This window comes from Aethalodelphis obliquidens, unplaced genomic scaffold (assembly GCF_003676395.1).
Source record: "Aethalodelphis obliquidens isolate GAN/ISIS:26980383/991018 unplaced genomic scaffold, ASM367639v1 scaffold7, whole genome shotgun sequence".
Lineage (NCBI taxonomy): Eukaryota > Metazoa > Chordata > Mammalia > Artiodactyla > Delphinidae > Aethalodelphis > Aethalodelphis obliquidens.
This window is the reverse complement of record NW_020837951.1, coordinates 47,725,843-47,797,931: the sequence shown is the minus strand read 5'-3', so window position 1 is coordinate 47,797,931 and position 72,089 is coordinate 47,725,843.

Here is a 72,089-nt window from a genome sequence, read left to right as displayed (position 1 = left end):
TGCTGTGACCTCTCCCATTGTGGAGCACAGGCTCCGAATGCGCAGGCTCAGTGGCCATGGCTCACGGGCCCAGCCACTCTGCGGCATGTGGGATCTTCCCGGACCGGGGCATGAACCCGTGTACCCTGCTTCGGCAGGCGGACTCTCAACCACTGCGCCACCAGGGAAGCCCAGAACACACCTTTTATAATCTTCCCATTATATGACTCATACCAACACTTTATAACTTGATGAAGCTGCATATGAAAGTATCTCCTCACCATTGACATGAAACAATTCTGAAGACAATTGCCAAAATTAAATTCACCACTTTTCCATTTGAAATAATGAGAAATAAATCATATGTTAGTCTGTATTATGCTCTAGGACCAATAAACTGGGTTACTTGAAAGGACAAGCAAATAACCATTTTTTAAATGAGTTTCTCTCTTACAGACATACCATATACTTTCCAAGTCTTCACATTAAATTTATAAACATGAGGAACATCTTGGAAAGGTCTATTATCAAGTAAAAGCTAACAAATACAACATTCGTAAACTAGTTTGGGGTTGCAGTACAAAATATCTATAACCCTTTTAGAAGTGGCAAGATATAGTACTCTTTGACTTCAGATTCTGCATATAAACAACATAAAATCAAGAGAGGGGTTTACCAAAGTCAGGCAAATTACCATGGGTTCAGTGAGACTGATCAGTACAGGAGGAAAACAATCAAGGTAGTTACTCCTCAAAACCACCAATCAGGGCTTCCCTGGTGGCACAGTGGTTGAGAGTTCGTCTGCCAATGCAGGGGACACGGGTTCGTGCCCCGGGCTGGGAAGATCCCACATGCCGCTGAGCGGCTAGGCCCGTGAGCCATGGCCGCTGAGCCTGTGCCTCCGGAACCTGTGCTCTACAACGGGAGAGGCCACAACAGTGAGAGGCCCGCGTACTGCAAAAAAAAAAAAAAAACAACTACCAATCAATTCATTAAAAACAGCCAAACTTAGTTGCAGCATGTGGGCTTCTTAGCTGCAGCATGCAAACTCTTAGTTGTGGCATGCATGCGGGATCTAGTTCCCCGACCAGGGACCACAGGCCTCAACTAAGACCCGGCACAGCCAAAACGTAGATAAGTAAATAATTTAAAAAAAAAAAACAAAAAAACAGCCAAACTGTTGGCTTATTACCACACTCCAAGAAGACTACTTCTGGCAATGTAGCTTTGAAAAATGACCAGAAAATAATAAAAGTCATTTCTCACACCTAGGAAGTACCAATAAAATAGGTAGTGAAGTGTGGTAAAATGGAACAAGCACACACTGTGGAGTTAATTCCACTGGGATTAATCTTGGTTCTGTACTTCTGGATTCAAGTAATGGCAGAGTCATTGTATCAGACGATATTGTATCCTGCCGACAACGATAAAAAAACTAAGTAAAATATTTTTAACGTGTTTGGAGGTACTGGAAAGTGGCTGAAAAATAGATAGGAACTGGACAGAATCCATCCCTTGAAAAAAGAAATGACACTGAATGAGATCCACATGAATACAGCTTTTCCTCTGCAAGCACAGTCCATTCTTTCCAGAACAAGGGCTAGAACTCAAGCAGAAAACGGTAATCTTAATGAAGTGAAGAGTCCAATGTCAGAGTTTGGGGTTGCCAGAAAAACTATAAATCAAGGAGGAAACTCCCTGAGAGGAGGGAGCTAAAATGTAGAGAGTCCCAAAATCTGCACAAAATTTTCTCAAAAAAAAAAAGAAATTTTCTCTCAAGATGTTTGGGTGACTTCTAACTGCACTGTACATGATTAAAGGCAAGACCCCAAACAGCCCAAGGAAAAAAAAAAAACACAGAATACTGAATACTGAAAGAACTACTATACTAAGTCAGAGGGGCTTAGTAAACACCTCAGCCATTCCACTGAAGGTCTCAGTTTACCTGAGGAGTATAAATCATATTCCATGACTAAGACGTTCCTTAGATTAAGGGAAAAACTGATATAGGGCCACTCCAACAAAACCTAAAACCAAGCCTCCAGAAAATAAAGGTGATCTGCCAGTAATGTAAGGGCTTGCGAGAACAACCCTCAACACTCTTCAGAGGGATATGACAGAACCCAAATCTCTTCAGTGTGTGATATGTAATGCCCTGTATATTATCAGAGAAAAAAATATGACTCCTGGTCAAGAGAAAAAAGGTCAATATAAACAGATCCACTGACAAGGCAGACTTTGGAATTAACATACAATAATTAGAAAACAAAAAAGAACATTTGATCAATGTTAAACTCCAAGAAAAGATGAATTTATGAGTAAAGAGATGGGGATTTCAGGAGAGAGATGAAAACTATAAAAGAAACCAATGGAAAACCTAGAACTGAAAAATAAGCACTGTCTGAAATAAAATATTTAATTGGTAGCCAAAAACCCTTTGAAAATATTCAACAGTTATTTCTAATAAAACCCTTGATGAAGAATGGATGGATACTTTCTTACACACACACACACACACACACACACACACACACACACACATCCCTACCTCAGTCTTGGAGTCAGCATTTTACTTGATGAGGAAACAGCATAAACATTCCCATTAAGATCAATAACAGAGCAAGGATTCTAATACCCACTATCTCCAAAACTATTTAACATTGTACTGGATGTATTAACTAATGCAATTAGACAAGAGAAAAGAAGAGATAAAACTATCTTTATTTGTAAGTAACATACCACTACACCAAGAAACACCTAGAGAATCAATGTTAAGACTAGCTCAAATTATAAAAGAATTAGACAAGGTAGTAGATACAAAATTAGCAAGCAAAAATCAATATCCTTTATACAACAAATAATAACTAAGAAGATAAAATGGAAGAGAAAACAATTCACAGTAGCAACAATAAAGATAAATACTCGGAAATGAACTTAGCCAGTTAACTTCAAAACCTTTATGAAGTAAATTATAAAAACACCCAAAAAACATATAAACAGAGACTTGTGTAAATGGAAAACATCCCTTTTATTGGTTTTGAAGTCTTAATAGCATCAGGATGTAAGTTTTCTCAAAGTTAACTCATAAACTTAATTTGATCACAATAAAAATCTTTTTTTCCTGGAGCTAGACAAGTTGACACTACAGTTTAAGTGGAAAAAATAGATATGCAATAAAAACTGGGAAAACAGTGAAAAAAAAGAGCTCTGAGGAAAATCTAGCTCTACCTGATATTTAGGCATACTACAAAGCCTCCAAAATTGAAGCAGTGTGTGTACTGGTGCATGAACAGACAAACCAATAAAACAGAACAGAAAGTCTTGAAATAGACCTAACAACTTATGGAAATTTAGCATATTATAAAGGTTGCATCTCAAACCACTGGGGCAAAACATACTCAAGTAAATAGTATTGGGATTATTGTATAGCCATGTAGAAAAAGGTAACATTGGGTCTACCGAATCAATTCCTCATACCACATACTAGAATAAACTCCAAACATAAGTGATCTAAACTTTAAAAATAAAACTGCCAATATTAGAAGGGGAAAAATGAGTGAATTCTTCTGTAACCTAAGTGTAAGAAAAGTTCTCAAACTATAACTCAAAAATCTATATTCAATAAAATTATAGATTGATAACCTTGACTACTATATACAAATAAAATGATTTACATGGCAAAAAATACCATATTAAGAGAATGAAAAAGGCTGCCGACAGACTGGGAGAAAAAGAAACAAGGCAATTTTTAAAATGGGATTTTATTTTGTTGACTTGGGTTTCTCCTTCAAGTGCATGAAGTTACCACCTCTGTCATCTAACCTACAAATCATTTGCCAAAATTTATGTCACCCAAATTTAACAAACATTTATATCACTCAAATTTAACACGTGCTATCTTTAGTCATACAGCAGAAAGGATGTGTCTTCTGGTGAGACCATTTGAAACATCAATGATAACTGATATTGAAGATATTTTGGGGAGAGGATGATAGATATCAATATGGCCTAACCACCATATGGAGCTATCTCCATGCTCATGAAACAAATATTTCTAAAATTTTCTGAATTAGGAATGGCTAAAAACAGGCTTTTTAAAATTTAGAATTCAAGACTGAAAAGACCCAGAGTGTGACAGGATCTGATTGGGTGACCATTTCTTACAATAAATAATTCTTTGAAGGTGAATCTGCTGGGCAATCCTGAAGAAGCTGATATGAAAATATTTTCCTGTAGATACCTACCAATTTACTGGCCTCTAACAAATTCACTGGACCTAGAAAATATTAAGTTAGGGAGTATGACCAGAGCTTCAGCTTTATTATGGCTCACTGGCTCCTCTCCATTTAGAAAGTCATCATTAGTTCCAATTGTAAGCTTAGGCACACAATGTTCAAGTTGTAATTAGATTCACACAAATTTAGTTATTGCAATGTTGTCTGTTTTTCTTTAATCTTCCTGAAAAATGGCTGCATACCTTAGATGATCATTGAAAACATGGAGGAAGGAGGCAGCTATAAATGGCAAAGATTGAATAATTTAAGTTATAGGTATAATTAGTCATGAACTTGATAGGTTTTTTCTAATTTAAATGCCTATCAATAGGAGAATAAATAAATCATGGTCTTTTTAGATTGTGAAATACTATAAAGCAATGAAAATGAATGAAGTAGTGATACACACCAATAGTGATAGATCTTCAAAGTGTAATGTTGGGCTAAAAGAAAAAGTTGTGGAAAGATATGTACAGGAAGCTATGATTTTAAAAATGTTTTAAAATGTCCAAATTACTATATATTTTTAGGGTCATACACTTACATAGAAAAATATTTTTAAATGCCCTAGATGTTATCATTTACTATGTAAGGGTATAACTATAAAATATGTAGTAATTTGGACATTTTAAAACGTTATTTAAATTGAACACCAACTGAAACTGAACACCAAGTTCAATAAGAAGTGTTATGGGAGGGGTTGGGTGATAAAAAGAAGGGAGAAGGAAGTGAAATCAGGAAGATTTTTAAAGTGAATAGGCTACATATAGGTGTTCATTATATTATTTTTACCCTTTTATATATTAGAAAAGTTCCATAATATGAAAGAAAAACATCAGTAAGTTTTTTAAAGAAAAGTGACTTAAGAACTTCTCCCGTGAATACTTTGAAAGTGACTCAAATACAGTATAACTTCAGAGATTTTTTTCACTAGATTACATAATGAACCTTTTTCCTAGAAAGAATAGCATAAAGATGTCACTGAGACAACCAAAACTGATGGTCCCATTTATATTCCTTTACGGTTTTTTGTTGATAAGAATGGGATAAGCTATCACAGCATTTGGCCTATGACATTAAAGCAAAATATCTACAAATGTTGTAACAAAACTAACAGACACTTGCCACATGGTTCGCATGTGAGAGAGGGCACCTAAATGAACACCACTCATCATGTGACTTAACTCTGCCACAAGTCTTTGAGAATGAAATACTTCCCCAAATACAGTTTTTCAAACAAGAAGAAAAAAGGTCCTCTCATGTTGCTTCAGCAACTCCTTGAACTTATGCCCTCTGGCTGGTCCAAGCCACTCCCAGAATGCCCTCAGAAGGTCCAGCCTTTGTCTGTCTCAAACACGACCCAAATCCACCCAGAGCAGGAAGCTACCTTGGAGGTTGTAATCTCTGGCATCCAACCAGGTTCTTTACCTGCGCTTTTCCAAAATGATTCAGAACCTCCAGAAAGGACCTTAGAATATGTGGGGTTCCTGAAGCCAAAAACCTAAAAGGGTTCACAAACCAGCCTGACATTCAAACCACTCTGTTCACACTATAAATGCCCAGGCCCACACCTGCCAAATCAGAATCTCAAGTGAAACTTAAGCTGCTACGTCAGCACCTGTCCAAAGTTTAAGGGCTAGCTCTAGATTCTTCTCACTTGTTCTCTCTGCTACGAACACTTTTCTCTCTTTACCTTCTTTCTTCTCCCTTCACTGGTGTGCATCCTTCAATGTACAACTTGAATGTTACTTCCGGGATGATCTCCCTACACACACACACACACACACACACACACACACACACACACACACGTTCTTAACTGTACCTGGTCCCATATCAGCACTTCTTGCACTGTATTCTAAGTGCTGTCTAACTCTGTGTGTTCCTCTACTACACTGAAAATACTGTGACGGCAGGAACTGGGCTCCTCTTGGTCACAATTATATCTTTAGTGTCTAGAACAGTGACTGGCACTCAGCAAGTGCACAGTAGATGAATGTTTAGTAAATAAGCGAATGCATATATTTAAGTGAAGTCCAAGGGCATTATGAAACCCTGGCTTTTTCCCCTGACCTAATGTCTATGTATTTATCCATGGCAGGAATTATGATAAAGGAGCAAGGTACAAAGCCTCAACAGTCAGGCCACCTTATCACTAGCTGTGTCATTTCGGGCAACTTCTGTAGTTCCATCTCCTTTTCTAGGACTGTATGCAGATTAATTGCAGAGAAAACAGAACAGTGTTTGTTAATAAGTATTTATTTTTACACTCAGTAAATATATTATTTTTTCCTATGTTTGCTGTATGGCAGTTCTGATACCAAACCTGAAATACCGCTCCTTTACAAACATTTGGCAGTTTTAGGAAAGAAAGCTTTCCCCCAATGTTGAGGACTGCCTCTTTGCCGTGAATCACTGACCACGTATATTGATGAACAGAAAGATGAAAATGCCCTTAATCATAGTATTTCACAGCTAGAAAGGAATTTAGGAAATACCTGTTTCAATTTTAAAGAAAATGAGTGATTTGCCTAAGCCATAAATGATTGGTGACAAAGCTTGGCCTAGAACCCAGCTCTTCTCTCTCCTAGTCTTTCCACTCCATCTCCTGGCCTCTCATTTTGATTAACTGCTGACTTCCTTAAGATCTAGGCCACTCACCATAGGCCATAGCTATAGCCCTTCTGTTATTTCCACATGCTTCACCCTCTCTATTTCTGAAATACTGTGTCATTTTTTGCTGACATTTGAGATTTTCATGCATGAAAGTTCTCATCGCCACCAATTCCCAGCCCCCAAAACTGGGAGATTGGCAATCGGGAAATACACAGTCAAGCTGTAGAAGGCCATAGAGGAGGGTTCAGGAAGATTCATCCTATAATAAGAGATGGCCCCAGATAAAGGTTGTTTTCAGATGCCCCCATCTCAATGACTGTATCATGCCACTTGGCAGATCCTAAGCATACTCCCTGCATCCCAACCACCCACATACTGGTTAGGTACGCCGTATTCTTGTGATGTTGCCACCACTTTGATTTATGGATTCAGTGTCATCCTTTACACTAAACTCATGACCCAAACCCCATGGAACTGACTCACGGATACTTTAAACAAGCTTCTGATGGGGCGTCCTTCTTAACCCCAAAGGCATTTATTTCTATGCATTTCCCACAGCTTATTTATCCAAATATAATTCATTTTTAAACTGCAGAATTTAATCACAAAGCAATTTTATTTTAAAAGATACCTGAGTATTAATTAACCAAAAGATACAGCTTGTCAACTTTTCAATTAATCCTGAATTTTTTTTATCATTAGTTTATACAGTCATTGTTTGTAATTAAACTGTGTTCTTTGTAGTAAATCCTCAATCTTGAGACATCCCTGGCACCAAAATGTCTTATCTTACTTATTTCTAATTTATCTTCTGTTATAATCACCACCAAGAGAACACACATATCCTACACAAAACGCTCCAGTTAGGTAAAAGACGTCGTTTTTATTTCTGCCCCTATGCTCACAAAAGCCCTGATTCACTTCCTTCCATGAGGTGGCAGACATAGGTAGAAATGCAGAGGCATCAAACTACTGAGACTATAAATAATATCTTTGTGTTCTTTTCCCAAATAGTATCCCTCTGCTATTCATACATTCTTAGCAGGTCAGTATGGTTAACATCCATAGTCAAGTCTTAGTTCTTTGAGCTACTAACCTTTCTTAAACTCCTAGCTATTTCTGAAAAGAAGTGTCTCCTCTTCAAATTTCAAAGAGCAGTGCAGCCATCACTAGTGCCCTTTGCCATATATTTCCATGTCTCTTCCTTTCTAACCTCATGGTCTAATTGTACTTCATGGCCCTTGTTGAGGGTTGAATTTATCCTCCCAAAAGATATGTCCAAATCCAATCCCTAGTACCTGTGAATGTGACTATTTGGAAAAAGCATCTTTGCAGAAGTAATACTGGATTAAGGTGGGCACTAATCCACTGACTACTGTTCTTATAAGAAAAGGGAAATTTAGACACAGATTCTGGACCCACACAGGGAAGAATCCCATGTGAAGACAGAGGCAGAGATTAGAGTGATGTTTCTACAAGCAAAGAAGATTGTTGGTGACCACCAAAAGCTAGGAGAGAGGCATGGAGCAGATTCTTACTCAGACCTTCAGAAGAAACCAATCCTACCAACACCTGGATTTCAGACTTCTAGCCGAAATCTGTGAGAGTAAACTGCTCTTTCTTTAAACCACCTAGTTTGTAGTAATTGTTATGGCAGCTGTAGGAAACTAATATGGCCCTTTTATGGCTATTTGGGGCTATGTGACTATTTTTCTTCAATAAGCTGTAAGGAGAAGTGCATGTATTACTTACAGGAAAAGCAATTTACTGCTGATGTGAGACGCTCCAGAATCTCTCATTCCCTCATACAATGGGTCCCTAAAATCCTACAATGGACATGGACACACAGCATGAGCTGAACAAAACCTTTGTCTCTGCAAACCACTTATAGTTAGGATATTTTTATCACAGCATAATGCAGGCTATCCTGGTTTTCCTAGGGGCTACACTTACTATAAGCCTTTGAAAGGAGAGAATACACTGAAAAAAAATTAAGATTTTTAATGGAGAGCTAACACATTAAAGTCCAAATGATCTAAACTACTGCACTTAGAAAAAGCACACTTTAGGAAAAACAAAATCTGCCAGTTAGTAGCTCATTAGGCATCAATGTGTTCTCACTCCTGGAGAAAACCCCTAATTGTGAAATTTCAGGCAATAACCAGCAAGTGGGTCTCTCTGCCACACATGAAATCATGCCAAGTAAGTGACTACCCATTCAGCCAATGAAAACAGCTACACTGGCCCAGAAGATCATGTACTTTTAACTGAACTCTTTTCATGGGAGGTCTGTGACCCAGGAAATTCAGAGGTTAATGTGTCTATACTATAGGATAGTAGCATAGAGAAGTGATTAGGAAGATGTACTTGAATTCAAATCTCAGGTTCTTTCCACCTTTATGGGCATGTTACTTCACTTGGCTAGACCTCAGTTTTCACAGCTATAGAATGGGGATAACAATTTCATTAGGTTGCTATGGGAATTAAATGAGATAATCCATGGGAACTGCTTGAGTCAGCGTCCAGCACATAGTAGATTCTCAGTCGATGCTTGAGATGCTCAATTGTTACTTATGAACAATGTAACTTTTTGACATAGCACAAAACCCAGAGACTTTCTACCACTTTGTTTATCATGCATATTTATTTCTTAATCTTTCTTACTCCTTCTGTATCCCAACCCTGAGCCCCAAGGAGAGAGGCTAGTGGAAGGGCAGGAACCACATGATTGGACCAAATGGAGACAAGAAAATTCTTCCAGAGCAGCTGGCAAACCATGTTGTTGATGGCACCCGTGAAAAACAAAATAGTGAACAGGGACGACAGGATGTATATGAACAGAGAGCCCACCCTCCAGCATACCACTGCATTTAGGATTACCACAATGCTAGGTTTGCTATGGAAGGAAATTGTTTGTTTTTTTGCGGTACGCAGGCCTCTCACTGCTGTGGCCTCTCCCGCCGCGGAGCACAGGCTCCGGACGTGCAGGCCCAGTGGCCAGGGCCCACGGGCCCAGCCGCTCCGCGGCACGTGGGATCCCCCCGGACCGGGGCACGAACCCGTGTCCCCTGCATCGGCAGGCGGACTCTCAACCACCGTGCCACCAGGGAAGCCCAGGAGCCTGTGCTCCGCGGCGGGAGAGGCCACAGCAGCAAGAGGCCCACGTACCGCAAAAAAAAAAAAAAAGAACACACTACTCAGTTAAAATTGATTTCTTTGACTCATTTTCAAACATCACAAGCTTTACTTCTTGCTGCATTACCAATATTTTCTGTGTAGTCTGTTATTTCTAAAGAAGCAAATGGTACATGTAAAGATACAATTTCATGTCATTTATCTTCAAACCAAAATGTAGTATTTCCTAAAAAGCATGTTCACGTTCTTCAAGTGCCACTTGCTCAAACAGTGAGAGATGTGTAACATGACAATGAACCAAGCTCAGGAGTTCCAAATGCAAAGCTAAGCAGACACGTTTTATTGTGCTGACATTCATAACAACTCTGTCACTCACAAAGACAGCACTACTGTGCGCTCACTTTGGCTTGAATTTGCATCCATCAACATTTTCTGGCCTAGTCTCTAACAACAGCATGCACTTGCCAGCTGTTTTGTTGGAACTGGGAACACTGTCTGTATTGTGATGTCACACACCAAAACTGACTGACCTTCTCTGAAATACAAATCATGCCCTCAGTTCACTGGAACTAGGCTCAAAGCAGGCTTAACTGCTTCATACTCAAGTGATATGCTATCTTTGAAAGAAAAAAAATTTTTTTAATCATTATAAAGAGATCCAGAGTCAAATAACTATTCAGTTCTAAAGCTTTTCCCATGAACCTGTGATGAAGGAAAGTGATTCCAAAAGCATTTGGAAAGCAATTTGAAAGATAATACTCTGTTGCAAACAAATTTCAGTTTATCAGAATGGGCTAGATTACTCACTCCACATTTCTGTCCCATATCCTAATGCATCAAGGGCCTTGGGGAGTAGGAAAAAGTGTCGAAACAAATGAATACAGTGGAGGTAAAATATTTGTTGTATTTTAAGAGAATACAATACTTCCTCAACAGAACCTAATTACTGACAAGAAGGTAGCAGGCATTTTATCTTCAATAAACTAGATAAATTTGGGCTCAAATCTCACTTTTGGCAAAAGTCTGAAAGTTCAGTAATTACCAGAACATCCATTTAATTTGTTATTAAACATTATAATTCCCAACAGTGTTTGTTGTTATTGTTGTTTTCTCTTTTTCTTCTTTTCTTTATCTAAACAATTCACTCATTGGTAGGGATTAATGAGGCCAAGGTTATAGGCTCAATCCCCACATGGTTCTGTTAACTCTACATCACTTTCAAGAGCACAGACACTTAAGCCTAAAACGATCTTTTAGAAAATGTGCATTATCTGTCCCGCAGGGCCAAGTGAGATGCACAGGTAGATGAACACAACCCACCACCAGTAAGGCAAAACAACTAAAGGAGACATATACACTATTGATACTAGGTATAAAATAGGTAACTAATGAGAACCTACTGTATAGCACAGGGAACTCTGCTCAATGCTCTGTGGTGACCTAAATGGGAAGGAAATCCAAAAAAGAAGGGATATATGTATACATATAGCTGATTCATTTTGCTGTACAGTAGAAACTAACATAACATTGTAAGTCAACTATATTCCAATAAAAATTGATTAAAATAAACTAAAGGAGTCTACCCTAGAGATTGTGGGTTAGAATATACTCCAAAATGAAGGGCTCCAAGCATCCCTATTTGCTCAAGCTTTCTGTTCTCTTCAGATTAAATGGACCATAAACAGAAATGTTTTACAATCTACTGACAATCCCTCTAATTACAAGATATTTCAAATTTCAGATCCTAAATGTAAAGGTACTGAAAATAGAAAATAGGGTGTGGTCAGAAGACCAGAAAGAAGAGATAACAAAGCAAGGTGAATGGGGAAGTCAGCAGAAGTTTTAAAACTGGGATGTGACATCTCTCTTTTACCAAGTATCTGATCATAGGGGAAGGAAATAAAACTGACAGATCTAGAACTTTTTTTTATGGAAGAACAAAGTTTTTAATATAGAGGTAAAACAATTTTTCAAAGAGGAGTAAATGCAGAAGACTTTCCCTATCATATGTGAAGTCATATAACAAATACACAGAATTTACAAGAGCACAGTTCTGGAACAATAACAGATAAATAGAACAAGGAAATATAGTATAGAATACAGAAACAGAAGCATTTACACGGGAACTTAGAATGTGTCAATCTGGAAAGAATGAACTATTTAGTAAATAGTGTTGGGAAAATTAGTTCTATATATAGAAGAACATAAAATTAGATTAATACTACATATTAAATTCAAAAGTTAAATCCAAATAGACCAAAGATATAAATGTGGAAGGGGGAAAAAATCATAAAAACTACTAGAAGAAAATGTAGGAGAATATATTTGTGACTTTGGTGTCACAAAGACTTCTTCAAGCAGACCTGTAATGCACAAGTCATTAAGAAGAACATTTATAGGCTATGTTTTATGGAAATTGCATACCTTTGGGAATTATCATGGCTTGTAACACACAGATGCTACTGCTAAAGGAATGTACAGATATAGCCTGTAATTCCCAAACTTTCTGCCAGCAGCAGTTATACCTCAGGCCTTTTAAATTTTTCTAAAAATAATTTATGACTTTTATACATCAAAATAAATTTAAATCACTCTATTGACCATTTGTTTAAGAATACAGTCATATTTCTTTTGATGATATGGTGCCTCATTGAGCCTTGAAACGAAGGCTAGGTGTCATTTACCTAAATGTTAAGAACTGGGGTTAGGGGAGGAGTAATTATATCAATTATCCTATTCTACCCAAAGAAAGAGAATTAGGGGATAACAATCAATATGCAGAAGAAAGAGGAGGCTTAGTGCTTGAATGTGAAGCAATAAATCTGTTAGAATTTAAACAATCCATTTGGTGAAGAGTCAAGAAATGGTTAGTAAGGAAAAAGGGAAACATGCCTGTTTTGTGAGCTATATCTGTGATCAAGTATAGCTGCACCCATGAAGAAAGGAAATCTTGAACAGAAGTCACTGAAACCTTGACAGAAAATTCTGAAATGCACCTAAGTAAATGCTTTTATTCTAAGATATAAATAATTTTAAACCCACTGCATTAACTTGTCAATTTAATTGCTGGAGACAAATTTTATGGTTAACCTCCCATAGTTCTTATTATGCCAATATTTAAAATTTTAACTTGTATATTCTTAATAATTTTCTCTTTCGGTGCATATTTCCATCCTAGAGTTTCACATTAAGAAGAAAATTTCATTATTTTCAGGACTCAGGCTAATAGAAGGGGCACACAGGGAGTATTTCTTGGTTCCTAAGCAAGAGTGTCAAGATGGCTTATGAGGGGATTCCCTGGTGGCGCAGTGGTTGAGAGTCCACCTGCCGATGCAGGGCACACGGGTTCGTGCCCTGGTCCGGGAGAATCCCACATGCTTCGGAGCGGCAGGGCCTGTGAGTCATGGCAGCTGGGCCTGCGCGTCCGGAGCCTGTACTCCACGGCGGGAGAGGCCACAACAGTGAGAGGCCCGCGTACCGCAAAAAAAAAAAAAGATGGCTCATGAAAGATGTTAAAATTTTAAATTAGGCACCACCCTCGATTTTGGTCACAACACAAATGCCTTCGATGTCTTAATAGTTTTAATCCACTTCAGAACTCTTCATGGCTATTTCTACCCATGGATTCTTCCATAGAAGCCTTTGCAATTTAGGGCCTTGGAGACCCAACTTAATGTCCTTAACACTTATATTTAATAGCTCACACTAAGGAGGGAAACTACCCTTACTCTGTATGAAGCCTTTAATAGGGAAACAAACCTAACTTTCGATTCTGAAGGCCTTTGTTTTACTTTTTAAGTTCAAACATCTCATCAGTTGGCATATTTTCTAGGCACACTATAAGAAAATGCTTTTGTTGTTAAAAGCAAATTCTTAATTTCCATGTTGTCAATATCTGGCTGCTTTAATTCATTTCTTTGGCTGGTTACTAAGTCTCTCGCGTTCTGATATATTCTTTATGAGTGAGTACTAGAAATATGCTAAATTTCTTCTTATTTCCTACTTTCTTCTCCCATAGGAGAGCTATCTTTTAGAAATTAAAAAAAAGTACTTAAAATGTGGTAATGATATTTTAAGAAGTCCATTTTCCTTCCCTCTAAATCCAATTTTATATTGACTGACTTAGGGCATCTCAGCTGGGCAGCTCAAAGACTGATCCCAAGGAATAAAGCTGCTCAGATTTTGAAAGAAGCCAGCACTCTGTGTTACCATCAGAAAAATCATAATTAAGGATCTTACATAACATACCAATGACTGAACAAGTACGGAGATACAACTGTCCCCTTGGCTCCAAAAGAAGTTCCCTGGAAACAGGTTGAATCACAGGGACATAAAATCTGTTTGCCATCCATGTTTCACTTTTTAGAAAAAGTTAAGAACTTCAGTAAGAAATGCAGAACTAGAGGTGCGGCATAGCAGAGGGATCACAAATAAAGGCTTTGGAGCTCAATATGGAGACGATAGAGCATGATGCTTTATAATAATGGTTTCTGAAACCAAACCATCTGTATTCAGATTCTGCGTGTTACATCCTACCTGTGTGACCTGGAGTTTAAGATACTTCAACTCTCTGTGACTCAATTTCCCCAACAATAAAATGGGAAAAATAAAGAGTAGCTATCTGTAAAGTTGCTGTATAAATTCAAATAGAATGATCTATATAGAATACTACTACAAGATAAGATGCATGAGAGCAGGGATTTGGGGCTTTACTTATTGCTACATTCCAGGAGCTAGAACAGTACCTGGCACTTAGTAGGAATTCAATACACATTTATTAAATAAAGGAGAAAGAATGAACAATGTTGGTGGAAAAGTAGCTGACACATAGCTAGAATAATTGTTGGTTGTTATTTTCATCAGTATTGTTCTTATCGTCATATTTGTCCTAATCTTAACTTTCTAGCTGTGTAACCATAAGGTAGTTATTTAACCTCTAATTTCCCGCTGGATTTTAGAAAGCACTATGAGATAGTGGTAAATGTCCTGGCCTAAGAGTCAGGGATCAGGAGTCCAGTTCTAACTCAACCACACACAATTATTTAACCTTGGACAAGTCTCTACCATTTTGGTAATCAATGAACTGATAGAATGGTATGATAAATATCACAGTTTTGCTATTAACATTTCTGGGTACAAAGATCACAAGAGCTAAAACAATGAATAAAAATGTTATGAATTTCAAAATGGTATCTTAATTTCACTGAAATCAGCTTTAAAATAAATTAGAATTTCCCCATAAATTGTTGGATTAGGTATTATAGTTGGATGTAAAAGGGTAACAAAAGCTCATTCAATTTCTAAATTTAATCTAAATTGAAAACCACAATCGCAATACTGTGAACTCACTTTAAAAAAAAAAAAGAAAGCTGCTCTCACAAACTTGCATTCTAGTAGATGATTCACTAATAGGATAGTTTCATATACCAACTCTGAGAGACTGTATGATTGCATAGCGTCATCATAACATCATCTCTTTGGAATCAGACAACACAGCCTAGTTGTAGTTTTCTGTACATTCAGAGTTTTTCTAATTTAGAAGAATTTCTAATTTAGGAGATTCAATAGCCAGAGCCCAGCACAACATCATTTTATATCACAACACTTTTAACTGTAGCAGTGGAGTTTGTAGAAAAATGCTCCAGAAAAATAGTCAGGAAGAAAGCAAATTGCCAACATGTTTAAAATTGTGGAAGCTAGAGGATAGATATGTGAGGAGTAATTATACTATCTTCTTTGGGGTATATTAGAAATTTTTCATAATAATTTTTTTAAAATTAGACATTGACAAATCTTAACTCTAATGTAACTTTGAAATGAGCCTTGCATTTCCAAAAACTGATAAATATATGAAAATGTCCCTATGATGTTTTGAAAGATCACAGAATAATAAATTTAACTCTCAATCAAAGATCTTCAGCAAAATGAAAGGGACAAGTTAGAGACAGAGGAAACAAAAGGGACGGGAAAAATTTATCCAAAAACACTACCTCCCTGAGGTGGAAATACTTATGGCAGGAACTGGTTCATGTGCAGTCCTTGTGGTTGACCATACCAAAATTGTTGATTAGACAGTGGTAGCTATAGAAGTTTTACGTACAAGGGGCTCAGGTATAGCAAGCTAGCTGGAAAAGAGAGCAAGTTTTTCTCTTACATATGTGTTGCACCCAAGCTCACTCTTTTGACCAGATTGCTTACTTATTGGTGGTTATTCCTATGGCACTGCCACAGCAATGGAGAAATTCTGGTATGTAAAAATGGCTTTCTTTGTTTCTAGTGACTATGAATTACTCTTTATGAAATTCTTCCAATTTTTTTCAAAGTCTACACTACTCTACAACTTCTACCCAAAAGGTGACACTAATTAAACTGGATTTATTGTTGAGTTGAAAGACTAGTCATTTCTCCCTAATCAGTTTCAAATATATTTGAAAAATAAAACATTTTCATTGTTTTTTTTTCCTGCAGTCCAATGGAAGCAAGTGTGCAAAAAGACATGAAAGAGATTACAGAATCACAGGATGTTCAAGTTGAAGCTTTTTCATTTTGCCGGCAAAAGATCCAAGGTTCAGCTAGGAGGCAATTTGCTTCAAGATCATCACACCTTACTTAAAGCCACATTGGGATGGGGCCTTGGACAAACTCCCCTAGTGCTCTTCACCGCATGAATGATGCCCATGGATAAGGCCACACACGTATATATGGATGGCTGGAGAAACTTCAGGCAAGGTTCCTCCATCCCCCGTCTAGGCCTGTTCACAGCCTGAACATCTTTCATTTCAGAGAAGGCTTCTTAAAGGTTGCCTTGTTCAGGAATAAAGAATTACAAACCCAGTTCCCCTGGGAGGAGGTGTGCCCGTAGCCATTAAGCCAGCCCAGAACAAAGGATACTGACCTTGGGAAGGGCAGGGTCCAGTGAATAGGAAGTCAAAAGTGCTCACTTCAGGGCTTTCTTCAGAACAGCAAGAAGAGTTGTAGAACAGGAAGCTGTGACTGGATCCAAGAAAAACTGTCAACTTGACTATTTCCCCTGCGGCTGGCCCTGAAGGACTTTACTCTTATCTATTTAAAGCAAATTTCAGCAAGGGTAGCCCTTGTACTCACACATTCTAAAAATACGAGTTGAAATTAAAGTTTCAAACTACCAACATCCAGAATGATCCTCTCTCTTTAATATTACTGCCTGTCTCTATGACTACAGATAAACCTCCTGAACATAATGGATAACAATTCTTGAAACTTAATTAAACACATTTTCTTTAACATAATAAATTAGATCTAAAGTTTCAAATTAAACAGTACCTGTATCTACTAAAGCTGAGTGACTTGGGAACACAGATTATGGCTCTAGTTAACAACTGCATAAAATTTAGGCCAGAATTTATAAAGATAATAATAATAACCATCTTAGGAATTAAGCTTAGTAAGCATGGGTTTGGGAAAACACACTGGCATTTCATTGGAATTGCTTAAGATCATAAAGAGCAATTCTTTCATTTAAAACAAGCAAGCTAAAAAAGCAAAATCTTCTTTAGAACAATACTTTGAAAACAAGAAGCCTTGCCAGTACTATGATTAAGAAACCAGAAATGTTGATTTTATTCATTTTACTACCTGTACTACTTACTCCTGAGGGATCATTCTGATAAAATTTTCATATGCCAAAATTTCTGCATGTGGGTTCTGCTAGAACTTAAATAACTACTGGAAAGTTATATCAAGGGAAACACTCAGCTAAATAAGAGGATACCTGCCATCACTTCCAGGTTAATAACACCATTCTACCATCCTTTACTGGTATGATCATGGAATAACTAATTTTGTCTTAAGTCCTGTCTATACTAGATATATAAGCAGTCCACCAGCCAATAGACCTGGGGTTGTGCTTTTTATTTTTATGTTACAAACCAAATTGAGAGATTATAGTTACCATTAATTGAGCCCTTGCTCTATGCTAAGCATGTAGTATATGCTTACATTATCTTAACTGACCCAGAAATTACTATCAGATGGCTATTATTATTATTATAATTATTACTGTAGAGATGGGGAAAGAGAGGGTTGGTGATATTTACTTGTACAAGTAAATATGTAGCAGGGCCAGAACTAGAACAGTCAGGGTAACTCTGAAATCTTGGTCCCCAGCACTATAGTGACTGCTTCTCATGCAGATGCCCATACATATTGCTTAAATGTAATGTGCCATGAAAATGCTCTCCACAGAATTTAGATTAAGAGCTTGTTAAATAAATACTCTTGATTCCATCAAGTTCATCTATTTTTAAATTAAAGGAATAAAACACAGAACTCCAAAGCTGTGCTCCAGAAAACCACATAGCAATGACAACTCCAAAATGTTGGCATAGGTTCTTAAGTCCAATAAGAACATATAAAATTCACTGTGTTTGTAAAGCTAACTTCATTTGTATTCACTACTAACTGAAGAAAATTTCAATGATCATCACCATCTTTCCTGGCTTGGGTAATTTTATCCTTAAAAAAAGGTGCCCATGCCATGTCATGAATAAGAGAGCAAAAATGGTCACTCAAATCAAATGCCTTTCAGTTGACTAGTTTGCTCACCCTATTTGCAAATGTTTAATGTGATAGATTGCTTTGAGTCCTGAATCAGTAACAAAAATGATACCATGTAGACAAGAGCTACTGTATGCTGATACTTTATACCTCATTATTATATCCAAACAAACCCTAGGTAGAGAAGAGAAAACTGAGGGTTGCCATAGTTAACTAATGTGTCCAGGGACACACAATTAATAAACAGCAGAGGTGCGATTTGAACCCAAGCCCCCATCATTTTAATGTCATTCCATTTTCATGTCACCACACTGCCCCATGTGGTTTCATTATGTTTTATTTTTTCAACTCGAGTTGCTTTTCGTTTGAATCAACTCTTCTGTCCCTAGCCATCTTCATAAAATATACTTGTCGGAACTAGAAGCTCATAAGCATAAAAAGTAAAAATGTATTTTTGTAACAATCTCTTTTTCTAAGCTAACTTATTCTCACCCATCACTTCTCAGCCTACAACATACCTCCTCTGGGAATTCTTTCCTGATCCCTGAACAGGACCCCGACACATGTTCCCATAGCTCCCATGCACTACCAGAATACATCACACCAGAATTAACTGCTACTCTCTGTGAGAGTAGACCCTGAACACGGCTTAGACCCCACTGTGTGCCCAGGCCTAGCACGTACAATAATGTACAAAAATATTTATGAAATAAATGGATGAAATAATATGCTAACCTTGTGGTACTGAAGTTCATTTGAATCCTGAAAGCTGTTTATTTGTTAATGCCAACCAGGAAAAATAATAGGACTGGAAAAAAGATTTAGTGCTATCTCGTAGTAGGATAGTAAGACATCTTTATGCAAAAAATAAATAAATAAGAAGCAGAGCACATGGAATATGACCAAGAAAAAATAAAGTATTGGGCTCCCATATACAAAGAGAACATCGTCCATTCCTGGGGCAGCCTTAATATTTCTGTTCACTACTATTAGAATACATCAATTCCAAAAACAATATTGAAAACTAATTCCTTAATCACTTAAGGAAACCTGAGCACTCAAAGATATGAGACACATGCAGTCATCATTTATCTTTGCCTAATTAAATGGGATATTTTTCTGAACATTTTCAGCCACTAATTGGTCAGGGTAAAACGTGTGTGGTGGGCAGATTACCTTAACACATCTGCCTTTGGCAGTGTCCGTGCAAAAGGGAGAGAGTCATTAGAAGAAGCTTGGCTAATTTGTTTGCTTATCGCAGAACCGACTGCTTATTCCTAAGGACTATAACAATTATAAATCCTATTAGAACTTAACGTGAGGTTCAGAGCTAAACTGGGACAAAGAAGTGATTTTAAAATCTTCACAAATCCTAGGAGAGGGAAGGTGGTAAGGATCCTATGGATGAGACAATAAAAGAATATTTATACCTACAGCTTGAGAGTAGTGTGTGGGTCTCATTAAATAAAATGTCTTTTACCATCCTGGGTGACTGAAGTTACTGACCCAGGGTACTAAAAGTGACGACAGAGAAGGCTACAATTAAGAAAACCATGAACTGTGAATCACTAAAGATCTACTCAGACACAGGAATACATCCCTCTTCTTTTTAACTGAATAATCACATGAATGTTCATAGACATTTGCCTGGGGGAAAAGAATCTATTTTTCAGAAAAGAAATAGAATAATAAGATACAATCTTATTTCTCATTAGAATCTGCTCATTTTAACAATGTAGACCTACTGACAAAAAAAGAAAGACCTAGTATTAGTGACACCATGTCAGAAAGGAAAAGGAAAAGAAAAAGAAAAGGTACAGAAGGAAATAAGCTAACTGATAGGGGGTATAAGAGAAGAAGAGCTGATTACTCCTTGAGGTCACTGCAGACAACAGGCAAAGACCCCTCTTCCCACTCCATTCCATGACCCTGGGTCCCTGGAATAAATGAGCAAATGGAGTCTACCAAAAACGTCCCACCACTGGTTCCTAATGAATTGCTTTTTTACATTAAATCACATAATAGCATGGTTTGTTTTTTTTAACATTTTTATTGGAGTATGATTGCTTTACAATGGTGTGTTAGTTTCTGCTTTGTAACAAAGTGAATCAGTTATACATACACATATATCCCCCTATCTCTTCCTTCTTGCATCTCCTCCCTCCCACGCTCCCTATTCCACCCTTCTAGCTGGTCACAAAGGACCGAGCTGATCTCCCTGTGCTATGCGACTGCGTCCCACTAGCTATCTGTTTTACGTTTGGTAGTGTTTATATGTCCATATATACACTACCACTCTCTCACTTTGTCCCAGCTTACCCTTCCCCCTCCCCGTGTCCTCAAGTCCAGTCTCTAGTAGGTCTGTGTCTTTATTCCCATCTTGCCCCTAGGTTCTTCATGACTTTTTTTTTTAGATTCCATATATATATATGTGTTAGCACACGGTATTTGTTTTTCTCTTTCTGATCTACTTCACTCTGTATAACAGACTCTGGGTCCATCCACCTCACTACAAATAACTCAATTTCGTTTCTTTTTATGGCTGAGTAATATTCCATTGTATATATGTGCCACATCTTCTTTATCCATTCATCTGTCGATGGACAACTAGGTTGCTTCCATGTCCTGGCTATTGTAAATAGAGCTGCAATGAACATTGTGGTACATGACTCTTTTTGAATTATGATTTTCTCAGGGTATATATGACCAGTACTGGGATTGCTGGGTCATATGGTAGTTCTATTTTTAGTTTTTTAAGGAATCTCCATACTGTTCTCCATAGTGGCTGTCAATTTACATTCCCACCAACAGTGCAAGAGGGTTCCCTTTTCTCCACACCCTCTCCAGCATTTACTGTTTGTAGATTTTTTGATGATGGCCATTTTGACTGGTGTGAAATGATATCTCATTGTAGTTTTGATTTGCATTTCTCTAATGATTAGTGATGTTGAGCATTCTTTCATGTGCTTGTTGGCAATCTGTATATCTTCTTTGGAGAAATGTCTATTATGTCTTCTGCCCATTTTTGAATTGGGTTGTTTGTTTTTTTGATATTGAGCTGCATGAGCTGCTTGTAAATTTTCGAGATTAATCCTTTGGTAGTTGTTTCATTTGCAAATATTTTCTCCCATTCTGAGGGGTGTCTTTTCATCTTGTTTATGGTTTCCTTTGCTGTGCAAAAGCTTTTAAGTTTCATTAGGTCCCATTTGTTTATTTTTGTTTTTATTTCCATTACTCTAAGAGGTGGGTCAAAAAGGATCTTGCTGTGATTTATGTCATAGAATGTTCTGCCTATGTTTTCCTCTAAGAGTTTGATAGTGTCTAGCCTTACATTTAGGTCTTTAATCCATTTTGAGTTTATTTTTGTGTATGGTGTTAGGGAGTGTTCTAATTTCATTCTTTTACATGTAGCTGTCCAGTTTTCCCAGCACCACTTATTGAAGAGGCTGTCTTTTCTCCATTGTATATTCTTGCCTCCTTTATCAAAGATAAGGTGACCATATGTGCGTGGATTTCTCTGGGCGTTCTATCCTGTTCCATTGGTCTATATTTCTGGTTTTGTGCCAGTACCATACTGTCTTGATTACTGTAGCTTTGTAGTATAGTCTGAAGTCCGGGAGCCTGATTCCTCCAGCTCCGTTTTTCTTTCTTGAGAAATAGCATGGTTTTGAGTTTTGTTTTCCTACTAAGGAAACCCCAGACCCCATGTAGAGGCCATAGGGATATTTTTTCTATTTTCAATGTCCAGGTGACATATTGATCTTCATATTATTTCTCTCATCCTGTAATGTTACTTTTCACTTCATTTCACTCAAGACATCACTTTAGAGTCTAAAATTCCCCCAATAGAAACATGAACTGGGCTAGCTATACGAGTAGAATTGATAACAACCTAAGCATTATGATTTTAGGGATTCTGAACGGTGTGACTTAACAAAGAACTGTCTCTTGAAGAGCTAGTGGCATCTGCCATTTATTTAGTTAGGATCCCTCCTCGGTATGTGGGGGTGGGAAAAGTTGCACCGTGATGTAAATAAGACATGAAGGATTTGGGCCCAAACAAGCCTAGATTCCCACCCATTTCCATGCACTTTCTAAGTGTGTGACTTTGAGCTCATTTTTCAAAGCCCAGTTTTTTTCAACTGTGGAAACAGGGATAATGTCCAACTTCATTCAACAAATATGCATGTAATACCTATTGTTATAAATACAGGGAAATGGTAGCAAACAAAACAAAGGTCATACCCTCATCGGACTACCATTTTAGTTGATGTGACAGAATATTAACAAACATATGATCAATATTGGATATAACACCAATGTGATAAATGATATAAAACATAATGAAATAGAAAAGGGGGATAAAGGGTGCCATGCTATCTAAAATCTTTTGGAAGGTCTTTTGGAGGTTACACTGGAACTATAATGTGACTAAAGTGAGGTGAAAGCTGTTAAAAGAGCTTTCCAAAGATTAACCGTTATACAATTTTTTACAAATAAAGGAACTAGTATGTCAACGCTTAGCACCTAGTAAGCACTCAAACACAGGAGGTGTCAGAACAAAACTATAAGTTTATTTCTTTTCTATTAAGGCCCATGTTATTAAAATACTCAAGTGTTATTACTTGTACAAAAGCACGCACAAGCACCTTACCATGGACAGCTTTATCCTCTTACTGTTTCCTTGCAAAACAGGAGAAATGGAGTTAGAGAACCTAAAGGAATGACACTTTGTGATGGTACCAGGGAAAAGAGCAGGGAGGTGGATGGGGCTTGAGACACACACTGGCCGAGGAAGGAAAGGACCATGTTAGGCTCAGCAGCTCAGCAGACAGCCTGGAGTCTTGTGGAACAAGCATGAAGAGAGGCTGAGGTGGTGTGGGGAGGACAGAAGGAAATATGGGGTCCACACCTGAGCCCACCTATGTGACCAACTTGCTTAGGACTTGACCTTATAGAGTCACTGTAATTCTCTTTGTATTTTAAGGGCACAGGGCCAGGTGCTGTCTTAAAGTATTATCTCCAAGAGAGCATTCTCCTACGAATAATTTATTCCATAGGGCAGTGGGTCATGAGAAGAAGTTTCTTTCTAATGCAGATTAGATTACTCTCTAGTAGAAATAATTTGGCAGTGGTGAATCTGCACATTCTGAAATTTAAAAGATCATTACAAATTCAAATAGACTTCTTATAGATGAGATTCCACCAACTGAAAGAAGTGGAAGATTTTTACAAGGCGAATGAACCTATTTAATTGACTGTTTCAAAGTGCCAGGCAGACAGAGGGCATTAGCTTGTATATGATGAATAGAATTCATAAGGGATTTCCTGCAGATTTTTTTTAGAACTGTCTTGTTCTAACAAGATGGATAAACAAAATAAAGTGATCATAAGAAAAACATTCAGTGCAATCTCAGAATCAAATTTTCTTCCTTAAAACAACAGTTTGAAAAATCTGGGGATATTAGCAATGCTTTACCCCAGGCTAAGAGCACAACTCGAAAAGGATGTATATAAACAATGAAAAGAGACTACACACAGTAAAGCATTTTGGAACATGTTGCATAATAACAGCTGACCCCTCTGGAGTGTTTGCCTCTGTTCGAGGTGCTGGGGATAAGGCCATTAATCCTCAGGAGAACTCAATGATGAAGATTTTATTTTCATCTCCATTTGGAAGATAGGGAAATGGAAATTTTCTGAAGTTCAATAAGCTGTCTATAGTTTACACAATAAAAGTTTATAACATTTTGTGACGTTTTGATCAGAGACAGTCACGTAGCAGAAAAACAGTAATAGGAGGAGAAAGAAGACCTGAGCTCTAGTTACAGTTTCACTACTCTCCCCCAGCCTGTTTTCTCATCCAAAAAGATCTAGTGCAGGTACAAACTCACCAAAACCATTAAATAAAAGGATAAAGGCAAAAGTGCTCTGTAGGGCTTCCCTGGTGGCACAGTGGTTGAGAGTCTGCCTGCCGATTCAGGGAACACGGGTTCGTGCCCCGGTCCGGGAAGATCCCACATGCCGCGGAGCGGCTAGGCCCGTGAGCCATGGCCACTGAGCCTGCGTGTCCGGAGTCTGTGCTCCGCAACGGGAGATGCCACAACAGTGAGAGGCCCGCATACGGCAAAAAAAAAAAAAAAAGTGCTCTGTAAACAGATGAGAACAGACATGAGGAATTAGCAATTTCTCCATGTTGCTAAGTTACTGGCAGAATACCCATGGGGAATTTGTCACATCTCCTGGGGAATATGTGCTATTAGTGTCTGCCCAGGTCCTGGGCAAATGTTCAGTTACTCTTAGGATGGTCTGAGGTTGCTTTTTTAACATCCTCCTAATAGATATGTTTCTCCTACTTTGAATGTCTTAAATACCTGGTCTTTCTACTTGCTGTCATAGTATCTTCCTCTGAGTGTGTGTGTGGGGGTGTCTGTGTGTGTGTTAGGTTAACTGACTAAAGAACTATCCGTAACCAGGGATGGATCTGCACCCATTAAAGAGAGAACCAAGATTTTAGATGTGCCACTCTGACCTTAAAATAATTTTCTTTGGTAAAATGTGATGAAGACTCCCAACAGCGCTATTCCCTCTGATTGTGAGTACAACTGTAGAAGCTGATTTAGACCTTCTGATTACTTGTTTGACAGCTACAGAGTTTATCCATTAGCTCAGGGGAGCTACTGCTACCTTGAAACTTTTACTGACAAACTGAGGATTAGAATAATCCTCAGTCACCTGGCCAAACTCCAGGCCTGAACTCCCATGTGAACCCTAGTGACAACAAGGAAATTTTTATCCCAAAGCCTATAGGAAAAAAGTTCCATGATTGGATTTTTTTTTTTGATACCTAAGGAGTAAAGCAGTGCCCCCAACCAGTAGATGGAAAGCCCTGACAACAAGGACCCCGTCTATCTTGTTTAATTGTGTTTGCCCAGTGTGGAGCAGAAGGCCTACATTTAGTGATGTGGTCTGGAAAATGTTTATTAAATTAATAAATGAATAGACCTGCAATAAAATGTGTATGTATATCTAGGGGAAGGGTCCTTTGCATCTATACTATACAGAGCTCCTGAAAGTACATAAGTTGAGTCTAAAAAGAAAAAAAGGAAAAAAGAGGAAAGAAGGCAAAGAAATATTATAGCTAGCTAGAGTCCCATATGTACTCTAGGGTAATTCATAAATAATACATGAATATTTTTATTATCTATGCCATGACTTTTTCCAATAAAGTTTAGAGACACAAATCATAGGAATTCCTACAACTCTCAATTGTCCTAAGTTCTGTGTGTCCTGGAGTTTCCTGCTTAATAGCATTAATCAAATCACATAATGTTGTAACCTACTACAATGGGAAGCATGAGTATTTACACTGCATATCGCAGACATGACATGCATCTTTAGCAAGAGGTGCCACAAAATATACACATATGTGGCCCTGTGTACTTTAAACCACACTGTTGGTTTAACTGACTCACTTATTTTTTCTTCTTCTTTTCACTTTCACTTTCATTTTCTCTTTGAAAAGAATTTCAGTAGCTAAATTTGCTGGTTGGTTACCTTGCTAGTTCATTGGCTATCTAGATAATGCCTGCTTGCAGTAGTCACAGGAATACAATCTAATGGCAGCCAGAGAATAAAAACCTATATAACCATATTTATAACCATATTCTCATGTAAATAAAGGCTTTAAAATTTCATATTTGTAGACTTCAGGTAGTATTTACTAATCCACTGTCCTTTAAAAAAGGGAAATAAGGTCAGACAAAAATTTTTTTTACCCATTAATTACTAGGATCTTAAAGCTAGAAGAAAATTTAAAGTTAAAAGAGGTTTAAGAATCACAAGTTCAACTAACCGAAGCCATTTCATCATGAAGAAACCAACTCACTACAACACAACAAAGTAAAATCATAGTTGGTCACCCCAAGAAGTGCTTTGGAAAAAGTAACACAGTATGAGGATTATAAGGTCCCACCTCCCACTTTCATACATGCTAAATACAAGCTAAAGTGTTTTATTTCATGGAAGCCTTCTCTTATTTTAATGGAATCTCTAATTTTAAGAAATTTCCTCCTCCCCCGCAAAAAAAAACACCCACTGAGCCTACAGTACAACCTGCATAGACATATCAGTAAGTCCCTTTAACAACGTATAACAAAAAGTTCCAATAATTTCAAGCTAAGAGAAAAGAAGGCATAATTATCAAATTCTAAAGACGTTCGGTTTGGTAATACAGTACAAATAAACATCACATTTTTTAAAATCAAAAGGATTTTCATTTACTCAAATAGCAACTTTTAAAATTCCCGTATACTTTATTATCTCATATACCTAGAGTATTGCTTTGGGAACATTCACAAATTCCTCACCAGGAACTGGAAAATGCACTACATGCAGCTGTTATAGGAATATCCATATACCTGTTTTTAGAGTCTTATCACTTTCCCTGTTGTAGGGATCCTCTGATTTTTCTTCCTAACAATGATGTTATTCTTCATTGTAGGCATTGTATACTTTAGGTCAAAATATATAATATGATACTAGATTTTGAGTCAAGATTTTAGGTTACCTTTAAGATTTTTCTTACTATTGAAATGCTACTGCCTCATAAAAATTGTTAAACTATCCTTTGATATGTAGAAATATAAGATCATGACTCACCAATTACTGTTATTATTGCTCCTCTAAAGCATTTAATATAACTTTCAACACTCTGTCTTTTGGGGCCAAAAGTTTCACTTAATTAGTAAAATTTAAATAGCACTTTAAAGATGACATATTAATTTTAATCTATGTTTTTCTAGATGTCATAGCATTGAAATAAAGTTTCTTTCTGGTCCCTTATAAATTAAATTTCATTAGTACCCTAAGCAGAGCTCCAAATACCCACCAATTTCAATATCAGGCTAAAATGAGCTTAATCTTCCATTATTCCATATTAGTATTAAGGTTCTAAAACAACAAATCAAAATAGGTAATGCTTAATATGTGGTATTATTTATAATACCTTTGTTGTATAATTGTCTCTAGCTTTAATGTAATTGCTTCGAATAATTTTAGTGATTTACTGTTCTGAAATGTTCTTTCACACCTAAGTTTAGGCAATAAACAAAATGCTTTGGCTCTGGTTCATGAAAAGAATCAAATATTTCCTATATGATCCATAACAAAACAACCAGATAAATACTAAAACAAGCAAGCTAGACAATTAGTAATAATGGACTTCTGTTGAATCCACTCAATTTTTCAGAATAAAATATTAAGTGAAAATAAAATGTATGACAAGCAGAAATTCCCACCCAAAAAAACAGGTCAATAAAGAAATCACAACAGAATTTTAAAAAGTGGTAAACTGAATAATAAAAATAGGACATACCAAAACATGTAGGATATAGAAAAAACCATGCTTACTGGGGATATAGTCTTAAAAATATGTATATTACCAAAATAGCTAAAAATCAATAAACTATCCATCTTAACTTAGAAAAAGAAATACAAATTAAATCCTTTAAAAAGGTAAAAGGAAAAAAATAATGAAAATGAAAGCAGAGAACACAGATGAATGAAATGAGGATAAACATAAAAAGAGAAATTAACTTTGTTTTTCTGAAAGATCTAATAAAATTTCTAGTAATGCTAATCAAAAGACAAAGAGGGAAAATACTAAGTCTAATACCAGGAATTTAAAAAGGGATAATACTCTATATATTTAAAAAATAAGAGGCTATTATGATCTTTATGCCAATATGTTTGAAAATATAAATAAAAGGACACATTTGTTTAAAAAAATCAAAACTTAGAGAAACTAAATGAAGACAGACAATATACTAGTGCTACATCTAGGGGGATATACTAGTGCTACATCTAGAGTAGGCTAGTGGGGGATTTCTGACTTGCTGATAATGGTCTTGATTGGGGTTATGGTTACACAAATGTGTTCTTTGTGAATATTCAATCAGTCTCTACACCTATAATTTGTTGTTTGTTCACATATATTACACTGCAATAAAACATTTCTTTAAAAAATTATATAACTAGATACTTCCTGACAAGAGTGCAATCTCTTTCCCCAAACTCACAGATAGTAATTTCTAACACTGAGTGGTGAGTGGGTGGGAGTTATAGTAAAAAATCTGAATTAAACTAAATGAAATCTGGAAAAAATAAACTTTTATATTTCATTTTCATTTAGGATTATGGGAGATCAGACAAAATATAACAGAATTCTAAGGCCAACTCTTGCAACTTCGAGAAAACAACTTTCCCCTCCAAGTGATTTACATGAAACTCCTTAATAGAGTAAGATTTAAAATCTACAACACTGTTTCATAATTATCAGTAAATGGCTACATAAGCAATTTTCCAAGAGTTCTATATTTATAGCATGTTTTAAATGATGTCTTAACTTTACTCATTTCTTGTCAGTACAGTAGGAATATAAATGTTCTATTTTACCCAAGTTGTTAGGATTAAATAGGAAAATGCATATAGAATTAATAAAACAGTGCCTGCCACATAGTAAGGGCTCAATAATTGCTTGCTATTTTATCATCATCATTATCACCTTTATCATTAGAATCATAACTCCTTTTTTCCATATTTAAATGCATACATCCAGGTTCTAGTCATCAAAAATAGGTAATATGATTTACATTCAGTGCTATTTGAATTTAATGACATGCTAAGAAAACCGAAAATTTTGAAATTCTGTGTTTCTATTCACAAAGGCACAGTGAATCATGGATTGAAAATTTATATATCTTTAATATTTAAGTTAAATTTGAAAGTGTTTTCTATTTTCAATGCTATTTATGAAATGTACTCTTCATCTATATCACTGCAATTAAGATTCTCTCAAAGAATGGAATTTAAAATTCAAAAGTCTATAAAAATTGCATAATAGCTACCAATTATCATGTATCTACTATTTGCTATGAAGGTGTTTCTCTGAGTACCACACAACTGAAAAATGGCTCAAATAATTAAGGAAATTACACAAATGTGAACAACTGATACATGACAGAAATAAGTTTCAAACCACTTTTTGGAGATGCCAAGTCATTTTTTTATTTCCACCCTGCTATACTGCCTCGTACTGATAAAATATTTAAATATAATAGCCATTTATTAGAAATTCCTATTAACCAAAGATATTTTGGTAACAGATTATTATAATAAACCTGAGATATATGGGCATTAAAATATTCTAATTATTCTTTAACCTGAGAGATGGAGTATTAACCACTATCCAAAGATAATCATTTGAGTCATTTGACAAGAAGGAAATAATCATATGGAGGTTCTCATCTAAGTTTCTTTAGACCAAATCTCAAGTTTAAGCTTAATATGAAATATTGGTTCCATTGAATTGCTTGTATTCAGTAGCCAAAATTTTGATGTGACCCTGACCAGAACCAGCTCATCACAAGGTAGATCTATAATAAATCACCACGCCCATTACTCTTCATCTGTTAAAGAGTTTCTATTTTTGATATATTATCCTTCTATAAGTGGGGTTAGTGTGTACCTCTTTTATGTAAAGTTTTTATTGAACTATAACATACATATAGAAAAGCATACATATATACAGAAAAGTATACAAATCATTAGAGTATAAGGTTTATTTTTAACTAAGTAAACACACCAATATGACCAATATTTATGTGAACAACACCTAGATATAAAAACAGAACATTACTAGTCTCCCATTGATTACTTTTGCCTGTTTGCATTGTATCAGACCATTTATATAACATTCACATACTATTTTGTATCTGGCTTCCTTCACTCAACATTTTGTTTGTGAGACACAGCTACTGGGTTGGCCAAAAAGTGCCTTCAGTTTTTAAGTAAAAATAAAAGACACATTTTTCAATTTCACCAAGAACTTTATCGAACAACGTATTCACCCTTTTGCTCCACTACCTTCTGCCATTTTTCAGGCAACTGCATAACTCCATCTTCCCAAAACTTTTTACCTTGTTGAGCAAAGAACTGTTCCAGGTGCCTTTTACAGTCTTCCAGGGAATTGAAATTTTTTCCATTAAGAAAATTTTGTAAAGACCGAAATAAATGGAAATCCAAAGGTGCAATGTCTGGTGAGTATGGCGGATGAATCAGAACTTCCCATCCAAGCTGTAACAGTTTTTGCCTGGTCGTCAAAGAAACATGCGGTCTTGCGTTATCCTGATGGAAGATTATGCATTTTCTGTTGACTAATTCTGGACATTTTTTGTCGAGTGCTGCTTTTAGTTGGTCTAATTGGGAGCAGTACTTGTTGAAATTAATCATTTGGTTTTCTGGAAAGACCTCATAATACAGGACTCCCTTCCAATCCCACCACATACACAATATCACCTTCTTTGGATGAAGACCGGCCTTGGTGGTGGTGCTTCATTTTGCTTGCCCCACGATCTCTTCCATTCCACATTACTGTACAGTATTCACTTTTCAACGCCCGTCACAATTTTAAAAACGGAACGTTTTCATTACATTTTAGTAGAGAACTGCATGCAAAAATACGGTCAAGAAGGTTTTTTCGCTGAACTTACATGGAACCCAAACATCAAAGCAATTAACATAACCAAGCTGGTGCAAATGATTTTCAACACTTGATTTGGATATTTTGAGTATGTCAGCTATCTCCCAGGGTATAATGTTGATTGTTCTCAATTTGATGGCTATCAACTTCAAATGGTCTATCCGACCGTGGAACATTGTCCAGTGAGAAATCTCCAGTACGAAACTTCACAAACCACTTTTGACTTGTTCGATCAGTCACAGCACCTTCTTCATACACTGCATGAATCTTTTCTTGTGTTTCAGTTGCATTTTTACCTTTCTTGAAATAATAAAGCATAATATGCTGAAAATGTTGCTTTTCTTCTTCCATCTTCAATATTAAAATGGCTACACAAAAATTCACCAATTTCAATGTCTTTTTTTAAATGCACGCTGATATGACAGCTGTCGCATACAATCTAACAAAATTATTTCGAATGAAATTAAAGACAAGTAAGTGCTACTAGAGCCATCTTATGGAAAAAAACCGAATGAACCTTTTGGCCAACCCAATATGTTGTCCATGTAGCTGCAGCCCTTTTTTTTCATTGCTATATAATATTCAACTGTATGAAATTACCACAATATATTTATCCATTCTATTATTAATGGATATTTGGATTGTCAAGTGCATTATTCAAAAAATAAAAAGCAAGCTTCACAGTGGGCGAACATATTTGCCATACACAGGTCTAAATGACTCATATCCAGAATATATGAATAACTCAAATCAAAAATAAAAAGATAGGGCTTCCCTGGTGGCACAGTGGTTGAGAGTCTGCCTGGCGATGCAGGGGACACGGGTTCATGCCCCAGTCCGGGAAGATCCCACATGCCGCAGAGCGGCTGGGCCCGTGAGCCATGGCCGCTGAGCCTGCGCGTCCAGAGCCTGTGCTCCGCCTCGGGAGAGGCCACAACAGTGAGAGGCCCGCGTACCGCAAAAAAAAAAAAAAAAAAAAAAAAAGATAACCTTATAGAAATAGGAACAAAAGATTTAAAACAGGTACTTCAAAAAATATGCAAATAGTCAATAAACATGTCAAAAGGACTTACAGTTTCACTAAGCATCAGGGTGATACAAATTAAAACATAATAAGATATTACTATACACAGACTGAAATGGCTAAAGTGGAAAAAAACTGAAAATACCAAGTACTGGCAAGAAAATGGAACAATTAGAATTTAGGCACACTGCTGATACAACCACTTTGTAAATTGGTGTAACTACTTTAAAAAACTATTTAGCAAAAGTGTTCATAGTTGCACCATCTGTAATATTCCTTATTTAATAATGCTATAGTTAGAGCCATCCAAGGCACTGAAAACCTTTGCCATAATTTTCTTGATTTGGGCAAAATGGAAATGCTATTCAGTCAAACACTGAATACCTAATAAGTCGTAGACATTGTACCAGGTTCTGAGGATATAAGACTCCAACTTAGTTCTTCCCTCATATTTTCATGCTGAGATGCTTCCTCTTGCTGCCCTTTGGAAACTTTGGGCAATGTTTCTACGTTGTCACTATTCAAATTATCAAAACATTAGACTATAACTTTAACGATGCCCTTTTGAGTGAATATCTTCAAATACCATCTATGTAAAATTTTAACAAGTTGTTTGTTAAAAAATTCCCTTTGCTAGAACCTACGCATGTCCATCTTTGCTTTAGATACTATTACAGCATTAGATATTACTGAATAATAATATACAGTGTGTACAACTATCGCTGAAACAGTCAATGGTGTAATTTAGATATATCTTTGTTCTTAAAAGTCTAATGATAGTAAAATTAGAACTGCTATGTGATATGAATGTGAAGATATTAATATTAAAGGAGCATAAATTTTAAGTAGCAAAAATAATTGTCTTATTTTTTAAATTCCATTTTAGGTACAGTATTGCATCACAGAAATTTACAACTACTTGGGGTGACTTAAAGGACATGGAAATAAGACCATGTTTCTCTTTCTTTATCATATAATACTTAAATAATATTTTGACTTTTTAATTTTTTTCAAAATATTGGAGTTTTGTTTTGTTTTTTAATCACTAAGCACATTGTTTATTTTTTCTTTTTTTTTTATTGGAGTAAAATTGCTTTACAATATTATGTTTCTGCTGTACAATGAAGTGAATCAGCTATATGTATACCTATATCCCCTCCCTCTTGGACCTCCCTCCCTCCCACCCCACACATCTAGGTCATCAGAGCACCAAGCTGAGCTCCCTGTGCTATACTGCAGGTTCCCACTAGTTATTTTACACATGGTAGTGTTTATGTCAAACCTAATCTCCTGATTCATCCCACCCTCCACATCCCCACCTTGTCCACATGCCCATTCTCTATGTCTACATCCCTATTCCTGCCCGGCAAATAGGTTCATCTGTACCATTTTTCTAGATTCCATATATATGTGTTAATATATGATATTCGGTTTTCTCTTTCTGGCTTACTTCACTCTGTATGACAGACTCTAGGTCCATCCACATCTTTACAAATGACACAATTTTGTTCCTTATTATGGCTGAATAATATTACATTGTATATATGCACCACATCTTCTTGATCCATTCATCTATCATTGGACATTTAGGTTGTTTCCATGTCCTGGCTATTGTAAATAGTGCTGCAATGAACGTTGGGGTACATGTCTTTTTGAATTATGGTTTTGCCATATGCATATGCATATGCCCAGCAGTGGGACTGCTGGGTCATATGGTAGTTCTATTTTTAGTTTAAGGAATCTCCATACTGTTCTCCATAGTGGCTGTATCAATTTAGATAAATGTAAAATATCAAGTGGCATATTTATGAGAATATAAATGATATAAATGCTTAATCATATCTTTATGACATGACAGAACAGATCTTCATTATTCAAGCAGGTCTTATGCCAATATAAAGAGCATTATTTGGAATAATATTTTAAATATTATCAATTTTTCTAAGACAAGATAATGATTGCCCAGGTTTGTAAAAGCAATGCATTAATTTTCACTGCTTTCACAATCCTTCAACATAGTCAATTTATTAATATGTGTAGATTCAAGAAGTACAAATCTTTTTTTTTTTTTTTTTTTGCGGTACGCGGGCCTCTCACTCTTGTGGCCTCTCCCGTTGCGGAGCACAGACTCCGGACGCGCAGGCTCAGCGGCCATGGCTCATGGGCCCAGCCGCTCCGCGGCATGTGGGATCTTCCCGGACTGGGGCACGAACCCCTGTCCCCTGCATCAGCAGGCAGACTCTCAACCACTGCGCCACCAGGGAAGCCCAAGAAGTACAAATCTTGATTTAAAAGGTTAGTGTCCAACACTCCCAAAATTAGAAGGGACTGTCATTTTTCCTAAATGTGCAGTGGTCTTCTTGGTTATTTGCCTAGGGAAATTCTTCTTTCCAGGAAAAGACAGGGTTATAAAATGTCATTGATGTTCTTTGTGCTTCACACAGTAAGTCCTTGGCCATTCCAATCCCAAAGGATAATACATACAAGGCAGAAGAAGAATATATGAAATAGCACGTAAACACTTTAAATCTTGTCCTATGTTATGAGAAATTATGCATGCTTGTGATTTTGTAATATTATCAACTAGAAGACAAAGAATCCCAACTCTCAGCACCACAATTAAGAATGGAAAAGTTCAAACTTTATTTCATCTTTGTCAATCATTTCATTGCCTAAGGAGGGAGGCAGGTCATTTTGACCCTGGAGAAGCAGTAACCAACTTCAGTTCACAGGGCTGAACCATGGATCAACCTCCCTAAAGCACCCCCTTCTAAGAAAGACAATTCTTCCCAGGGAAAGAACCTTCATCAGCAAAGAGCTGAGAAACCAGTACTGTATGGCCAATATCTGGTTATTATTATTGAACATTCTATTACATAAAAAATAAGTGACTTTACTAAAAAAAAAAAAAATCCATTTTTCCTGAGTTTTGTCTCTTGGATTTCTAAATCTTTCACTCACTACATCATAAATAAAACCTACTTAGTAACTTAGGGCCTGACAGGGAGAATGCACTCCCCTGATCTTTGGCCAAGACGACTCTGAAGCACTCAACATCTCAACTCAGAACTGCTTAAAACTTACAAGGGAAGAAGTTATTATGCATCTTGCCCCTAGGTACGAGGGAATAGAAGATTGAAGAATGAAAAGCTGGAACTATCTTGTAACCCACTGGAAAGATGTTACACACACAGGTTTAGATAAGTAAAGTCAGGTCAGTCCCCAGGTTGAAATAAGGACCAACCATGACTAAAGAAATGTAAGACATAATCACTGCCCTTAAGCCTCATGCATATGGAATGATACCAGATGACCTCAGACAGCATAAAATAGTGTTGCATTATGTGGTAGAGACTAGAACACTCAGCCATCAATAAACACTAGAGCATAGAAAAAAATTCTTAGAAGAATGAAAGTTGGAATTAAATCTTAAAGAGCTAGTAACAGTCAGATGGGGGAACAGAGAAGATGATCATCCCAGACATAAGGATGAATATTATCAAAACCACAGAGGTAGAAGAGAGCAGGTGAGTACATCCCCGAAGAAAACAGAGTAGGAAGAAATAGGAGTCCGGAGTCCTGTAAGTATGGTCAAGTCAGAACGTGGCCATTTCATGGGGCCGGGTAAGGCCCCATGTGTCATTTAGTACTCTCAGTGATTAAGTGGGACTCTAGGCAACTACCAAGTTCAAAGTTGAAAAAATATTTGTGGCTGAATTGAAAAATATATGGCACTGAAGTATTATTATTATTGAATGCTTCATATTTGTCAGCATACAAGTGCTCAGGACAACATAATGATGTAGCCGCTATTAACCACAACTTACAGGTAAGGAAACTGAGGCTCACAGAAACAAGCAAATTCACTCTAACAAGCAAATTAAAATGTGAAAGTAGGTATGTCTATTTCAGAGCCCACGCAATTCATTATGTTAACACGGTTTTCTCTAATATTGGGATGGCTTTAGTTCTTGGACAGAGGGATTATTAAATATTCTAAGTTCCTCATCCTTCCTGTTTGTCCTCAACAACTAGAGAAGAGGCTGGGTTCAGTAAATGCTGAGTGATTCTACAGTTTCTGAGCACCTCCTCTCTACTTAGACCTGACCTCACAGTGCTGACAGATCCCACAGGAGAGAGGAGAAAATAAACAATCACAGTATTCTGTGACGCATGCCACGGTTGATTGAATAAATGAATAGATGGATAAATAAATGTGTGCCCTTTAACACAATTAAGTATTTGAAACTGGTTTTGGTTAAGAACATTGCTTTAGTGTCTGACTTTATTTTGAATCCCACTTCTGTCATTTATTACCTACGCAGCCTTGTGTAAGTAATTTCTCAAAACTCCAGTTTATTCATCCATAAAATGAGGATCAAAAAGCCTAGGAGTTACAGGGTCCCTATTCAGGTTAAGTGAAGTCATGTATGTAAAGCACTCAGTGCTGTATCTGACATTGAGTAAGCACTCAATAAATTGCTGTCATTCTGGTGTTAGAAGTGGTGGTGTCCTGTGGTCTAAAGTCTAGACAGACCTGCGTTTCCGTGCCACTAGGCACAAGCACTAACAAGTTTGAACATGAACAAATGTCTACCTTTCTCACTGTTCATGAATGTACACAATTACCACACTGGTCAGTGAATTCAAGAAAACCAATTCATAGTTTCTATAGACTTGGAACTCGAAATACTTGTGTAAGTTTACAAGAAGCTAAGTATGTATAACTCATGGAGCCAATCTAAAGATTCAGTTATTAAACTGAGTCCTTGAAAGGAACTACTTGCTTCACACCTAGGGGGAAATGAGTCATGGACTAGAAAAGTCAATGAGAATTTTAGTTAATTAAACTTTTGAAATGGTTGCTTCTCTAACCCTCCATAAAAACCTGACTGAGTGCTTAACCGATAAATAAAAGGACAGGCTCCACTTCATTTATAGGGTTTACTGTGCAACAGCTGCATGTGAAAAACCTTTCCATTTATTATTTTCTTCTAAGTTCACATTTTACAGGTAAGGAAACTGAGGCGCTAATGTTAAAAATCCAAACCACTCTACAAGAAAATGGTAAAACCAAGATGTGAATTTGTGTTTTTGTTCTTTTTACTCTAAGTACCGTGGTATTTAGAATTGAATTTAAACAGTAAGAGAGGGGGGAAAAAAATCCACAGATAAGACTATATAAGGGAGAACTAACAGAAAATGCTTGCCTTGCGTAGACCCAGCAAAAGCACCAGATGAACCCTGAAATGAGTGATATCCTGATTTTTCTTGTTTGAAAATCTTAAAAAAAAAACCACCTCAAAACAGTTATGGAACTTTTATGTCTGTAAGCCATAGTTTTTGCAGTTTATCCCATATTGCTTTTAATGTCCTTTAGTCTCTCGAATACACATTTTTCTTTCTCAATTAAATCTTTAGCTCTTTAAAGGACAAAGCAATGTTTCATACTTCCTTTTTCACCTTTACTCAGAAATGACCATATGCATTTTATTTATCAATTCACTGAGAGTTGATATTACATATTGTCTCAAAGTAGAGAACAAACATGAAAATAGTGTCTGATAATCCTTTTCAGTTCTACAGTACTGATCTTTAAAAAAGGGGACTTTTTTAGCTTACTTTGTATAAACCCCAAATAATATTGTATATTATATATGGATACTAGATAAATGACTATCAACAATGATGAAATAGAACTCATTTTAAAAAGACATTCATCAATATTCTGTATTACTATTCAGTTTTGCTTTTTTAAAAAAACAGAGCATAAAAAGGTTTCTCTAACATTTTACATCAATATTTACAACACTATTAACCCAAACTACTATACATACATGTATGTTGTGATATTTTTAAATCAAGCTAATTTTTATTCTTGACACTTTTAAATGTCTCACTTCTGGTAGTGCTGGATATCTTGTATTTGCCCCTCCAGATTCATTTTCCACCCTTCTTTTCCCTGTTCTGTGCCGTTGGCAATTGACCTTCAGAGACTATTTGCTACTTTTGCCTTCTGACCTCTGTTGGGATCAGCCGATGGGAAACACGAATGAGAGATTGAGAAGGGTGGAAAATGCGTTCGGGGTGTTTACTCTCAGCTCCTGCTCTGTTAGGCTGCTCCAAGTTAGTTATCTGTGTCCCTCTACAAAAGTGCAGCAGCTCCTCTCTCCAAGTTCTGGGATTGCCTTCTTGTCCTGGTTAGCCTAAATGCTTCCAGCTAGTACCAGCCCAGAGAATACTATCCCTTTTTCCTCAACCCTGTTTACAGTTTCATAAATTTTACATTTCCTCACTAATACAAACAAATCAATCTTACCAAGCAGGTCTCAAAAAATGGTTACATAAGCATCTGCCCATGAAATGAAAACAAAATGTGTTCACCAAGTGTTTTAAACCTTAGGCAGAAAGCCAGTGTTTTTTTCTATGGTTGAATCGATCCTTAACTAACACTATGTATATGAGTCCTTAATTATGCACACAACACACTAACCGCATGGTCTGTTTCCCTAGTGCTTACATTAGAGATTACAAAATGCAGCAACAAGGAAAATTCGCCAAGAGCTCTTAGAAATCGAAGCATAAGAACTTGAGTAGTAATTAGTCTTGAGCATTCTTTTATTCTATGACTGCTGTAATAAATCCTGTCTCTCTGATACAACAGGAGGAAAGCTTTAATACATCATGCATTCTGGCTGTTGATTTATGTTCAGAAACAAGTTAAATAACTGTAGTTATTTTCACATTTGGAGGCACTGCTCTCTGAAATAAATGTTGAAATTTAAAAGTAAATACATTCGAAAAATCTGTACTCTTCGGGTTCTTTACCTCAGACATGCTGCCAAAGGAGTTATTTGTACGTCAGTAACCCCTTTTGTAATACCAATATTCAAGAATGTTACTTTCTCAAATATTGGAACAAATGGAATTCCTTATTTTGACTATGTATTTTTTAGGGAAATAATAATAGAAAAATATATTGATTTGGCAAGGATTTTCTTCTAAAATAACCCAACAGGCTTTTAAAACAAAATCTCATGAGCGTACATTTCCCCATTCACAGTGCTGTCGTCATGGAGACCAATCTCTGGCACATTTGATGGTGTAGCGTACACATCTTTTTAGCCCGAAAATTCCGTTGTTGCCATGGAAACTGCCAGTCACTAGCCTTTCTATTCCTTGACTCTCCCATAGATACCACTGAATTTTCCGCTCTGATTTTCTTAGGCTTTAGCAGTCTTAGGGCTTTCTGGCAATGCCAGAAAGAAAAAATAAATAAAAAGAAAACAAAGAAAAAACACTGTTGGTATCTTGTACCTAAATGTAACAATTTTAGTCATTGAATGCTGTGCAATGAACACAGTATGAGCAAGAATTCATTTTAATACAATCCCAGGTGAGCCTTAAAACTGCTCAGGAGCTCTCAATATTGTTAAATAGAAGATTTATAATGTCATTTAAGAAGAATCAACAGTTATAAAAGGTATTAATTCTTCAGTTAATAAAAATCTCTTGAATAATGGAGAAGAAAAGTTGATATAATAGAATTTGAAGTCTAACCCCTTTGGCAAAATGTAACCAAGGAATTATAAAATTTTGAATCTCTTGAGATAATGGGGACACAGTTATCGCCCATTCCATTTTGAGAGTGAAACTAAACTCTTCCTTTGATAAAAGGAAAGACAAAGAAAATATCTAAAAACTTTGAGCAGCACACGGAGAGCCCTAAATTTGGATTATGGAAGTTTGTCCTTGAAGTCCCAGAGAATGGTTCCAGAATATAAGGAGGTAGAATATTATCTCCACATTTGTCTCTGCAGTATTCTCAAAATATCAATCTAGAAAAATCAATTTTTCTGAAAAAGAAGTTATTTCTTTAATAACTATTTAGGAAAAAACCCAATTTGAATGTATATGAAACATAGTACCCAACATGATCTATATGCATAGATCTAAAGGTGGCAACCCAGAGGATAAACTGGATTTACAGAGTTTATTAACTAGCCTGGCATATTCTTTATTTAAACTAGAAGCTTACATTTAAAAATCAGGAGTTGACACAAAGATTCAGATTTCCAGCTTCTCTTAAAATACTGGAATATCTGAAAACTCGGAGTCTGCACTTCTGCATGGCTACTATTCAGTTTGCCACAATCCCTGCCATTCCCAATCACTTTACAACCAAACTGTGATGCTCAAGTTAAATGACTAGCCCTATCTACAATAAAAACATACTCGTCACTACACTGACATTCACAGATTATCTGTTATTTTTAAGTAATTCTTAGAATATATAGGCATATAAATCAGTAAGAAATGGTGGCTGATTGGACTACCACCACTTGGAACTTACAAGGGAAAGAGGGGAACTAAGAATGACTGAGATTTCTGGGTTGGTGGGGATAAAGGGGAAGAGTGGTACACTACTACCTAAAATAGAGAATACAGGAAGAGGATACATTCAGAGGGGCAGAGGTAACAGAATTAATGAGCATAAATCTAGAATCATTGGCTTTATAGTACCTGTGCAATATTGAGGTTCAGATACATCAGGTAGCCAATTGGATATTGGGAGTGTGTGTATATATATAGCTAACCTTTATTAATTTTCATGCTGCTAGTAATGGTAATCCCTAGAAAATTATACTACATAATATTGTTCATCGTGATACTATCACTCAATATATACTTGGCCTGTAGCTTAAGCCATGGATAAGGACTCAGTTTATAGGAATAACTTAAATATTTTAAAACCTGGGAACTTACAGAATTTCTGAAGAAAATGACAATAGAAAATTTATAGAAAATATTCTATAAATTCAATTTGATTCTTAGTTGACCATGTGGCTTGACTGACAGACATATACACAAAGTAAAAACGTTTACTTTTCTAGTGAGAGCACCATTTCTCCAGTGGCACTGAGAGCACACAGCTGAATAACAATCAGAATACTGGAAAATGTACTTGTAGGCTGCTTTTCCCAGAGACAGCATTTACTCAACTGATGGTTCCTACACTCATTAAGGTTACCTTACACGTCAGAATGACTAGTGTTGGAGGAGGTCATCAAGAGGACGTGACTACTGGTTGACCCACGAGCTGGACTCTGGCAATCAAGGCTCCTCACCCCATCACTTGTCCTTGGGATATATATTCCTACTGTTCCCATGCTAGCAGCCATTTCAAGGACATAGCCTTGAAAGAATAAGGTGTTGCTGAGACCATCTGGGTTGAATATATGACTAAACTCAGTTCAGAAGCTTCCTAAACAGCTTCAGCAACCACTGAATTGTAGACCACCAGACACCAAAGAGCTGACAGTTGCCAAACATCATGCTAAACATGATTCTGAATTCTAAGTCTTCATGGTCACATGAAATCAGATATTAGAACCTAATCTTTGATTGATAACAAATAATCTGTGGGGGATATCTATCAGGGAAGGACCCAGTGTGGGCAGATCCAAAGATAAGTAGAAGTGACAGGGTTCTAAATACCATCTTTATTTTTACCAATAACCATGGTATTTTACATCCATAAATTGAGTCTATGAAGAGGGTTCTTAAACTACAAGGAAATAGGATAGACTTTGAATCCTTATGAAAAGTAATGTTAGTGCCACAGCTTTCCAAGTTAAATATTTGATAACTATATACATCACTTTTAGTATAGTTGGAAAAATAGGGAAAAGAAAAAGGTAGCATTCTTTAGAAACATTAATTTTTATTGTTTTCATTAAATATTACTTGTGTCTTATTAAAATATGTATAATATTACAAAATATGAGAAGTGAAATAATTTAGATAAGGCATAACAATGCCTGACACATAGTAGTCAAGACTACCTACCAGCAGCTACTTCTACTATAAAAGTTTTCTAAAAACCAAAGCACCGTCTCCAGAGATAACCGCTACTAGCACTGAAATGCACATGCAGGCACACACAGATACAAACACATATAACTCTTCTCTCATTGGATAAAAATAAGATCATACTTTAGATACTATGTTGTAAAATGTTTTTCCACTCAATCCTACATTGTAAACATATTTTCCATATATATAACATACACATATATATTCACCTATATTCTCCAAAAACTTTTCCATTGCCAAATAATATTTTTTGGACAGCTCCAGTTCTAAGAAGTTGAAGGATTCTTTTCCTTTCTTCAAAGAAGCCACAGAAATCAAGGGCTCGTTAGTCAGCGATTGCTGTGCCACTGTCTGGAAGATTTTGGCAGCACCCATCTTACATGGCTAGAAGAGAACACGACGACCCACCTTCTACATGAAGAACCAGGAGGGGAAAACCTTGCCTTTGGGCTTTTTTTGTCATACTTTTAATTTTTACAAGCTTACACAGAAACACACATAGGTATACAAAATTTAGAGGAATGAAAAAAGTCAAAGTGCATCATCTTTTTTCAAGAAAAGTATAAAGTCTGGCTATTTAATTATGTCTGTCTGAGAGAATCAAATTAAGTCTGGGCTATGAGAAAGACTTAAAATAAAAATTGAACAAATGAGAAGGAAAGCTTGCCACAAATCCCTCCCCACAAAATTTCTGAGATAAAACCTTAGAGTACATACATGGCACTTGGTATATTATCTTGGCCTCATAATATGGAATATGTGTAGGAAAGCCAATGGCAGTATGAAAAATCCCTTAAGGAACATGTAAGTCATTTGCCGCTGAAGCAGAAATTAATCCATGCTCCTGCCCCATCCACCTATTTCAGCCTAGAGAATAGCTGACACAGTATATTAGGGTCTACAGGCACATTTTACTAGCCTCTAAATTCTCCACATATACCAGTCAAGGGAGACTTTATCTTCAGAGCAAAGTCATTTAAAACTCAAGAACAAAAAAAGAATTTGTGTCTTTAATTTCCCTAATGTGGCTTCAGCTCCCCAGGAGAGATTACTCTTAACAGTTTGAGGAAATGCACATTTGCAGTCCAGAGCCCAGGGATCAACAGTCTACTGTTTTTCAGAGAAATCAAAATGAGAATTCTGGGGACTTGAACTGCTGTGAATAGATTTGGCCACTTGAAAAGTCTTATCGTGCTGTAAGAACTATAGCAAAGCAACAGCTTCTTAGAGCAAAAAAGGAGAACAAAATGTTATGTGATAAAAATAAGAGATAATCTCAACCCTATATAAAATTCAAACAACCCATCTAGAAGACTTAATATTTTAGACAAGACAGCATTGACTATATATACACACACACAGATAGACATGTATACACACACAGATAGACATGTATACACACATACATACATTCATCTACATTCTCCATATGAGATGGATAAATAGATCTCACTGGCACACAGAAGAGAACAAGAGGTAAAACTATTAGGAGCCCATTTATTTAAAGGAAGAAAGGAAATGAGAGGGAGAAAGGAATGAGTGTCCTGGAGAAAGGAATGAGTGTACTATGTCGAGAGTATTAAGTTTCCCTTGTTTATGTGCATAACAAACAACTAAATAACTTTCTTCATCTCAATCAACAATTGAACTTGGCTGTTGTCATCTGAGCAGCAGTTATATTTCTAGGAGTTGTCTAAATTTCAGCTTCAGTCACTTGCATATCTTTAAATTCTGACCATTTGAAATGCAGAACACAATCATTGGTTTGGCTAAAGACAGGACTCTCCTTTCTACCAGCTCCATAAATAAGAATCAGTAGTCCTCTTTTACACACAGTTTAAGCTGGCAAATTACCTTGAGGTGACCACCTAACAGACTCTTCCTCCATCCTGATTGTACATGCACCACTTTAGATCTAGACATTCACTAATTAGATGTCAGTCAGTCATAGATTCTGCAAACATACACTGAACCCTACCCTACTATGGACCAGGTACCATGCTTGGCCCTGTAGTGATGGTGGTAAATTAAACTGACATGGTCACGGTACTGGAGATTTAAATCTAGTGAAGGAGGAGATAATAAACACTGAAGTACATGGTTGCTTTTCACTGCAGTTGTGGTTACATGCTACGAGGGAGAAAGCAGAGTCCTGGGAGAACCGTCCTCATTGAGTATGGGGAAGACTATAGTTCGAGCAAAGATTAAAAGATAACCTCGAGTTGGCTAGAACAGAGGGAACAGCAGTATAATGAAGAGGTAAAAGGTGTTGAACACAAGGCCAGAGAGATTCGGCAGATCCAAATGAATAACATATGAATAAATAAAAAAGCAAACATTCCCCATAGCCTTGATGACTACAAATTACCCTCATTTATCATCAACATACTCCCTAAGACCATCCCTGCCTGAAGATCAAAAGGAAGGAAACCAACATGAGCATCTATTACACGCTAGGCACCATCCTTGGCCTCTTGATGTATATTCTCTTATTTGATCCTCCCAACAAACCTGTGAGGGGTATTATTACCATTATTTCTATTTCATACAGTAGAAAACTGAGGTTAAAAAGATGAAGTGACTTGTTCAGAACCCAAAATCAAGTTCAGATAACTGATTCTACAATAATACAAAAGCAACTACATCTATCTACCTCTTTATTTCTTGAAGAAAAAAAATTTATACATAGGTAAAATATATAAAGTGATTCTCCTATGATATTACCTTTCCTCAAAACTTTTCCTATTATAAGTATAGGTTAATAATGGTTATTATTCATATACTTAGATTAAAATGACTTTTTAAAATTCTAATTCATGAATATAATGGTCAAGCTTTATTAAGTGTTACTGGAATTTTTCCACATGAAGGATGATAAATAAATCAACCTATACAATTAAAAAATTCATTTTAGGAAGTTTCATAAGTTTGCAAATTTAAAAATCAAATTTGATTTTTCTTATGTTGAACTGTTTGAAATTGTTAATATTCAACCATTTGGACCAACACAAATAACAATTTCATATGGTTCAACCTAATATTTGTTGCACTCATGCTGAATGCCACTCATGTGGCATGAAGAACTTGTAAAACATTTCTAGCTCCTACATACCCAGTGCTGAAGATACTGGGTATAATAGTTAAACATCTTTGCAAATTTAATCATTAAATCCATAGACATTTTAAAGCAGTACCTAATTTCCAACTGAAGGAGATAAAACAGTAAGTTCAGAGAAGGAAGAGAATTTAAAGATATAAGTCATTTCCATGGGCTAGAGTAATTTGGAAAATCATTAAAGAAAAAAATCAGTGGGATTTGAACAAGTTCATAGGGATTGCAAACTCAAATGCTGACAAGGGCCTGGGTGGGAACTAAAAGGAAAAGCCTTTTTAAAAAAATATGACGAGAGAATTTAGGGGAACTGCAGTGAATGAGAGCATATGTGCCCCACATTCAGGCATTCAAGTTTAATTTAAAAACAAACATTGTACCTGCTAAACAAGACATATCTTCAGAAGTGAGTCAGGACCTGTAACTGATAGTCTGAACTTTGGTTATGGAGAAAATGGGAAAGAGCCTACTAACAGAAACACAAAGGCAAAGACATGAAGACAGGGAAATCAAGGCATTTGTCATAGGATAAAGTATAGGCCAATTTCGTTAGAACAAAGAGTGCATTTAAGGACATGAAAGGAGTTAAGTTAACCAGAAAGAAGGTTGAGCCAAGGTCTGGAAGGCCCTCAATCCAAGACTAAGTTTAAACTACAACTTGAATTTCCCCAAATGTGCCTTGGCTCAGTGTCAGTCTTTATTCTTATTCTCCCTGTTTTCAAAGCATATTGCCCCATTTCTCCCTCATCTATATCCCATTCATTCTTTCAGTTCTGGCTTTAACAAGCCTTCCTTACTTCTCTCAGTCAGAGGGAAACATCAGCACTCTCCTCTCAAATTCACTATAACTTTCTACCTCTCAAAATTTAGAGCATCTTCTATCTAGCATTATAGTTAACTATGCACATCTTGGTTTTCCTACTGAACAATTTCTTGAGTGACTATATCTGTATCACATTTGTACGCTATATAGCATGGAGAAAGGCATTTAAGACATGTTAGTTGAATAATTATTCACTTGAAAGCACTTTACCCTCTAGGAAATGGGAAAGCCATTAAGCGTTTTAGAGTACATGTGTAATGTGGTCAAAGTAATATTCTAGAACATGATTTGGTAGGAATATAGAATACAGAAAGGAAACCAATCTAGGACATAAATTATTGTCCTGAATTAGGCCAGTAGTAGTCAGAATTAAAAGGAGGAAGTGATTTGTTTTCTAGGAGGAATTAGGATACCATAGTTCTAAACGGCCAGTGAGATGAAGGTGTCAAAGATGACCGGGCAGTTGAGTCTGGGGGGACTGAAATAATGTAGCAGTAAGAAAAGGAGAGACAGATTCAAGCCAAGGGAGTGAGATAAATGAATTAACTTTTAAATCTGTTAAAGTTTCTATGGCAATAAAACAGCCAAGGGGAAGCACAGAGTTAAGTTTGAGAACACCACTTTCTAGGTATTTCTATAGATACTGAATAGCATAATATGGGGTGAAATGCTCCACGTATTGAGAAAATAGTATCCATTTTCATTCTTGTGTTCCAGAATTTGGCCTAGGTTGAAAAGAATAAAACAGATGAGATTGTGATGGGGCAAGAAATGAAAAAGGAGATGCTGGTAAGTGCTACTTAAGGGTGTTTGGGGGGGAGAGTTGCAATAGAGCTTAACTTAAGGATGCAATGTCAAACAGAAGGAACAAAAACACCTGAAGGAAAAGTGGAAAGTCACCAACAAAAATCTGGATACTACCCAATTCTGCAGCAAATAAGCAGTGCTCAGAGAAAAAGCCTTATCTCTAGACTCTTTGGAAATGTGGACTTCAGTTCTTCCTACGTTAATAACTTAGAGACTCTTCATATCCCTTCCAACACTACACAGCCAGTTCCATCAATAAACAGGTTCTGGTACAATGGCCTGGAAAAAGCGAACTCTAGATGGCCTCAGGGTTCAGAACAGTTGGCAATAGCACACCACACAGCACACTCATGTCATTAAGTTCCACTGAGACCACCAAGTGACAGACATCTCAACAGTGGCATTCATTCTTCCCCTGACATTTCCCACATTTGAGAGAAAGTTTATGCTGAAAAATAGGAGTTTGTAATCCAATATTTATATTTCCTTAAAGGACCCACAGAGAGTCTTCAGGTGGTCTAGAAATTTTCTGAGCATATACATATATGCCTTTTTTTGAGGGGAGATCCACTGACTTCCTTAGGCCCTCAAAGAGATGTAGGATGCAAGAAATTAAGAACCATTGCTAAAAGAAAAAAAAAAATCAATGACACCTACTTGCCAGGATTCATTTAACATGAGAGGTTTCATAGAACTGATAATAGACAAAATGTACTACAACTGACTCAATCATTCATATTAAATATTCTATTGATGCATGACAAATATGCTTATGAAGAGTTCAATATATATGTAAAATACTTTCATCAGAACTTTAAGTGGGAAAAAAGCAGGAAACTACATTGTATGTATGAACCATAGAAAACATTGAGAAAATATCCCTCATTATTGAGGTTATAATTTTTAGTTTTTTCTTCCCCACAATGTTTGGTGTCCTCTAAATTTTCTTAAGTAAGCATGTATTGCTTTAGCCTTTTTCGACTTAATCTGTACATGTGTACATAATTTATAAAGATACATGGAGAGTACAGGCTTCCAGAATTAAAAGTGAAGATATTTTCCCTGTGTAGGTATATCAGCCAAAAATGATTAGTCCCAAAACTCACCAATTTCAGAAAATTATATTTTATTGGTGTCTATGTTGTCCTCACACATCCCAGTCTTTTAAATTATGTATTATCTACCTATCTCACACATGATTTTCTCTAACCTAAAAAAAGGTTTCTCCTGGGTGACTGAAAAACTCATTTCGAAATAACTTCTAGAGAAAAATCCAACCTATCCTTTAAAAATACTCAAGTCTACACCTTCTAAAATATGTTACAGTGTGAATAAATAAACCTCTACTTCCTGTTACTTGGCATCATAAACTCTGCCTGGGAAAGCCAAAATCAGGACCATCCATAAGAGGATGGCATGTTCCACAGTGGTTCCCAACCAAGGGCAGCACAGCACCCATGCAAGTGTTTTGGACCTGTGTAGGGTGCTTTGATTACACTGTAACTGGAATACTGCTGTCATTTAGTACCCAAGGACCAGGGATGCTAAATATCTTGCAATGACCAGAGCGGTCTCTCATGATGAAGAGCCGTACTGCCAAAATGCCAACAGCACTTCTACTGAGAAACACTAAGCCTTTGTCTGTGTTCTTCCCATACACTCTTATTCTCCTATGGGGCTCAAGTCCAAATCCATCTTCTCTATGAAACTTCCCCCAAACACTTCATTCGCATCCCTTCTCTGTATCTCCATCTCTTGTACTCAGTTTGGTACTTATGTTTTTTATATAAGGATTAACAACTTCATATATAAATGCTTTGCATTCCTAAACAGAACCTTGAGGTCCTGAGTGTGTGGTCACCTAGGAAAATTCTGAGTACTATCATCTAGGAAATGCTAAACTCTATGTCAACAAATCAGAATACGTTATATAGAAAAAGGTCAAATACTGCAAAAACTTCAGACTTTCTAGGAAGAGTTATTTTTAAAGAAACAAGCACATGTTGAGCTGAACTGTTAACCTTAACTTGGTATAACTGACAATAGCAGTACTGTGCTGAGGTAATACTGGTACCACAGTAGATGATCAAACATTAACTATTTCCCTTTCTGATTTTTCTAGCTGCTAGAAAATTAATGAAAGCTTACTTCAACATTTGGATTAGACATCTTGATTAAGGTCTTAAACTCTAGGTTAGTTCATTCTTTATCATTATGATCAGAAGAACTTATTAGGTTCATGTGCTGGGCAAGCTTCATACCAATTAAAATTGACCTAAGGTTTTTTAGTAGGGGGTCAAGGAGAGAGAGCCTTGAAGCAAAAGATGGGAACAAAGAAGAAATTGCATGCTTTGGAAAAGACACAGCTGGAGGGAAAAGTAATGCCCTTCTTTAACTGGTAAAGATTTAGTGGGAGAAATGGAATTACAGAATTAATGTAAATTTTTAGAAGCTGACAGTCTGAAAGCAGGGGGAACAATTTCCACTGGGTGTGAATTTGGGGAATGAACAAGGGTAAGAGTGGGAACCAAAAAAAAAAAAAAAATCAAGTGAAGAAAATGTTCAGGAAGACCACCTAGAGAAGCAAAAATGGAAAAAAAAATGAAAATAGGAAAAGTTAACAAAAGTAAGAGGATTACATTGAAGAAGAGTTTGGTAATTTGGTCTTAATTCCATGACCAGTGGAAAACAACTCCTATAGCCATAAAATGGATTCAAGCAGGCTGGTAACAGAAATAACTTTGCAAATTGTTTTCTGCTCTGGCTCATGATATTTAGAATTAATCACAGACTGTTTAGCAGATATACTTTTCCTATATTTAACTTTATACATTGTTTTTTTTTTTTTTTTTTTTTTTTTACGGTACGCGGGCCTCTCACTGTTGTGGTCTCTCCCGTTGCGGAGCACAGGCTCCGGACGCGCAGGCTCAGCGGCCACGGCTCGCGGGCCCAGCCGCTCCGCGGCATGTGGGATCTTCCCGGACCAGGGCACGAACCCACGTCCCCTGTATCGGCAGGCGGACTCTCAACAACTGCGCCACCAGGGAAGCCCTATACATTGTTTTTAAGAACTATTGTTTAAAAAGATACTCTTGGGGTACACGTTTATACATCAGTAATGATTATGGTCATCAAAGCACAGTTTTATTTAACCATTTTTAAGAGTCCAGAGAGTGATACAGTTTGGTCTTAAACAGCTGTAAAACAATCATAATTTACAGAAACTTTGATTTCGTTTTCATTTAAAGCAATAGGTTTGTTGCTATGGGACAGAATATTTTAAAGTCAGAGGGCCAGTTTTATATGTGAGTCATCCTATTATGCCCTTACACTTGGGAAATTCCAATCATAGGAGTATGAGCTCAGAAGATAGATGTTTAAGAACCATGTCTAGGAAATTAAAATCAATCTTTGGAACAAAATCCTTCTGTAAGAAAAAGAATTCAACATATACAGTTGAATAAAAACATACACAAGCTCTGTTTTGCCAATGTTTACATCTAATTTATGTTAATTAGGCAGGAAAAATAGTTTCATATCACAAATAAAATAGAAGCTGTGTCTCCAATGTAGAAAATTCAATAACATTCATGTAGTACAATAAGATATTTCTAAATAAAATAGTACAGTTGGTAACCAGGATAAAACCATGCTCGTCCAACGATGAAATGTGTCTCAATTTAGAGAAGGACCACTTTTCAAGCTACTATTATTTCCTTTACAGCCAGAAGAGTACAGCCTTTATCTGGAGGGTACTGGCCAGGGATAATAGGTTTTGTTTATAAGGCATATATTTTCTAATACTATTCTACTGTCTGTTTTTTAAGACCTTTAGGTATAACCACTCTTCGATTTTTGCTTCTCCTTTTTACTCTATAGTATTTCTGAATCAAATAATCTTATAAACCATACCTTAATAACTGATTTCTGATACCCTAAGGTCTGTTGATTATTACATAAAACATCACAATGAATGTTTGTTAGATTAAACCTAAAAAAAAAAAAAAAACCCTCTGTCCCCCATAGTTCTCTGATACCTTTTTTCAGAAGCACAAGGAATGACAAAAGAGTTAAATCCCTGGCATTAAACATCTGCCCAGGGCCTTCCCTGGTGGCGCAGTGGTTAAGAATCCACCTGCCAATGCAGGGGACACAGGTTCAAGCCCTGGTCCAGGAAGATCCCACATGCAGTGGAGCAACTAAGGCCGTGCAACACAACTACGGAGCCTGCGCCCTAGAGCCCGTAAGCCACAACTACTGAAGCCGGCGCACCTAGAGCCCGTGCTCCGCAACAAGAGAAGCCACCGCAATGAGAAGCTTGCGCACTGCAACGAAAGAATAGCCCCCGCTCGCCGCAACTAGCTAAAGCCCACGCACAGCAACGAAGACCCAACAAGCCAAAATTAAATAAATTTTTAAAAAAATCTGCCCACCTAAATTAGAGGAGTTTGAAATGAAATTGTGGAAGAGAATTATGCAATTTGAAATGCAGTGACCTGAACTCATGAGTCTAATATTACAATGCATTTTTAGAACTCATTTTTACATCATAAAGAAAAAGACTGAAAAAGATGGAGAACCTATAAGATATACTCCAGAATACTGAGTCCATCAAACCTCATCAACTCCACATTACAGATTCTTTAAATTGGCAAAAATTGCTTTCAAATGTAGGTCTGAACATTGCCTGATAAATAAAATGGATTCTTTACTAAGACAAACTCCCATCCAAACAGGTTAGATTTTCAATCAAAACATGCATGCTCCCAGCAACTTTATCCAGTTTATCCAACATAGACTCTGCCCATTTATTTACTCAGCAACCATGTATGAAGTGCATCACCTGTGTCAGGCACTGGCATAAGACTGTTGAGTTGACCAACACTGGTCTGTGTCGTGATAAGCTTCATGATACATTTAATTACACTTGATACTCTCACATAGTATTAATTTTTCTTTACAAGTTCAAGGATCTCTCCTTTGAAAAGGTTTTCTTTAGGCCAGAGTACTGTTGAGGGAAAAGCTTTAGGATAACAGTAAAAAGGCACGTTCTGGTCCCAGCTGCTTCTGTTAGCCTATTACCCTGAGCAAGCAGTTTAGCTTTTTGAGTCTCTCTTCGTATATAAAATAAGGCTCATACATGGCCCTATTCTCCAAGAAGGTTGTTACAATGAGTAAATAAGGTGCTATGTGTACAGATCTTTGACTTAAGATGGGGTTACATCCCAATAAACTCATCATAAATTGAAAATAAAGTCAAAAAAGCATTTAATACACTTACCTACTGAACATCACACCTCAGCCTGGCCTACCTTAAAGGCACTCAGAACACTTAAATTAGGCTACAGTTGGGCAAAAATCATCCAACACAAAGCTCATTTTATAATAAACTGTTGATTATCGAAAGTAATCTAGCGAATACTATACTGAAAGGGAAAAACTGAATTTTTTTTTATAGTAATGAATCTTTATTTTATTTTTGGCTGCGTTGGGTCTTCGTTGCTGCGCACAGGCTTCTCACTGCTGTGGCTTCTCTTGTTGTGGAGCACGGGCTCTAGGTGTGCAGGCTTCAGTAGTTGTGGCGCACAGGCTCAGTAGTTGTGGCACACGGGTTTAGTTGCTCCGTGGTATGTGGGATCGTCCAGGACCAGGGATCGAACCCGTGTCCCTGCACTGACAGGTGGATTCTTAACCACTGGGCCACCAGGGAAGTCCCTGAATGGTTCTAAATATCAGTTGTTGACCCCATGATAGCATTGGTTAACTGGAAGCTGCATTGTACCTCAGATTGCTAGCATGAAAAAAAGATCGAAATCCAAAATCTGAAGTACGGTTTCTACTCAATGCGCATCACTTTCTCACTACAGTAAAGTCAAAAAACTGTAAGTCAAACCATCGTAAGCCAGGGACCATCTGTACTTTGAGTCTGTAAATCACTACACAAATGTAAAGTGAGAAATGTGAGGAACGTCCTCATAAAACAAAGGCCACATGGCATGAACAGGCAACTGATAATATAATCCATAAATGTTAGGAAACTGTTCAATTACATAAATAAGAAATGAAGGCTTTAAAATTCTCCTTTTATTCATTAAACAGAAAGAGAACAATCTCAAAAGTGATAATATTTATCAAGGGCATTAACAATACCCATAATTTGCCTTTAAATAGAAGAATTTTGGCCATAAGCTTTGCCTCAATTCTAAAACAATAATATTTACCATTTAAGAACACCCAAATATGTACAGAAACATCTGTGTTCAAGAAGCTTCATAGCAGCAATTTTATAAGGAAAAATATGGCAACAACCTAAATGCACAAAAACAGGGGATGTTAAAATAATATAGTATAATTGTAAGCAGGAATATAATGAAGCCATTAACCATCAGGACTTCGAAGACTATTTAATGTGGAAATAAGCAGAGGGGATTGTCCTTGTCAACACCCAGCATACAGCTGAGAATTTTCAAAGCACTGGTAGCTGAGTGGAGAGTAAACAGACAAACTCGCTGCTTCAAGGAGCTTAGAGTCGAAGTGGAAATAACTAGATAAATTGTAGATTTCATATGGTCACAGTGATTGTAGTTATGTTATGTATTATATGTATTCAAATAAAGAATACAAGGAAATCTAAAGTGAGAACAATGTTATCTTCAGATAATTAGAAAACAGGTGTTAATTTTACTCCTATACTTTATTTGCCAGAGCTCTTAACAAGGAAAAAGACAAACTTTATAACCTGGTGGCGCAGTGGTTGGGAGTCCACCTGCCAATGCAGGGATACGGGTTCGTGCCCCGGTCTGGGAGGATCCCACATGCCGCGGAGCGGCTGGGCCCATGAGCCATGGCAGCTGAGCCTGCGCGTCCAGAGCCTGTGCTCCGCAACGGGAGAGGCCACAGCAGTGAGAGGCCCGTGTACAGCAAAAAAAAAAAAAAAAAAATTCAAAGAAGGGGTTTCTAATTTTCATTAAAAAAAAAGATCACATATTCATTAAGAATCAATGATATAGCCACTAACCTCTGCTTTCAAGGAACTTAGAGTTCCATTTAATTGAAACAAATGGACATAGAGTAGGATAAAGATGAGAAAAGGATATCAGAGTAGGCTGGGGTAGTTAGGGGATGTAGGGAACTGGAGGGGTTCAGAGGGCACCCAGGATTCATATGAGCAGAGAAAAGGCAAGCAGATGGGGGACATGGTTTTGGCAGGCCTAAGGGGCAGTAAATAATTCATCTGTTGGGAATAGTGGGTTTTTTTTAAAAAACAACTTTATTTATTATATCTTCTATGTATAAATACTATATTATTTAAGGTATATAACAATGTTTTGATATATGCATACATTGTGCAAAGATCACAATCAAGCTAAATAACTTATTACCTCTACATAGTTACAATTGTGTGTGTGTGTGTGTTTTCCAGTATGCAATACAGTACTGTTAACTATTTTCACCGTGCTGTATGCTAGATCTCCAGAACTCATTCCTCTTGTATAACTTTGTACCTTATTTTCTCTTTTCCCCGCCAGCCCTGGCAACTACCATTCTACCCTCTACTTCTATGAGTTAGACAAGAGATATCTGCACTCCATGTTCACTGCAGCATTATTTCCCAATAGCTGAGATATAAAAATAGTGCTTTAAGTTAGGTGAAAGAGAAAATTGAGGGTTGGACAGACAGGATGGAGCTAGATTTTAGCAGTCTTAAAAGCAGAGTTGAGGGCTTCCCTGGTGGCACGGTGGTTGAGAGTCTGCCTGCCGATGCAGGGGACACGGGTTCATGCCCTGGTCCGGGAAGATCCCACATGCCACGGAGCGGCTGGGCCCATGAGCCATGGCCGCTGAGCCTGCGCATCCGGAGCCTGTGCTCTGCAACGGGAGAGGCCACAACAGTGAGAGGCCAGCGTACCACAAAAAATTAATTAATTAATTTAAAAAAAAAAAAAGGAGTTGAAGAGTTTGCTCTTGATGATGTGCATAGCAAGGATTCATTGAATATTCTGGAACAGGTAATGATATCCTGAAAGCAGAAGTAATACACAGGGTGGTTAGAGAGTAATCAGAGAATGGGAAATGAGCTGTAAGGCTGAAGTGCTAAAGAGATGAACTTGAGTGATGACAGCTATAATGGGGAGGAAGGCAAAGCCCCTGTTTGTCATTTCAAAACAGTCTTTGAAAAGATTGACACAGCCTAAGATTCCTTAGGCTAAGTCAAAATAAAGCTTAGACTCAAATCTGACCACAGACAATTGAATAACTGAAGAATTATTTCAAGTAAATGACTTAACCAGCTGAACAGCCGTTAGGAGGAAGAGGCAAAAATCGAAATTTCGAGTTCATATTATCTCCTCAGATCACTCTCATGGGTTACTAGGAGAAAGAGTTCTAAAAGGGCACACCCTTCATGATCAATATGTAAGCAATAAAGTTATGGCTAGCCTACATACCAGAATTGTTTCAGCCACCTTTTAACCAGCAAGGTTGAAATGGAGAAATGAACACTCAAACAAATTGTCATCAACTGCTTATCACAAATTAGAATCAGCATGCAAGTCTACATAGTCTGTCACTTTGCTGCTTACATATGCCAAAATAAATTTAAATCCAAAGCTATTTTAGATATTGGATTCATTTTTATGTGTCAAGATAACTTAATGAATATTTGAAAAGATGCCACAAAACCTTGCTGCTTCAGTAGTCAACAATAAGAAATGTACACAATCTCCTGAAATTGGAAATGATAGAAAATTATCAAATTTAAGATATCTGGTTTGCCATCTTCTCCAGATAATTCTTTGATAATTTTGGTAACCCCTATCTTTAACCTCCTCCCTACTCAGCTATGTTGAAGATGCCCTAAGGGCTTGTATGGATGTATCAAAGGTCCATGGTATTTCTTCTACCTACTTCAATAATCTTATAGGACAGGTACTTCCAAAGCATACAATCAACACTCACTTTCCAAATTTTTCCCCACATCATTAAATTTAAAATTGCACTTAACTGAATCACCCCATTACTAAGAAATGAACAAACAGTTTTTATTAAATTGTTTCACTTCAATGGCCTCTGAAAGTTGTACTCTTTTATAGGGAAAATACTTTACAGCAAACAGAAAGGAGTGGTATATGCCAATTTCATGTTATCTATAAGACAGAGGCCACGCCTTTTGAAAGTATGAGCCATGCTGATTTGGCCTCAATTTGAACTTTACAGTAATCTTATCAGGTTAGGCCAGATTTTGTAAAGAGCAAATGAATCACAAAGTCAGTGCACAGCATCTTGTTAATGAGATTCATCCATTTCCACAAGAAACATTAATGAGACTTCTCTGCCCTTGGAAAGGTATAAAAAGCCAGAAAAGACAAGATGTAATCCCTGCTCTCACATTTCTCAGTCTTATGAGAGACAGAGAGACAAATAATTTCCTGAGGGTAAAGAATGCTTGGTTACAGGTAGCATGAGTGGGTAAAGGCTCATCTAGAAGAGCACCCACCTCAGACTGGGAGCTTCCAGAGAACTTTCCAGAAAGGGGGTTGGCAAAATATGCCTACAAGTAAAACCAGCTCACTTGTTTTGTGAGAAAGCTTTATTGGAATATAGCCTCAATTATTCCTTCGATTACTGTCATGTCTGCTTTCATGGTACAATGGCAGCATTAAGTAATTGCTATGGATACCACATACCACACCCTAAAATAGGCCCTGTCTGGCCCTTTGCAAGAAACAAAAACAAAAAAAACTTGCCAACTCTTGTTCTAGAGAAAGAGGCTATGGAGGATTTGGAGATAGGATTTGGCCATCCTGGAAGGGAACCACGTGCAAAGATAGCAGAGTGACAAAAAAATTGGTTGTTTCAAAGGAAACTGTTTGTGGCTCAGAGTAGCTAGAACACAGAGTGTGCTTGGGGAGTGGGGAGGAATGGGGCTAGAGGGATAACCATGGACCAGATTACAAAGCACTTCATGCGTAGGTAGTTGAAAAAATGTTAATAATGACTACCATTTTTTAGTGTTTGCTTTTTGCCAGGTACTACTCTACTAATCCTTTCACATTCATTACCTCATTTAAGTTTCACAACAGTCCTGTGAAGTAAAACTATAACCTTCATTTGATAAGTGAGTAAATGGATGCAGAGAGAACGGAACTGAGGTTACATAGCTAATGAATGACAGAGGAGAGGTCTGAACCCAGGCGGTATAACTCCTATAGCTCTATACCACTAGTAAGGCAAGTATGAAGCAGTTATCACCACAAAGTCTTCGGGAGATGCGATCCAAAGAGGTAGGACTTATGGAACCCCACAGACTCCTATAGGATAAAGGACACGTGCATTTTCCTAATAAGAATTAGGAACCCACAGGAATAAGACTTAAAGGAATTTAGAGCATGTCAGCAAGTTGGTGCTTCCTAATGACCAACTGGGAATATTTCTCCTTTCAAAATCCTGAAAATACAGGGTATATGAAATTCTGACATAGAGAAGCAGAGTAAGCTAATGAAAAGAACAGTTTTAGAATCAGAAATGTCCAGTTTTTGTTCAACTAGTAAACCTCTTATAAGTTCAATTACACAGAAAACTAGATATCAGAGTTTCAGCATCCTTATATATAAAATTAGGACCATAATACACACAACCCAGGGTGACTGTGAGAATGATAGAAACATCTGATATCTAAGATATCTAGATAGAAACATCTAAGTGTGCAGCACCATGCCTAACACAAAGTAGTAGCTCAATAATGCTAGCTTTTCTTATTGGATTTTTAAGGATAAAAGAGTGTCCAACACATAAGAAATAAACAGGTGTTCAATGATTGTTTGTTACATTAATAGACTTTCATTAGGAAATAAATTTAGCTAATATCAACCTTAATCAGATGCATTCCACTTGAGCAACGTAGCATAACATGGGAATATTCTGACTTTGAAATTATTCCAGTTGCCTTTCTCTTACCCATCTTTCATCACTCCCTTTCCTACAATTCAATTACTCACCAATTTCTTTCAAAGCTACCTTATGAAATCTTAAATCTCTCCTCCCTTTCTTGTCCTTATGTCAGGTAGATCCTGGTCATCTCTTGACTGGACTGGTGCTATCACCTTCTGAAGGCTTTAGCTGTATCAGTCTCTTCCTCTCCTCCAGCCTGTTCTCAAAACTGACCAATGGGTGTCTTAAAATGATGCCACTGGTCGTCTTAGAACCTCCAATGGCTCCTCGTTGTATGGAGACTGAATTCTGAACTTTTTCACACAACCCCCAAGACGCATCCTATCTAACTACCCTGCCTCAATTTCTGCCACCTCCCCACAAAATAGATTCATCGGCTCTTGTCGTGTTCGACACCTAGAAAATCTTTCTAGGCCTAAACCAAATATCTCTGTGCTTTGTAAGGCCCTCCAACTTATCCAGGCAGCATTGGTACGTGACCCTTCCAGCTCTTGCAGTACTTTGTACATATCTACATGTTGGTATTCCTGTATTGTACTATAATTAACATGCATGGGTCACACCTAAACTGTGGGAACCTCTAAATTGGAGGTTTCTTTTCATTTGACTTCATATCCTCCACACTTGGTATATTTATCTAATTACTAGTAAATATCTGTCGACTGGCAAATGTAGTGATAATTACTCCTTGTCTTACTGTCTACATAGATTCTACCATCATATAAAAACAACTTCATTCTGAGTCTACTAGAAATTAGCACTTCCTTACCATATGTATGGCCCTGTCCTGTGCCCAGTGGAATATACAAAGTCAAAAAGAAATAGGATCTTTCCTCCTGTGCTAAATTCTAGGAATTTAGGAAAGGGCACAAATAATCATTAGACGTTGGGTTTAGAATAGGTGGAGACACAAACCAGCTGCTCACATCCTCCCAATTCCCAGAGGTAGTTCAACAGTAGTAGATAATTGGTAGGTTTTCTTTCCATGTAAACAAGATCTTATCCTGAAACTTCAACCATAAACATGGATTTTTTTTCCTGCTTGTCAATGTTATACAAATAGATTTGTGTCTTTTCCTTTTGGAAAATGAGAGGAGGACAAAAGTAAGCTTAAACCACTCTAACCACCATAAGTTCAGAGAGCTCTGTTGGAAAAATTTTGTTTGTTTTGTACATACTGAGATCTAATTATAATTGCTTTATAACAAAAATGTCCTTTTATGCATTTCATCTCCTTCTGATGATTCCTTTTTTCACAGTGCTATGCAAAATTATCAACTCTATTTGTCTTTATTCTCTGTACCAGGCATGCTTCAAAGAACAGTAATTAATAGTTGGCAGATGACAACTAATACATATTCAAGACGAAAATATATTTTAAAGGATGCCAAAGGCTAAGAAAAAATCTCTGTACCTATTCTTCATTGCCTCACACCTAAGTGCATAAATACTCAAAAGGTAACAGAGGAAAACAAGAAAAATAAAGCCTTCCATTACTGAATACAGTGTCATTATTTTAACACAGTAAGAAGTTGGTAAATAGCTCCCCTTATAAAAAAAAGATCCAACCTTGTCTATTTTGTTTACTGTAGTATTCCTAGCACCTAGCACAATGCCTGGGATATAGGCAGTGCTTACTATTTGTTGAATTAAAGAGATGAATGTAGAGCATGGAAGAAGGCACACAATATGGCCTCTGTCTACAGAGATATAGTTTGTAGAAAAGAAAAATGTAAGTAAAAGTAGACCAAAATTTTCCTCAAGGAATAAGAGGACATTCAGATATATTAGAAAGGGGTAACTCCAAGGGAAGAAAACATCAGAGAATTAACTTAAACATTTCCAACATCAGCATTTAGCTAGAGCCTGCCTTCCTAAATAAGAAAACCATTTACATCAATTTACCAAGAGAAAAAATACAACACACACCACACATAAATACACATACACAGGAAGCAAAAATTAGTTTTGTTTTGACAGAAAGAAAATGGAAATTCTGTCCATGGAAAAAATGTAGCTGAAACTTCTCCAGATATTTAGAGTGACCTGAAATCAACACAACCCAAATGTGTATGTTTTGTTCCACCGTTTTTGTTACAGTCACGTCATTTGTGTCACTACCTTTATGAACCATAACAAACAGTTTCCATTGGATTAGGGGACTTTGTTTCGAGGTATTTAGTCCTCTTTAAAAACGGAAATAATGGTATTGATTGAGGGATCAAGGACTGAACTCAAAGACAATAAAGTGGTCTGGAGTTTTAGAACTCAGACTTTAGGGCTGCAGGTTTAGAGAAATGATTAGGTTTGATGTGAGGAATTTGAGGGCCAGTTTGGAAGTTGCAAAGAAACTCTGATCCACAGTGAAGGAAAAACTTTTGTTGGTCATATGCATTGAATATGGCCTACTTATTAATTTGTATGAGTGTGGTCATGGCTTAAATTCATCAAACTGGCTATTATCTCCTATATGGTTTATATCTAGTTCAGACCCTGAAAATCAGTAATTCATATTGTTAAACATTTAGTATGTGCCAGTCCTAAGTGCTTCTTACAGTTCATCTAACTTAACTTTTAAAACTATGAGATAATTTCTATTTCTTTTTTATAGATGAGAAGAAAATAGACTTTGGTAGCTGAGATTAAATAATTTTCTCAAGGTCATAAAATTAGTAAGTAGTCACAATGTGATTTGTATGCATACGGGCAGGCCCCCCAAACTACACCCTTAACAAGCCTCTCAACCTTGTACAGGGCTCTTTATATTTGCTCAATGGATGAATGAATAGTGCATACTCTTCACTGGCTTGTATACTGTCTGCTCACTTTTCACTCTTCGGTACTTCACCACACCTCATCGATGGACACTATTCTAAAAATGGCTTCCCAAGAATGACCCTTTGCTTTGTAATATTCATAAGGCTAAACTGAAATATAACCTTCTAATTTTGCTGTGTAAAAATAAAATTTAATTTGTCCTATTGTACTGCAATTGTTGTAGCTCCATTCTTTATGATGTATAGGGTAGCTCTGACCTCTCACACAGAAGCAGCATGTTCTGTGGCCTACAAGGCTAAAAGACATTGTTAAAATGAAAAAAAATATTATACCATTTGAGGGAAGATGTCAGCATCTAAGTGAAACCATGGAAATGAAATTTTAATATGATGGATTTTTTTTCCTACATCAATGCCTTATTACAAGAATCATTTCATCATAACAATAGGCTGTTATCATTTTATGTTGTGAAACAGAGTTGATATTGCCACTCTTAACAGCTTATTCATTGATTACCTTTTTACTTCCTTTCCCAAAATGAAAAAAAACAGACGTGGGATATGGTGAACTAGCTTTAAAAAACTGAAATGCCGTTATTCTCTTGAACAGATATTTTTAAAAGTTCTACTCTATCAGATGGTCTGTATACAGCAATCACATTTTCTGAATCAAAAATTTAGCATGTAATAAACACATTGGTTAACAACAGGACTGAATATTTTAAATTAATACTATCAGCGAAATTCTCAGGTTCACAATACACGGCATAGTATCACATAGGTCTTGTGCTCAAAATCTTTACTACTGTAATGGAGACACAGGACACTAACTCATAAGGCAGAGAAAACCTAAGATTCTTCTGATTATTGTAAATGACAACAGACAGTGTGTTATACAACAGAAATAGTCTTTTTTGGGGTAAATAAGTAATATATTTAAACTACTAAATGTGTAGGAAAGACCATATGTGCTTTGAAATGACAGGAAAAAGAGCAATATAATCGGCATAGCAAGCTTCATTTTTTAGGTCTTTGCAGTAGCCTGAATAATGACATTCAAAGATATGAGGTCCTAATTAATCTCTGGAACCTGTACATGTTACCTCATTTGAAAAAAGGGTCGTTGCAGATGTGATTCTGGATTATCTGAGTGGGCCCTAAATGAAGTCACAAGTCTGTCTAGGTCAGAGAGAAATCTGACCTAGACAGAAGAGAACATGGCCATGGAAGCAAGGATTGGAGTGATGTGGCCACAAGCCAAGGAATGCCTAGAGCCACCAGAACCTGGAAAAGACAAGGAACAGATGCTCCTCTAAAGACTTTGCAGGAAGTACGGCCCTGTTGACACCTTGATTTCAGCTAGTGATACTAATTTCAGATTTCTGGTCGCCAGAACTACAAGAAAATTAATTTCTGTTGTCTTTGTGGTTGTTATATTAGCCACAAGAAACTGATACAGTCATAATTAAGTTTCAATATGATATAATTATCTAATTATTATTCTTCAAACATATATAAAAATATTTTTCTACTTATCTAGACCTGTTAAAGACAACCTAATAAGAAAAACTTTTTCCTAAATTATAAATAGAAGTATTAAGGGTGCTACCAAAATATGCTTTTAAGGAGGTAAACATTCAAGTTTCAGAACTATTAAAAAAAATGCAAACAGACTTAAATTATAAACCTCCACTGCTACGTATGGCCATTAAACTCTTAATGTGGAAGTTGATTGACTCCAGCTTACAAAATGCTTCACCTACTTTCTACTGCTGCCTCACTGGGAGAGTTTTCTATACCCTGCCTCTCCCAAATGGGTATCCAAGAGACTCTTTGTGAGGTTCTCACCTATAATAGCCTCTCTAGATTTATAGTGAATGGATTTTTAAAAATATAAGCACTAAAAATGAAATCATGTTAGAAAAGTAAAAATTTAAAGGAATTGTGAGGAGACTGTTTCCTGAAAAACTTACTTTGAAATTGCATTAAAAGAACAGATGGTAGAACACTGAATTTCTATTATTACGTGAGGCCTCAGGAAAACATTTAATAATCCTGTTATAATATCCCAATGATTTTTTTTTTTGCTAAGGTATTACTTTCTATTAGCTGACAGGAAGGCTGAGTATCACCATACCAATAAATGCGTTTTTAATATGCTTTTATTTCACAAAGAAAGAACCTAGACATTTTACCTACAGAATCAAAGTATTGCTTGGGATTTGTTTGGCACCTGTTAAAAGATACAAGTCCATGGAGACGATTTCACAACACATAACTTAAAGCAGGTGTTTAAGAAAGCAGGGGAGAAATTAACACATGGTTTCTTACCTTTTTAATAAAACATAATAAAATATTGAGTTAAGTATGTTAAAATTATCATTTTATATTTGATAAATGAGTTTGGATTGGTTGACAATTTATTACCACCTAGCATAAATTTTTTTGCTGTTGCTGTTTTAACATTTTTTCCCCAAACTAGCAGCACAAGCTACTTAAAGATATGAGGACTTGTCTAACTCTTGTTCCATAATAAAAGATTATTTAATAGTGGAAAATATATTTGGTTTCTTGGATAACTTCCCCATCCTGTATTACTGTAAATAGATGGGAATTTTGATTTAAAATTCTCAAAAAAGCACTACACTTTTAAAAATATAACAATTAAGTGCCTTGTGATGTTTCCATTTTAATTAGTCATATTTCAAATTGGCTTGTAAAACAAAAAGACAGTATCCACCAACATTTTGCCAGTGTTATTGAGGTATAACTTACATACAATAAAATGCACTCATTTTAAAAGTACATGTCAATGAGTTTTAACAAAATTATACACCTGGGAAACTACCACTGTGAGATACAAAACATTTCTACCACCCCCACAAGCTTCCTTGTGCCCCCTTCCCAAACACCTTAACTCCCATCCCTAGGCAACCCCTGCTCTGCTATCGATTTTTTTTTTTCTGGAATCTCATATAAGTGAGAGCATACGATATGTACTCTTCTGTTCTTTCCTTCTTTCACTCAATGTATTTTTAGGATTTAACCATGCAATTTTATATATCAGTTCATTTCTTTTTATTGCTAAATATTCTATTATATGGATATACCACAATTTGTTTATTAATTCACCTATTAGTGGACATTTGGGGGTGTTTCCAGTTTAAGGCTCTTACAAATAAAGCTGCTATGAACATTCAAGTGATAGTCTTTGGGGGGTGATATTTTTGTAGGGAAGACAGCAAAATATGGTAAGTGTATGTTTAATTTTATGAGAAACTGTCAAACTGTTTTCTGAAGTGCTGTATCTGTTTATATTCTCAGTAACAAATATGGGAGTTTCACTTGCTTTATGTCCTTACCAAAATTGGGTACTGTCAATCTTAATTTAGTCATTCTGTTTGGTGTGTAGTTGTATCTCATTGCGGTTTTAATTTACATTTTCCAGATAAACTAGTGATAATGAGCATCTTTTCGTGTGTTTATTAGCCATTTCTGTATGTTCCTTTGTGAAGTCCCTGTTCAAATCTTTCAGTGAATAGTCCATTTGTTGAAAGATATCTACCCACACTAACACAATTCCCACCCCATAAACACTCAATAGTGACTGAATAAATGACTTGGTATTCCAAAGTATTACCTCATAATCCTATGACATTAATGTCCTAATCTAAGTTAGTGGATAAAGAATCTACAGGAAACAGGTATTAGAAACACATGCGAGAGGGCATAAAAGAAGTAAAGTGCCAACAAAATGGAAATATTAAAGAACACAGCATGCTGGGTTCTTTTATCTCACATGGACATGTAAACAAGAAGTACTCTAAGAAAATGACTTCATAGTTTAGGAGGAGACATGATTACTTTGAAATCCAAATATCAAACAATTTCACACCCATCTCTATCTAACCATTGACTTACCTCAACTTTGAGGTAAGATTTTTTTAATTTTCACTTCAAAACACATTAGTTGCCTGCACTAGATGAACCATTTCTCTTTATCATGCTCTGTTACTGTCAGCAGAGGGCCTGAAGAAAAAAAAAATTTTAAGTTTCTAAAAAGACTAAAAACTTTTCTTTGGTGAGAAGGGCATATGGAAAGGGGGAAAAGGAATGGGAATTAAATATTAAAAATATAACAATTAATTGGAAATCTTTTTTTAAAAGGATAAGCAATTGTTTTAATTAGCTTTAATAATATGCTTTAAAAGAACCAATATTTGATGGAACATCATGAGGGAATATTTGGGTCCAAGCAATGATTTCTACCACACTGACACTGGGAATGATCTTGTGTTGGTTTTGGGGTGGCAAGCAACAGAAAGAGATTCCAGCAAACTCAAACTAAAGGGAATTTATTGAAAGGATATCAGGGACTCCCAGAGTCTCCAGGAGGCTTCAGAACCTGGAAAAGAGGAAGCAAGGCCACTTCAGATCGAGGAAGCTGGAAGTTCTGCAGTGCTCTCAGCAGGAACAGTCAAATCAAGACATGCCTCTGCTGAGATGGAGTAACCTCAGCCTCTAGCAATCTCATTGTTCATGCTGCAAAAAGGGAGCCTCTAACCGCCTGTGCTTTAGGTCTCATACCTGCCCCCACGACCAGGTATTGGTGGGCCCCTCACTACAGCCCTAGGTGACTGTATCTAGGGGGAAAGGGTATTCATGTGTTGTTAGGAAATAGAAAAAGGCCCTGAAAATTCAGGAACTAATCAATCTCCCCTAATGACCTCAGGCAAGTTAAATATCTTAATCTATAAAACTCTCAGAATGGCCCCTCCTCCCCAACTGAAAGGTTTCTAAAAGGCTCTAATAATACAATATATGTACATAAGTACTTTGAAAACCATAGGCACCTAGCAAATGTTAACATTTCGTTACACTGATATGAACTTAAAGAGGACATATGAAAACACATAACAGTGAATGTAAACCTAAGGTAAATAAAACTAAAAAGCTATCATAAAATGTAAAACCTCAGAGCTATTATGGGTTTTGCTCATCTTAATATAGCATCTACTTCCTAGGGCAATTTCTCTTCCAAAGTAATTTATAGAACTCATAATAGAAAAGGCCTTATTGACAGGATTTAATGCAGTACAATCATTATTTATGGTAGTAGTAATGTGTGGATATTTGTATTATAAAAAGACTTTGAATTTAAAAATTTTTCCCAAAGGACCAAGAAATCCAATGACAGTTTAGATAAGATTGAGAAATGTCCAATGTATACACCAGCGGTGTTTTTGTTTGTATGTTGGTAGGCTTCTCTTCGCCTGAGGAATAAATTATTTCTGAGCATGTTGAAAAAATCAGTCAGGTATCAAGTCAGTTAATTTATTTTGGCCATAAATCTTGAATTCTCTTAATTTTCATAATTGGATAATAGCAAAAGAGATCAAAACATTTGCAATAAAAATTTATAACCAGAAATACATGTCACAAAACGTGTTTCCTTAAAAGTTCTAATATAACAATGTTAAGGTAGTTAATGTCATTGAACTGTACACTTAAAAGTGACAAAATGATAAATTTTATATTTTACCACAATAAAAAAGTAAAAATACATTAAAAAGTTGATATAAAAAAATCTCATTTTGGCTTATTTCCTTTCCATAATATGTGAGACCAATGGTTTCTGTTCTATAATGAAGGTCGAATAAAGGTAACAAATGCTCGTATCTTGGTTCAGATACATATTTAAGATATAATTCTGATACTCACCGAACATTAAACCTTCTAAGTTTCAATGAAATCCAACAAAACTATTCTTTTAAATCAAATTATGAATTGTTATTAATAGTCAACCAATCACTGGGACTTCCCACAGGTACTCCACGCTTCCAATGCAGGGGGCATGGGTTCAATCCCTGGTAGGGGAACTAAGGTCCCACATGCCATGTGGCACAGCCAAAAAATAAAATTTAAAAAAAAATAGTCAACCAATCACAGTCCAATTGGTCATACATTCTTACATTTAAAATGTTCTGCTACATGGAAAGATGCTCAACAACACTAATTATTAGAAATGCAAATCAAAACTACAATGAGGTATCACCTCATAACAGTAAGAATGGCCATCATCCAAAAGTCTACAAACAGTAAATGCTGGAGAGGATGTGGAGAAAAGGGAACCCTCCTACACTGTTGGTGAGGATGTAAATTGGTACAACCACTATGGAGAACAGCATGGAGGTTCCTCAAACTAAAAATAGAACTACCATATAAACCAGCAATCCCACTCCTGGGCGTATATACAAAGAAAACCATAATTCAAAAAGATACGTGCACCCCAATGTTCATTACAGCACTATTTACAATAGCCAAGACATGGAAGCAACCTAAATGTCCATTGATAGAGGAATGGATAAAGATGTGGTACATATATATAATGGAATATTACTCAGCCGTTAAAAAGAATGAAATAATGCCATTTGCAGTAACATGGATGGGCCTAGAGATTACCATACTAAGTAAAGACAGAGAAAGACAAATATCATGATATCACTTATATGTGGAATCTAAAAAGATGGTACAAAATGAACCTATTTACAAAACAGAAATATAGAGTCACAGATGTAGAAAACAAACTTATGGTTACCTGGGGTAAAGAGGGGGGAGGGATAAATTGGGAGACTGGGACTGACATATACACAGTACTATGTATAAAACAGATAACTAATGAGGACCTACTGTATAGCATAGGGAACCCTACTCAGTACTCTGTAATGAACTTTATGGGAATAGAATCTAAAAAAGATTGGATATATGTATTGGGTTGGCCAAAAACTTCGTTCAGGTTTTTCTGTAACAGCCTACAGCAAAACACGAATGAACTTTCTGGCCAACCCGATATAACCGATTCATTTGGCTGTACAGCAGAGACTAACACAACATTGTAAATCAACTATACTTCAATAAAAATTTTTTTAAAAGTAGGACTTCCCTGGTGGTGCAGTGGTTAAAAATCCACCTGCCAACAAAGGGGACACAGGTTTGAGCCCTGGTCTGGGAAGATCCCACATGCTGCAGAGCAACTAAGCCCCCGCGCCACAACTACTGAAGCCTGTGTGCCTAGAGCCCATGCTCCGCACGCAACAAGAGAAGCCACTGCAATGAGAAGCCCACGCACCACAATAAAAAGCAGCCCCCGCTCACCGCAACTAGAGAAAGTCCACACACAGCAATGAAGACCCAACGCAGCCAAAAATAAAATAAAATAAATTTATTTTTTAAAAAATAGATAACCAACAAGGACCTACTGTATAGCACAGGGAACTCTACTCAATATTCTGTAATAACCTCTATGGGAAAAGAATGTGAAAAAGAATGGATATATGTATATGTATAACTGAATCACTTTGCTGTACACCTGAAACTAACACAACATTGTAAATTAACTATACTCTAATATAAAATAAAAATTAAATTAAAAAGAATAAAATAAAGGGTTCTGCTGCATGTCATTTTAAATAAGTTTTCATAGTTTCCATGTTTAAAATCTTTATAAACATTAGCTACCATCTTTGTCTTACATTACTCTTCATAACGAGGAGAGAACCTGCAGGAATCTGAGACATCACCAGGTGGGTGGTGTGGGTGGGAAGTCTGGTAAGGAGGGGACTGGAAAAGCAGAGAATTAGAGAGGTAAATGAAGGAAAACCAAGGACAGGAATGCTACACAGACTTGCTCTGTTGCCCACTTCCTCCCGTAAAGGGCCACCTAATTAACTGAACAAATATGTCTTATATAAACCCCTTTTTCTTTCAGGATGATGTTTAGAGCAAATATGTCAAGCACAGACTCTGAAGGGAATACTGGAGCAAATATCACAGAGGTATGATAATACGACTACTAACTTAGGAAGGAACCATGACCATTCTGACATCATACTAAAAGGAAAATATGAAAAAAAGGAATCAGTATCTCAGATGCTGAAGGAAAATGTGGCAGATTATCTCTACACTTATAAATAGACACTCACAGCAAGCAATGCCATCTGTATGTATTATTTAAGGCAACGGTTTTCCATCCTTTTGACTTGGGTCACCTTCTGCCTATGAGACCCCTCAATCTGCGTTCACTACTGGACCCAGTAGCAAAAGTTACGGCCACCTGACCACACGCCTAGTTCCAAGGAATCCCAACAGACATTTTATGAAAACCTGGGATTTCACCAAGTAGTTTGAAAAAAAAAAATCACTGTTTCCTTATACTTTAGGTAACATAATTTGAAGATTTTTCTAGTAGCATATCTCCAAAGGCTTCAAGGGAGCTAAAAACATTTCCATGATCACTGAAATTAAAAAGGGAGTCCAAATGAGACACATTTGGCTGAACCCATGTCATATTGCTATGCTTGGCTTCTTACAGTTAGCTTTTGAAGATTATTCAGCTGATAAAATACATTAATTTTCCAGTATCTCCGAATCTTTGAGACAACTACATATTATAGCAACTCATAAGTTTCTGTTCAGTGGAGATTTAAGAATAATTTTTAAACCTTTGGTTTTATCAGCTCACCCCACATACCCAGTGATATGGGTAATCTTTGAAGTGCCCCCCACATTCATTACCACATCAATATGCAATATCTACAAAGCAAAAACTGCTCTAATTCCTATCCCAGTAAACTGAACAAATCAATTCTATGACAATCCTCTATATAGCTGATTAAGAGTTTCGTTCAGTTCCTAGCACTTTCATTTCAGTCTCTCATCACTTGCTCACCAAAGCAGAAAACCTGGAGCAAAACTCCATTCCCTGCTGTGAGCAAGTCGCTTTCATTACCATTAAACTTACTTCTGTTCATAGAAGATTTTCACTCCTTGACAGACGAAATTATACGAAATAAACAGGAAAGATCCAGTAAGGATGGCCATAAAACTCTTTCAATAGGATTTTTAAAATATTCTATTTATTATTATAATTTTTTTTTTTTTTTTTTTTTTTTTACAAACTACCCTTTAAAAACCAATCGGAATTTGCCATTTTGTTTTCAAGATTCATCCTTTCAGACTATTTGGGAATGTGACCAGAATACAGGAGAAGCAAACACTGCACCTAAACAATAAATAAACCTGGCATTTTTGAGTAACCATTCCTTTGTTCTCTAGGAGTTATTCATTGTCACCATTCTCTACAAAACAGTCTTCCAGAACTAAAGCCTGGCACCATAAAAGTAGTTTAAGTCTGTTTTCTCTCAATATTTTATGCTCATTACTGAGCTTTTGTGAATAGAAAACAGTATCATGTTCTTCTAGAAATAAAAACAATGTTTTTGCTTTTAATGTTTTGTTTTTTATATTTTGGCTATGGAATTTAAGAAGTATATATTTGAAAAAATCTCAAAGGATAATTCAGGATGTTAACATTATAGAGCAATGACAGCCTTGCCTAAGCCATTGAATAATATTTTTCTGCTATTTCTGACAGTTTTTCTTCCTAAATCTTAGCCTCAGCTCCCAATTTCTTAACCCAGAGAAACAATGTTTTTTTTCTGATGAGGCTAAAATTATTAAAATGACAACCAAGGCTTCATGTAATTAACCTACTTCCTTCATCGGCCTTTCTTCCAAATACAGTAATGTTTCCACCTTGTCTGGGACAAGGTGACAGAAAGGGCTGCATGAAATCGGGCTGGCTGAGCTTCTGGACCTTGAGTAAGTGAGAGTGAGAGTGAGAGTAAGTACACCTCAACAGTTTTCCAGCTTTCCAGGGTCTGCCTTTTGGTTTCCACCCAGAGCTCATATCATTTGCATTCTTAATGAGGCCTTATAGACCACCATCAACTTTACAACATCATACGGTTTCTTATAGATAATTCAATACACACTCTTCCGTGAAGAAATCTTATTTCTTTACTCTTTTTTATCCCAATTCAGCAACCCTAGGTCTGATATGCATTTGCACTCCTTCCTATACTGTTCAGAAACAGTCATTTTGTGCCTTATGGCAAACCATCTACCAATTCTTAAGATAGCTGGTTCAAATTTCCATTTTTTTCCTACTACAACATTTTAGAAAACTCATCTGGATGACACTTAAGCCAAGATACTGTGTAAGGGGTCAGGTAAATTAGGCATGTTCTCTTTCTCTGGGAGCTGACAAGCCAAGGAGAGAAAAAAATATACAAAACAGGTTAAATAATCCAAATACAAGCAATATCATAAGGGAGGACATAGTTCAAATGTTAGGTTTACCCTGCTGGCCACTTATCTCAGTGAGTCACTCTGCTTTTCTGCATAATTTTATAGATCCCCTCAGCCTTCTCTATGACTTTGTGTTTAACAAGCATCCCTTCTCTCCATCATTATTCTTTCCCTCTATGTGGTATCATTCCTATCAGCACACAAACATGCCCTGGTATTATTCATCCTAAAAGAAAAAAGAAAAGTACCTTGACTGCACATGCCCTCTTAAATGACCATCCCCTTTTTTTCCCACTCCTTTGTACATTAAACTTCTCAAAATATTGAGTATACACCCTGTCTCCACTACTTCACACCTCATTCCTCAGCCTACTCCACTCTGGCTCCTGTCCCCATTACTGTAACAAAACTGCTCTTAGCAAATTCACAACAATCTAAATTGCCAAGCCAAATACAATGGGCTCTTTGGTATCCTCATCTTCCTTGACCAATCTCTGCAGCATTCAACCCTCTTGGTCACTTCTCCCTTCCTGAAAGATCTTCTCTTGGCCTCTGTAACATAAGAGGTTATATACATCTCTCTGGTTGTTCTGTTTCCTTGGATGGTCCCTCTACTAAATAGATCCACAGGGGTCTTTTCTGGACTCCCTTATCTATGTACTGTCATGCTACTCATCATTCATTCCCAGGGCTTTAATATTGATACCATCTATAAACAGATAACACCTGGATTATCTCTCATTCTGACCTCTCCTCTAAACTCCAGTCACATATATTCAACTAACCAACTTGATACCCTCATCTCAAAATCAGCATGTTCAAAACTGGACTTCTCACTCTCCTCCAAAGCCTGTTTTCCTCCAGGTCTTCATGATTTCTGGAATATTACCATCCACCCAGTTGCCCAAGCCCAAAACCTGGGATCCATTCTTGATTCATCTGTCTCTCTTCACACTCACACAAATCCCAATTGCAAATTCAATTGCTCCTACCACCAGAATACATTAGAAAATCAATTTCTTCCTACCTCCACTGTCACAAACCTAGTCCATGCCATTATCATTTCTCACTGGGTTTTGCACAGTAGCCTCGCACTTCCTCTTCTGTCCCTCTTCCAACTATTGTATGCAAAGCATCTGGAGATATTTTAGCAATATCCATCAGCACACATCATTTCTGTACTTAAAAGTCTTCAATGGTTTCCCATTACGCTTAGAATAAAATCCAGACTTCTGACTCTCACCCACAAAGGGCTACGTTCCGGTCCTATGTTCCTCCCCAATTTCATCTCCTACCACTCTCTACCTCATTCTCTAGTAGTCTTACTGGTCTTCTTTCAGTTCCTGAAACACACCGAAGTCTTTCCTGCTTAAGAAGCTTTGCACGTGTTGCTCTCTCCAACTTGACTTCTCTTCCCCTAACTAGATTTTCCTCACCTGTAGATCGTAGCGTTGCAATGCCATCTCTTCAGAGAGGCTTTCCCTGGCCTCC